General features: G+C 54.2%; 3 protein-coding genes and 1 pseudogene across 3 annotated transcripts in view; all 4 read right to left on the reverse strand.

The window, feature by feature from the left end:
• LOC142025939 (myosin-7-like) overlaps positions 1-2,763 on the reverse strand; it is a 16,070-nt gene extending 13,307 nt beyond the window's left edge. The window contains exons 1-2 of the mRNA XM_075018684.1: positions 2,562-2,763; positions 1,006-1,149 (exon numbers count right to left, since the gene is read on the reverse strand). Of these exons, the coding sequence (XP_074874785.1) occupies positions 1,006-1,149; positions 2,562-2,762 (345 nt within the window). The 5' untranslated portion in view covers position 2,763. The remainder of the gene's footprint in view (positions 1-1,005; positions 1,150-2,561) is intronic.
• A 6,866-nt stretch (positions 2,764-9,629) lies between these two features.
• LOC142025748 (olfactory receptor 14J1-like) lies at positions 9,630-12,269 on the reverse strand (annotated as a pseudogene).
• Positions 12,270-32,475: 20,206 nt separating this feature from the next.
• Positions 32,476-56,543, reverse strand: LOC142025810 (myosin-6-like). Its single transcript, XM_075018490.1, has 23 exons — positions 56,519-56,543; positions 55,855-55,891; positions 55,090-55,291; positions 53,529-53,672; positions 52,708-52,864; positions 52,512-52,539; positions 52,297-52,405; positions 52,112-52,204; positions 51,939-52,002; positions 51,746-51,844; positions 51,487-51,590; positions 50,421-50,559; positions 50,051-50,319; positions 49,275-49,445; positions 48,820-49,129; positions 48,640-48,713; positions 48,414-48,501; positions 48,213-48,330; positions 48,012-48,135; positions 47,714-47,850; positions 47,504-47,630; positions 47,258-47,390; positions 32,476-33,413 (listed from the first exon to the last, which is right to left on the reverse strand). The coding sequence occupies exons 3-23, from the start codon at positions 55,288-55,290 to the stop codon at positions 32,476-32,478; spliced, it is 3,627 nt and encodes a 1,208-aa protein (XP_074874591.1). The 5' UTR covers position 55,291; positions 55,855-55,891; positions 56,519-56,543.
• A 5,976-nt stretch (positions 56,544-62,519) lies between these two features.
• Positions 62,520-63,524, reverse strand: LOC142025760 (olfactory receptor 14J1-like). The gene has a single exon (XM_075018438.1). It carries the CDS (start codon positions 63,456-63,458, stop codon positions 62,520-62,522), a length of 939 nt encoding a protein of 312 aa, XP_074874539.1. The 5' UTR covers positions 63,459-63,524.
• Positions 63,525-69,930: the final 6,406 nt, after the last annotated feature.

Here is a 69,930-nt window from a genome sequence, read left to right on the forward strand (position 1 = left end):
GGGGACGTCCCGGGTCGGGGTGGCCCGAGGGGGGTGGGGATGGGACATCCTGGGTTTGGGTGGCTTTTGGGGTCTTGGGATGGGACATCTTGGGTGCAGGGATGGGACATCTTGGGTCCAGAGTTGGGACACCTTAGGTCTGGGTGGCCCTTGGGGTCTTGGAATGGGACATCTTGGCTCTGGGTGGCTTGAGGGGTCCAGGGATGGGACATGTTGGTTTTGGGTGGCCCTTGGGGTCTTGGGTTGGGACATCTTGGCTCCAGGGTTGGGACATCTTGGCTCCGGGTGGCCCTTGGTGTCCAGGGATGGGACATCTTGGGTCCAGGAATGGGACATTTTGGGTTTGGGTGGCCCTTGGGGTCTTGGGTTGGGACATCTTGTGTGCAGGGATGGGACATCTTGGGTCCAGAGTTGGGACATCTTGGGTCTGGGTGGCTTGAGGGGTCTGGGGTTGGGACATCTTGGGTCTTGGGATGGGACATCTTGGGACTGGGTGGCCCTTGGGGTCTTGGGATGGGACATTTTGGGTTTGGGTGGCCCTTGGGGTCTGGGGTTGGCACATTTTGGTTTTGGGGGGCCCGTGGGGTCTTGGGTTGGGACATGTTGGGTCCAGGGATTGGGACATCTTGAGTCTGGGTGGCCTTTGGTGTCTTGGGTTGGGACATCTTGGCTCTGGGTGGCCTGAGGGGTTGAGGGTTGGGACATCTTGGGTCCAGGAATGGGACATTTTGGGTTTGGGTGGCCCATGGGGTCTTGGATTGGGACATCTTGGCTCTGGGTGGCCCACGGGGATCTGGAGAAGGGCCACCAGGTTCTAGGTGGCCCAAAGTCCATGGGGCAGCCACACCAGGTTCTAGGTGACCCATAGACTTTCGGGAAGGACCATCCAGTTCTAGGTCCCCCAAGAGCTTTAGGGAAGGGTCACCAGCTTCCATCCAGCCCCTAGGCTATGGAGAAAGCCCCGCCCCATTCCCAGGTGCCCCAGGGGCTTGTGGGAAGGCTCACGTAGATCATCCAGGCGGCGTAGCGCTCCTTGAGGTTGTAGAGGACGGCGGGCTCGTGGAGGAAGGTCAGCATGGCCATGTCCTCGATCTTGTCGAACTTGGGGGGGTTCTGCTGGTGGACGTCGGCCTCCTTCACCGTCACGGTCTGCAGGGGCGGGGACACACACGGACACACCCCCACGCCGGGGGGGTTGGGGGGTGCCCCATAGGTTGGGGGACGCTCTGGGGGTGGGGGTGGTCTCCCATGGGTTGGGGGGGGTCTAGTGGGTGCGGGGTTGTCCTCATGGGTTGGGGGGGGTCTCCCGTGGCTTGGGGGGGTCTTCCATGAGTTTGGGGGTTCTCCATGGGCTGGGGGGTGTCTTCATGGGTTGGGGGGGGGGGTCTTCCATGGGTTGGGGGTTCTCAATGGGTTGAGGGGGTCTTCCATGGGTTGGGGGGTTCTCCATCGGATGGGGGAGTCTGCCATGAGTTTGGGGGTTCTCCATGGGATGGGGGTTGTCCTCATGGCCTGGGGGGGGTCTTCCATGGGTTGGGGGGTCTTCCATGGGTTGGGGGGTGTCCAGTGGGTGTGGGATTCTCCTCAGGGGTTGGGGGGTCTTTCATGAGTTTGGGGGTTCTCCGTGGGATGGGGGTGTCTTCCATGGGTTGGGGGGGGTTCTCAATGGGTTGTGGGGTGTTCTGATTGGTTGGGGGATCTCCCATGAGTTTGGGGGTTCTCAATGGGATGGGGGTTGTCTTCATGGGTTGGGGGGGGTGTCTTCCATGGGTTGGGGGGCTTTCCATGGGTTGTGGGGTGTCCTGATGGGTTGGGGGGGTCTTCCATGGATTGGGGGGTGTCCAGTGGGTGTGGGGTTGTCCTCATGGGTTGGGGGGTCTTTCATGATTTTGGGGGTTCTCAATGGGTTGGGGGTATCTTCCATGGGTTCGGGGGTTCTCCATGGGTTGGTGGCTCTTCCATGGGGTGGGGGGGGGGTGTCCTCATGGGTTGGGGGGTCTTCCATGAGTTTGGGGGTTCTCCATGGGATGGGGGTTGTCCTCATGGGTCGGGGGGGTCATCCATGAGTTTGGGGGGGTCTCCAATGGGATGGGGATTGTCCTCATGGGTTGGGGGTGTCTCCCATGAGTTTGGGGGGGGGGGCATGGGTTGGGGTTCTCCATGGGTTGGGGGGTGTCCTCATGGCTTGGGGGGGGGTCTTCCATGAGTTTGTGGGTTCTCAGTGTGTTGAGGGGTCTCCCATGGGTTGGGAGGTGTCGTCATGGCTTGGGGGGTCTCCCATGGGTTGGGGGGTTCTCCATGGGATGGGGGCGTCTTCCATGGGTTGGGGGGTGTCATCATGGCTTGGGGGGGGCATGGGCTGTCTCCCCTGGGTTGGAGGGCGCCCCCTATGGGTTGGGAGGTCCCCCCATGGGTTCTTCCCCCCCATAGGTTGCCCCCCCCCCCAGTTGTCCGCTATGGGCCTGGTTGCCGTGTCCACCCCCTCGCCCCCCCATTAACCCTTTGCCCCCCAACTCCCCCCCCTCCCCATTAACCCCTCGCGCCCCGCCTCCCCTTCCCACCTCTCCCAGCTCGGTCTGGACGGTGACGTCCCCCCCCTGCCGCCCCACCACCCGTCCCCGGACGAACTCCTGCTGGGGGTGGGGGACGAAGCACTCGCTGCGGGGGTCGAAGGGCCGCGTCTGCGCCGCCAGCCGCTCCCGCTCCCCCTGACGCAGGTAGGGGGCTGCCGCCCCCAGCGCCGCCAGCGCCGCCTCCTCCATCCTGACCCACGGCGAGGCCACGCGTCACGGGGGGGGGGGGGCCCTAGAGCCACCCCACGGCCCCCGCGACTGGAGCCCCCCTGCCCCGACTCCCTTTGCCGGGAGGAGACCCCCCCCCCAGAGCCGTGCTGGGACCCCCAGAGCCACGTCTGGCCCCATAGCGACGTCTGGCCCCACGCCCGGACCCCTATAGCCACCCCCAGCCCCATAGTGATGCCTGGACCCCCATAGCGACGTCTGGCCCCACGCCCGGACCCCTATAGCCACCCCCAGCTCTCACACAGACCCCCGCCCCCGCCCCATAGCGATGTTCTGACCCCCATAATGACGTCTGGTCCCAAGCCCGGACCCCCATAGCCATGCTCAGACCCCTAGAGCCACCCCCAGCCCCACACGCAGACCCCCCCTCTGCCCCATAGCAACACCCTGACCCCCATAGAGACTTCTGGCCCCATGCCCAGACCCCCATAGCGATGCCCGGACCCCCATAGCCCTCTGCAGCCCCCTATAGCCACCACCAGCCCGCCCCCCACCCCCCAGCGATGCGCCGAGCCTATAGCGACGCCTGCACCCCTATCCCAGACCCCCCCCCCCGAAGCTCCCAGCCCCATGGCTGCCCCACGGCGCCGTCCTCACCTGCAGCCTGTGGGTCTGGCAAGTAAGCTGGAGGGAGCTGGGGGGGGGCATGGGGAGGGTGAGGGGCTGTGCCCTATGGATCCCTGTGCCCCATAGATCCCTGTGCCCCATAGCCCCCCTGGGTGCCCCATAGACCGCCTTTGTGCCCCATAGCCCCCCCCGTGCCCCATAGATCCTTATGCCTTATAGACCCTCTTTGTGCCCCATAGCCCCCCCTGTGAGCCCCATAGCCCCCCCCACGTGCCCCATAGCTCCCCCTGTGCCCCATAGCTCCCCCTGTGCCCCATAGATCCTTATGCCTTATAGACCCCCTTTGTGCCCCATAGCCCCCTGGGTGCCCCATAGATCCCCGTGCCCCATAGACCCCTGCACCCCATAGATCGTTGTGCCCCATAGATCCCTGTGCCCCATAGCCCTCCTGTGCACCCCATAGCCCCCCCTTGCACCCCATATCCCCCCTGTGCCCCATAGATCCTTATGCCTTAGAGATCCCCTTTGTGCCCCATAGCCCCCCCCGTGAGCCCTATGCCCCCCGTGCCCCATAGCCCCCCTGTACACCCCATAACCCCCCCAGATCCCCCCTCTGCCCCCCAGATCCGCAGCCCACATCCCCCCCCACCCTCTCTGTCTCTCTCTCTGCCCCACGCCGGCACCTACCACGGCCCCTCAGCCCCATGGCCTTTATAGGGCGCCGTGGGGCAGGGAGGGGGGGGAGGAGCATTCCTGGGGGGGGGCTGATAAGGGAGGGGGAGGAGGAGGAGGAGGGAGGGCAGCCCCCCCCCTTCCCCAGCCCCATGGCGTCGCTCTGGGGCTCCAGGCATCCGGGCCCCACGTATCCACCCTGCAGTATGATCTATGGGGCAGAGCTATAGGGCAGAGCGAGGGGCTGGGATGTGGGGGGTGCTTGTGGGGCTGGGACCCCTATGTGTGGGGTGTCTGTGGGGCTGGGACGCCTGGTACCCTCATGTGTGGGGTGTCAATGGGGCTGGGACGCCTGGGACCCCTATGTGTGGGGTATCTATGGGGCTGGGATGGCTGAGACCCCTATGTGTGGGGTGTCTGTGGGGCTGGGACACCTGGGTGCCCTATGTGTGGGGTGTCAATGGGGCTGGGATGGCTGAGACCCCTATGTGTGGGGTGTCTACGGGGCTGGGATGGCTGAGAACCCTATGCGTGGGGTGTCTATGGGGCTGGGACGCCTGGGACCCCTATGTGTGGGGTATCTATGGGGCTGGGATGGCTGAGACCCCTATGTGTGGGCTGTCTGTGGGGCTGGGACGCCTGGGTGCCCTATGTGTGGGCTGTCTACGGGGCTGGGATGGCTGAGACCCCTATGTGTGGGGTGTCTGTGGGGCTGGGACACCTGGGACCCCTATGTGTGGGCTGTCTATGGGGCTGGGATGGCTGAGACCCCTATGTGTGGGGTGTCTGTGGGGCTGGGACGCCTGGGTGCCCTATGTGTGGGGTATCTATGGGGCTGGGATGCCTGGGACCCCTATGTGTGGGGTATCTATGGGGCTGGGACGCCTGGGACCCCTATGCGTGGGGTGTCTATGGGGCTGGGATGCCTGGGACCCCTATGTGTGGGGTGTCTATGGGGCTGGGACCCCTATGTGTGGGGTGTCTATGGGGCTGGGATGCCAGGAACCCCTATATGTGAGGTGTCTATGGGGCTGGGATGCCTGGGACCCCTATGCGTGGGGTGTCTATGGGGCTGGGACGTTGGCATCCCTGGCCATTGTCCCATCACCCGCGGGGTGGTGACACCTCGTCGCTGCCAGGTCTATATCGGGACATGGTGGGGGGATTTGTTATCTCGTTCCCCTCCCTAACAAGGCGCCGTGGGGCCGGCTGTGGGGCTGGGATGGGAGGAGGAGGAGGGGGGGGGGGACTGGCAGCCGGCCCCGAACACAGCGTCCACTTTGTCATCGGGGAGGTGACAAGTGTCCCCGGCGAGGTGACACATTCCCGCGGGGGGGGGGGGGGGGAATCCGAGCCGGGTCCTCCCCCCATTGTGCTCCATAGAACCCCCCCTCTGCCCCATAGATGCCCTATAGAGCTCATAGAGACCCTATAGAGCCCCCTAGAGACCCTATAGAGCCCATAGAGCCCCTATAGGGCCCCACCGGGACCTATGGGACCCGGTGGGGACCCTGTCGAGCCCCTCCCCCCACGGCCCCGGTCCTGCGGGGGAGGGGAGCGCCTGTGTCCCCCAGGGTCGGTCATGGGGCGGCGAGAGCGGGGGAGGGGCGGGGTGACCGATGGAGGGGGAGGGGGACGGACAAGGAGGGGGGGGGGACACGGGGAGCTGGGGGGACGTGGGGAGATGGGGGGGGAAAGAGAATCGTAGACTTGTTTGGGTTGGAAAAGACCTTCAAGATCATCGAGTCCACCCATCGCCCACGGCACCGTGGGACGGAGCGCCCCGTCCACGCGCTTTTTGGACCTCTCCAGGGACGGGGACTCTGCCGCTTCCCCGGGCAGCCTGGTCCAACGTCTGACAACCCTCTCAGTAAAGAATTTTTCCTAATATCCAACCTAAACCTCCCTTGCCGCAACCTGGGGCCGTTTCCTCTCCTCCTACCCCTAGTTACTTGATAGTAGAGACCAGCACCCACCTCGCTACACCCTCCTTTCAGGTAGTTGTAGAGAGTGATCAGGTCTCCCCTCAGCCTCCTCTTCTCCAGACTAAACCAGCCCTGTTCCCTCAGCTGCTCCTCGTAAGTTCTCCAGACCCTTCTCCTTGTTCTCCAGAGCCTTCACCAGCTTCGTTGCCCTTCTCTGGACACGCTCCAGCACCTCAACGTCTTTCCCGTAGCGAGGGACCCAAAACTGAACCCAGGACTCGAGGTGTCACCTCACCAGTGGTCACAGCACGTTGGTCCAAAGAGGCATTGATCTTGGCAAGAATGTCTCATTGCCAGTATTAAATGAATAATATATCGCATGTTTGTGTCTTAACGCTACAGTCATCCACTCTGGGAACCTTATTTTGCATAAAGTTTGTAACCTTGAATTGGTGCTTGTTTCAGTATTTTCAAAAAGAATTTTCCTCCTCCTCCTCCTCCTCCTTCTTCTTCTTCTTATTTTGTGTGTGGTCGGTCCTGATCCTCATTCTTCACATTCTCACACTTCAGGAAACAGGGACTGCTTGACCTGTAGTCCTGCTTCTACTTTCTGTAGCTCTGTGACTTGCCTTTGCCAGGCTGCAAAGGATGTTTTCTCAAGCTCCACTGAAGAATGCATCTGCCCGCTCCTGGCTACACAGGCACATGGTATTAAGGCTTGTGAGCATCGGCTCTGAAACAGACTCAGAAAAATAAAAATAATATCCTGTTTCCACTTGCAACCTTTGTGTTCTGTGTCCTTCAAAGTGTTTTTGGAGCTGAAAACCCTCTGGCATTTCAGGCAAATAACATTCTCATCGCTATTTGACTCATGGTGAGCACAGGGAACAGAGTAGATTAGAACAGAGCAGAACAGAACAGAATAGAATGGAATAGTTCAGCTGGAAGGAACCTACAACCATCATCTAGTCCAACTACCCGACCATTTCAGGGCTGACCAGAAGTTCAAGCGTGGTATTAAGGGCGTTGTCCAAATGCCTCTTCAACACTGACAGGCATGGGGCATCCACCACCTCTCCAGGAAGCCTGTTTCAGGGTGTGACCACCCTCTTGGGAAAGAAATGTCTCCTCACGTCAAGTCCGAACCTCCCCTGACAGTGTGGTAGAAAATGTCCCTTGGTGCCTTGGTAAGGAACGGTGAGGAAACCGTGCATGCTCTCTACATCTCTGCAGAGTTCTTGCACAGGGAACCAAAGCACCATCTTTCACCTCTGGCATCACCACAACCAAAGGAATGTCTGTGGCATAAATGCCCTTATTTACATAGTCTGAAGGTACAGATCAATTTTGCCACCAACGCACAAAATGGCAAGGAGAGTACCTCTCTCAATCTTTCAGTACTCAAAATACTAAATCCTAAAGGAAAAGGAGACTTGCCAGGGTTGGAGGTAAGGTCTGAATATCTTCCCACAGACTGAGGTGGGCAAAGAACTCTTGGAAAGGTTCAAGTCACAAAGGAGCTCTGAAACTTCTACCCTGCGGCTGAAGTGCGTTTTGTATCCCATATAAACACGGCCAAGGGGTGTGTTTAATACAGAGGCTGCACAGCTTGGTTCCAGTGGGACAAGGGGATGTGACGGTGACAGCAGCAACAGGCTATTTTTAACAATTTGGAAGAGCCCTGTGGCTTGTTGCACAGCTGTGAGGGTTTTGGATTAAATGAGATGTGGTGGGACTGTGTCCCCTGGCTGTGTCCCCTCATAACTTCTTGCCCACTCCCAGCCTACTCACTGGCAGAGAAGCGTGAGCAACGGCAAAAGCCTTGGCCCTGATCAAGCACTGTTCAGCAATAGCTAAAACATGGGAGTGTATTCAACACTGGTTTGGTCACAAATCCCACACATGGAACCGTACAGGCGGCTGTGAAGAAAATTACCTCCATCCCAGCCAGCCAGGGGAGGCTGGACTTCTTGGAAGGTGTGAGGATGATAAGAATGCAGAATTTGAGAGGGGGGAAAAAAGGAACCAGTAAATGAGGCCAGGGATGTCACTGGGATGGTTTGGGGTGCCTGTGATGCTGCCCTGTACCTGATGTGAATTATTTCCACAGTCAGAGGGAACCTGAGTGCTTTCCCTAATGATGAGGACACAAAGAGTAAGGAATGAAAGTGCCATCCAGGCTGGAAGGGACCTTGCTAGATATCTGTAGAGAACACTACACTCAAAGCAGGCTCACACTGGGTTTCTCACAGCTTCATCCAGATGGGTCTGAGAAACTGCCAGGAATGGAGGCAGCGCAATCCCTGGGAAACGGCTTCCCATGTCTGACTGTCCCCACGTTGCAAAAGTTTCTCCCTACATTGAGCCTGACCCTGTCGTCTTTCAGCTCATTGCCTCCTGTGCTCCTGCCTTGCACCACAGTGTCTTCTTGGATACCTCACCGTAGGCAAGGCATATCTGTTACACCCTCTCTGCAAAGCCCTCCATTCCCCAGCCTGAACAAGGCCAGCTCCCTCAGCCTCTCCTAGCAGGGCAAGTGCTCCAACACTCACCATCTCTGTGGCCCTCTGCTGAACTTTTGTGGATCTCCAGCTTGCCAGCGTCTCTCTGGCATTGTGAGGAACCAAAACCCGGGCAGGTATGCTGGCTGTGGTGTAACAAGTGCTGAGCAGAGGGAGATAATCACTTCCACTGGCTGTGCTCCTGCTCCTACAGCCCAGGATGTTGTTGGCCATCTTGGCTGATGGCTCCTCTTTTGCCTAATGTAACCCAGAGATCCGCAGACCCTTTCCTGCAGAGCTGCCACCCACCCAGGCAGTCCCTGTCCTATGTCAGGAACTCGAGCAGGGCCTGGCAAGAGGTCAGCGTGGATGAACAGGGACCCTCTTGATGTAGGAGGTCCAACACCAGAAGGAAGTGCAGGGAGGCTGGAGGGGGAACAGCCTGCCCAGGAGCAGACAGACACCTGGCCTGTGGGTGCAGGGATGGAGCCAGCAAAGCCAGAGCTCAGTGGTCGATGGAAATGGCCATTCACGGGGAGGGCACCCAGAAGGGCTTCTCTAAATGTGTTGTCAGCACAAGGCAGGCAGCTGTGGGAACCCTGGTCCCAGTGGCCAGTGGGGCAGTGGACAGAGTGACAAAGCCAGTGTAAATACAGCAATTCCTCAGAACCAAGATTCTCCCTCGAGACTCCTGCCACACAGCAGGACTGTGACCGAGCTGCCAGAGCACTCCAGCCTTACACCGAGCCAGGGGCTCAGAAGGAGAGTGTGGGAGTGGAAAGAGAGCAGCTCTGGGAAGACCAAGTGCTGGTGCTGCCTGGCAGTGCTGCTGTGCTGAGACTCTTTTCCCCTTCCCCTCTGCACAGAGTCAATACACTGCAGCTTCACCAAGATCTCAGAGGAAGGATCTCGTCAAACAAGTCACTGCAGGGTCCTTTATTGTGTTGAAATACAGAGAGAGCACTGTGCCTCATTTACACAGCCTCGGGGTCAAATTCTACAGGTAGACAGTGAATTAGAAGTGGGATAAATAATAAAATTTCATTGTGCACATTATCACTAGAAAAATGAAGAAAACACCACCGCCACCACAATGAAGAACCTGAGAAGACATGCTGGGCCTGTAATGAGTTACATTATGAATGCTCTGCAAAAGAAAACAATCAGTTAATTGCTTCTGAAATGCACCCGCTCATCATTTTCCTCAGGGCATCCTTGATCTCCTGGTTCCTCATGCTGTAGAGGAGGGGGTTCACTGCTGGAGGCACCACCGAGTACACAACTGCCATCACCAGATTGAGGGATGGCGAGGAGATGGAGGGGGTCTTCAAGTAGGCAAACACTGCAGTGCTGGTAAACAGGGAGACCACGGCCAGGTGAGGGAGGCACGTGGAAAAGGCTTTGTGGCGTCCCTGCTCAGAGGGGATCCTCAGCACGGCCCTGAAGATCTGCACGTAGGAGAAAAGAATGAAAACAAAACAACCAAATGCTAAACAGGCACTAAGCACAAGAAGCCCAACTTCCCTGAGGTAGGAGCGTGAGCAGGAGAGCTTGAGGATCTGGGGGATTTCACAGAAGAACTGGCCCACAGCATTGCCCTGACAGAGTGGTAGCGAAAATGTATTGGCCGTGTGCAGGACAGCATAGAGAAACCCACTGCCCCAGGCAGCTGCTGCCATGTGGACACAAGCTCTGCTGCCCAGGAGGGTCCCGTAGTGCAGGGGTTGGCAGATGGCAACGTAGCGGTCGTAGGCCATGATGGTGAGGAGAGAATATTCCGCTGTGATCAAGAAGAGAAAGAAAAAGACCTGTGCAGCACATCCCCAGTAGGAGATGGCCCTACTGTCCCACAGGGAATTGGCCATGGATTTGGGGACAGTGGTGGAGATGGAGCCCAGGTCGAGGAGGGAGAGGTTGAGGAGGAAGAAGTACATGGGGGTGTGGAGGCGGTGGTCGCAGGCTATGGCAGTGATGATGAGGCCGTTGCCCAGGAGGGCAGCCAGGTAGATGCCCAGGAAGAGCCAGAAGTGCACGAGCTGCAGCTGCCGTGTGTCTGCAAATGCCAGGAGGAGGAACTCGGTGATGGAGCTGCTGTTGGACATTCACTACTTCTGAGCATGAGGCACTGTTCAAGAGGGTAAAGACAGTAACAAGTTAGAAGAGACTTCTCTGAGCTAAACTTAATGCATTTCTCATAGAAATCCCACTGAAGCTTCCCCTCCTATTTCAGAAAGACCTTTGGCAGCTCCCTTTCTTGAGACATATGGTTGGTGCTGGCTGAGGGTGCCACTGGGAGCAGCGGGCTCTGCTGTGGGCTCTGGGGGAGTCAGTCCTGACCTACAGCAAGAGGTAAATAGGAACATGGGGTCATCTTAGATTAAATCCATTTGTCATATCAAAGAGCTTTTCAGCATTGTCACTCCCACTTCAACCCAAACTGGGGTTTTTGTTTTGAGTATTTGTTCTGGTTTCCACATGTCACTTCAGGAGTGCTTTTGGCAGGGAAAGAAGCAAGTGTCCTAAAGATGGGGTATCCTGAAAGGAGAGTTTTGTCATTTGTATCACTGGGAGCCTGACGATTAGGAGGGGATTGAGATATTTTCCTCACATGGACAAATCTCTGAAATGCACCCAAATCCCCCCTCCCCATTCCTCTCCAGTGACAAAAACAAGAGGAGCAGGGACAGGAGGACATAAATGGATAAACACTACAGACCTGCTGCCAATGGAGGCAGGAGAGGGACAGATGGTAGGGCATTTGATAATTTCTTCTCTTCAGGGCTGACCCAACTGAGAAGGTGACTGAGTCCCCATGGCCATAAGGGCAGAGGCTCTGCTGGGTGGGACAAAAGACCACGGGTTTTCTCCACTGATGGCAGGGAGGTGCCTCAATCCCCCTCCCATGGCATTTCTGGGAGCAGCTCCCTCTCTCTCCCTGCCCCTGTCTCTGCTGCCTGGAGCTCTCCCTGTCAGCAGCTGCTTCTCCGTCCCCTTGTCACCTCCCTGTCCCTGCTCACAGACCCCAAACCACCCGCTGTGTGCTCAGCTCTGCCCTGCAGACCCCTCCTGGCAGCCGGGCAGTGCCCAGTGGCATCTCTGTGTGTGCAGGGGTTAAGGAGCACTTGAGACAAGTCCTAAGGACAACTAGAATCTCGGTGCCTTCTCCAGAGGGGAGAAATATATTTTAATGTCACACTGCACAACCACTGACGAGGATGAGAAAAATTCATAGCAAAGACTCCTTACCTTAAAGGTAAATGCTGCCTTGATGTTCTTCTCCAAAATCCATGCCTAAGCTTAAGCTGTGAGCAAATGTGACCTGCGCAGCATGCTGTCAACAGCAGAAGCACCCTGCTCTGCCCTTCCAGGGCTCATTTCTTTCACCCACACCTTCTCCCCACGCTGTCATGGGGGGTTCCCCATGCAGGCTGAGTGCTGACCCTGGCAGGCAGCAAAGTCCCTGCTCCACCACTCAGCCCCTGAAACACCAGGACCCTGCTCTGAAGGACAGCCCTGGGCACCCCTGCATGCACACCCGGCTTCACAGCCCTGCAGCTGGTGCCAGGAGAAGGCAGCCCTCATGCCCTGTCCCTCTGACAGGGCAGCAGGGAAGCCCTGCTCTGGAGCACACCCTTCTCCTCTGCGCCAGAGAAATGAAGAGATTCCTCCTGCCAGATCCCACACACTGTCAGCTGTGCCAGTGTTCGGAGATCCTTGCAGGAACTGAAGCTCTATTGCCCTGCACCCACAGACTCACCATGCAGAGGGCTGTGAAGATTTCTCCCGCAGTGAGCTCTCAGCATCCTCCCACTCCACGCTGCCTTTAAGCTCTCTCTGCCTTGCAGGTCTCCTCTCGATGCCTGCAGGCAGTGCCCCCAGCCCTGCTCCTGGGCAGAGCTGTCTCTCTGCAGCGCTGCCTGCTTGCCAGGAGCTCCCTCTGTCCCAGGAGCCCAGCCCAGCTCAGCAGCAGAGGACCAGCCCAAGGCAGCACTTTCTCTGCCCCCTCTGGGCTCCCTCCAGGTGTCCCTGGGCCTCCAGGGGAACCTGCTGGGAAACAGGCTGAAGCAATCACTGATGTTCCCTCCCGCACCTGGGGAGAGACACTGCTTTCCAGCAGGGTCATTGCTCTGCTGAGAGACAGACTTGGGTCCAAGAATCAACTTCACCGAGAATCATAGAATCACTGAGGTTGGAAAAGACCCTTAAGACCACCAAGTCCAACCGTGAACCTAACACCAGCTAGTCCACCACTAAATCATGTCCCTTAACACCGTGTCTTTGAAATACCTCCTATGAGGTTCATTGAACCACTTCCCTGGGCAGCCTCTTTCTTGTTCCATCATTGGGCAGGACACGCAGACACTGACAGGCAGGGATCTCCTTTAGCCCTGCTGAGGGAAGGGAGCCAGCTGAGTCCATGGAGACATCTCATGCTGGGTCTGTATTCCTGGGGCTGGAAGGGACTCAGCTCCCTCCCATGCCCACCACAAACCCACAGGAGTTGGGATCCCTCCTGCCTCAGTGCAGGTCTGCAGTAAAGAGGCACCTGCACGTGAGCTCCTTGTCTCAGCTCCCATGCTAACTATGGTGATGGAGGCCAGCAGTGAGGTGTTCAGATGCAAATGTCTGGTGACATTGGAGGTGCCAGAGGTGGTCAGAGAGATGTGCAGGTTATAGAGACAGATTGAAGTTATGTGCAGGCTGATATAGAGACAGGACAACATCTGAGCACCTCTTCTTTGCAGCCCCTGGGAATTTCCTTTGGCCAACTGAGATGACATCCGATGCCCAAATTAAGGGCAAAGGAACCTGTGCCTCCTCATGATGTTCAGGGTGGCCTATAGACCTATTCCTCTGCTGGTATGGAGTCATGTGCCTAGCAGAGCTCTTCTCCATCTTTTTGCATTTACTAGATCTTAGTGACAATATTGGCTGTTGTCTTATGTTCAGCCCCACCTTGGGCTACAAAATTCAGAGCAGCTATTCAATTCCAGGTTGAGATCCAGGCCCACAGAGCTACAGGAGATGCCGGGGCTGGCATGGAAATCACAGGTCCTACATGAAAAGCAATTCTCCTTCAGGGAGGGTGTGCGACAGACACCCCAGATGGCATCTCAGAGGGTATGATTTGGTGCCTTTGTGCCATTGACGGTTGCCATCAGTCAGAGGCACCAGTCATCAGATGCCATCAGAGAGGCAAATTCTGTCCCTTCTTCTACCCATTAGCTGCAGGCATTGCCTCATCACAAAGAACATCACACTGGGGTCCTTTCTCACTCCCTTGATGATCCAACCAAGGAACAGCCCAAGCATTTGAACAGTGTTCCTGGGTACATCTTGCCTTCAAAGACAGCATCCTCAAAGCACAACCATACTTCACACCAAAACTCAGCTGAAACTCAAAAGGGAATTCAAGGGCACCAAGATGAGCTGCTGCTATGTCAGGAACAGTTCAAGAAGAAAGAGAATTACTACGGGACCACTATTAAATTAATTGATAATTGGTGTACAGAGATCTGAGATTGCCCATGTCTTCCTTGCCTCAGTTACCACCAGCAAGGTCTCCTAGGCATTTGTGCTTTCAAGCAGGACTCTGGAAGGGAAAGGGGAACAACCAGCGGTGGATGAGGATCACGCCAGGGCTTACCCAGCAAACCACAACCCTTACCAGTCCATGGGAGGAGAGGGGCTGCAATCAAGGGTACTGAGGGAGTGTTTTTCACCAGGAAGTCCTGGTCTGTTGTGATCCCAGTAAGGAAGGCACTCAGACTCTGTGAGGCATCATTTAAAATGCTCTTCCTTAGGTCTAGGGCTCTAAGGAGAGAATTGTACAGATAATCTTATGTCCCTTTACATTGCTGGAACCCCAGGAAGTGTAGCATGGAGGCAAGAAAGAGGAGAAGAGTGGATGCCCTGTGTATGAAGGGGAAGCTTGGATTTATGGAGGTCCACTATGTGACGGGCAACAGGTTGCGTTAGCTTTTGCCACTGAGGATCGGAGGAGGCAGTAAGAGTGACATTGTGCTGGCAGCTACAAACTACTTGATCATGGGAGAGGAAAGAGAAAAGGTCTTTTGTCAGCAGCCGAGGAAGTCTCCAGGTTAATGATCAGGTGCCTATGGGGGACTGGAAGTGCGCTGGCATTCACTGGCCAGGCAAAGCAACAGGGTGCCAACAGCCTGAAGGACCTTGGGACAACTTCTTCACAGAGCTGCTAGGTGGGCCAATGATGGTGATGCTCACGGGCGAGTGGAGGGAGAGAGCGGGCTGTGCGTAGCAGAGAGTGTGTTACAGGCCAGAAGAGGACCCAAAGGAGCAAGTGGCAGTCATGCTACTGTGGAATAGTTCAAGCTGTGATTTTAGGGCGGCAGCAGCAGCCGGAGTAATGGCAATGCAGTGCTGGGATGTGGATCCAATCTGGGGATGCAAACAAGTCTGGGACTGGGACATCTCAGGTGATTCAGGACTGTCAGCAGGGCTATGAAAGAAGCTGGACAGGTTGTGGGGAATTCACAGGCATTGCCAAATCCCCAGAACACCACAGTTTTGTGTTTAAAGCAGCAAAATCTACCAGCAAGTCAAATATCCACCCACACAGTCACACTGACCCTCAGTAGAGCCCTGAGCAATGCGTGAGGAAAAGGACGTCCTTTACCAGGCCCTGGGGGGGGAAGGCTTGGTCACTCTGATGATTAACAAACACCAAGGGCTTACATGCGGTCAGAGCCACCAGCACACAAGGTACTCCAGAACATGGTTTAGTGGGCATGGATGATGGTTGGACTCGATGATCTTGAAGGTCTTTTCCATCCTAAATGATTCTATGATTCTATTTGCCATCTGCAACCAGTGTCTCCAATTTTTTGCATCATTAGCCCCCAGGGAGCAACACGTTGACTGGTCATTCCCTTCATGGCTTTGTCAGCTTTGGCCCTCGGTGGGGCCTCTGATGCCCTCAGAAACAGGGTTTTCTTGTACCTTCCTCTTCTTTAGACCCTTGCTCCTGTTTTCAGTATCTGCAGTTCAGGAACCGGGCACCAGAGGGCTCCTTAACACGCAAAACACCCTAACAGGCCACTTCTCTCTGCATAGTTGTCCCTAAATCTTCAAATCTTCTGTGGCTTGTTGCAGAAATTTCATGAGTATAGCCAAGCAGAGAAGATCAAAATGATAAGGAATAAGAAATCAGGATTTCTTGGGTTTTTTCCAGTTTTCTTTGTCTTGCTGCTTACAGAATAAGTGATATCAGCCTTCTCCAATCCACATGGATCCAGAGCATCACCGGATGAACTCTGCATATGTAGACAACAGTAAGATCACTTCTGTCAGACACTGTACAGGCCATCTTTGTCCTGTGCCCCATCGTCATCATCGATCTCTGCCCCCCACTCCATCTGTCATTTCTCTCATTGGCCATCTAGGACTTGCATCAGGGTTTCACAAATCTAAGCTTTTCCCAGTAAAGTCTGTAGCTGAATGATTCAGCTCATTTGCACAGATTCCCACTGGCATATTTGGAGAACCAGCTGCACACAATCACAGAAGAATGTTGCTTACCTGCTAAGAACAGAAAAAAAAAAAAAAAAGAAAAAGAAAAAGAAAAAGAAAGGAATATCTTAGTAAAAAATAATGTATGAAGTCCAAGCTTCCTCCACTGAAGTCCACTTTCTGCTCTGGGTCACCTTAGTGGAACACTTTCAGTGAGATACTCAGGAGAACAGGTACAAACACAATGGAGGAGTTGGCTCAAGAGACCATCAAGCAGACCACTGAAAGACAAGGCAAGCTTTAAAGCACCTGAACCTCTGAGCAGCACCTGGGTAGCTGAGAGGTGTTTGAATGGGTAGAGACCAATGAGAGGAGGAAAGCTGGATGGACACTGGGAAATGCAGGTGTCCAGGCAGTCTGCTGGAATGGCTTCTTTAGAAATGGTCAGTTCGAGCAGGACATGTGGAAACCCGTGAGAGAGTGGTGAGAGTCAATACACAGGATACTAGGCAGAGCAGTGTCACGGGTGTAACGGGGAAGACCAGGGTATCTTCTCCTGAGCATAGTACATGGGCTGGAAATTTCTACCTTGACATCATGGGAAAACATTGTCTGTGAAGGAAGAGTGTTTGATGCATTTCAGCTGATGAAAAATGTGCTCATTTTTTCTTTAAGAGTGGAGAATAGTTCCTGAGCTTTGCAGGCGGGGCACAGCTGTGCTTGTCCATTCAGGCCCAGAAGGTGCTCCCCATGCCAAGGCCAAAGCTGGGCAAGTGAGGGGCAGTTCCTTCAGTTTACGCATGCTCTTTGCCAGGGATGGGATTCATCCTGCCTACTTTTGATGGTGAGACAAAGTCACCCAAATGGCATTATTTCCAGGAACACGGCCATATATCAAACACACCTTATGTGGGGCAATGACCCGGAGACACTGCAGCTGTAAGCTCCATCCCCATCAGGCAGATCTTGTCCTGGGACCAACTCTCTCACTTCCTGCTTGGTAATGGTGCTCCCCAACCATCTGCAATACAAATGTGGGTACCAAATGAGCTCCACCCTGAGGCTTGCACAAGCTCTTGGGGCTCACAAAGTGCAGGCGTGCCTCAGGGAGGTCTTCCCCTCACCAAAGTGTGTTTCCCCAACTGGTAGTTTGGGGTCCATGAATGTGGAATGGAGAGACATGGTCAATACCTAGGGAGGAAAGGGCAAGTGCTGCTGAGAAACATGGCTGCTGCCTGGTGCAGGCCCAGGGAATCACCCTCCGGGGATGCAGGTGTTGCTAAGGAAGCTGTCCCAAACAAGGCACCTTGCCCCCAGAACATGGGGTACCTTGCACTCATCCTTTTCCTTTGGCTTTTCCCAGGAAGTTCTCAATCCAGACCATTGGCATTCCCCATCGCTCTCCCATGCTGCTTGGCTTTCTATATGGATGGCATCACCCATTCATCTAGAAGCCTCATTTAGATGGTCTTGCTCATTCTGTGGGACTTGTCCTGTAGGTCTAAGACGTCCTTCACAGCATTTCACAGAATGACAGAATGGTTGAGGTTAGGCGGGACCTCTGGGGTCATCTGGTCCAAACCCCTCCTCAGGCAGGGCCACCTAGAGCTGCTCACCCAGGACAGTGTTCAGATGGCTTTTGAATAGCTCCACGGATGGAGACTCCACAACCTCTCTGGGCAACCTGTGCCAGTGCTTGGTCACCCTCACAGTCTAAAAGTGTTTCCTGATGTTCAGAGGGGACCTTCTGAGTTTCACTTTGTGCCCACGGCCTCTTGTCCTGTCACTGGGCACTACTGAAAAGAGCCTGGCTCGATCTTCTTTGCACCCTCCCTGCAGGTATTTTTACAGACTGAGCAGATTCCCCTGAGCCTTCCCTTCTCCAGGCTGAACAGTCCCAGCTCTCGCAGACTTTCCTGCCGGGAGAGATGCTCCAGTCCCTTCATCATTATCTTAGTGTCCTTCCGTTGGACTCTCTCCGGTATGTCCATGTCTCTCTAGTCCTGGGGAGCCCAGGACTGACCAGAGCGTTCCAGATACGGCCTCACCAGTGCTGAGTAAAGGGGAAGGATCCCCACCATCAGCCTGATGGTGACATTCCTCCTAATGCAACCCAGGATACCCTCAGCCTTCTTTGCCACAAGGGCACAACTTAGTGCCCACCAGGACATTTTCTCCAAAACTCTGTTCCAGCTTTGCAGGCAGCTGGGTTGCCCCCAGCACAGAGTGGTGCCTGCAGTTATTGCCCCCCTCCCAGGGGCAGGACTTTACACTTTCCCTGGTTGAATTCCATGAGGTTCCTGTCTCCCCATTTCTGTTTGGCCCTTCCTCTGTTTCTAAGCAGTAACATTAGCTCACAACCCTACCCTTAATGGCACCCCCTAAATGGCACCACTCACCCTGTTGGGTATCCACTACCCTAATCCTCCAACCCTTACCTCTGAGCTAAATCTTACTCTTACCCTGTGAACGTTACCCTATCGCTCCTGCCAAACCCCCGCCCTTATAGCTAGCATTAGAAAGTTGGCCTTAAGCCTAGCCCTCACCCCTGCCCTGAAGAACCCCTAATCCACAAAGTGAGCCCTCACCCTAAACACTAGCCAGACGGCCAAAGCAGAACACCAGACCATCACCCTAAACCTTTGCCTAATCCCTAACCCCGAAAGGTGAGCTCTAATCCCTAAACCTGAACACTTAACACCTGAAGCCCTCATTCCCATGCTCTAAGCCCCTCCCCTTGAGCCCCTCTCCTCCCCTAACTGAGGCTGTTTGGTCCCTGGGGGCAGGGCAGGGATGGTGGGGTCCCAAAGCAGAGCCATGGTGTTGGAAGAGGAATGTGAGGTGACCTTTATCTGATCAGATCCTAGGCCACAAGGAAGAGATGGGTGGGAATGCTGTGGTGAGGTCAGCTGTGCCTCAGGATCTCATGGGCCAGCAGGAGACACATGGCTGGGAAGGTGGCTGCGGGGGCACCTCTGCTGGCATCCCCGATAGGCCCGCAGCAGACTTGAGTGTTGTTTTGCATCAGGAGGTGCCTTTGATCACTGTGCAGCAAGCTGTGCAGATCCCACCCACGTAAGGGTTATCCCGCTTTGGTCCTGGGAGCTCGTTCAGTGTTTTCTTACAAGAAAACAATTCTCATCATCTTTCCCACTGTCCCAGAAGGGGAGGTTTGTTTCTGCAGTTTTAGATGCAGGTAGGGACATGCAGGTGGCCTAATTGCTGGTACCAGCTGGGAGCTTCCTGCAGGTTTCTCTGCTACAATCAAGTTTATCCTGCATTGAGATATGCTTAGCACAACACAGCCTGCAGGCCAAGCTGTACCTGGAGCCCAGCCCAGCCCAGGCCTGGCTCTGCTCAGGTTTACTGTTACATGGATCGCTAACTCCTCCAGGTACCATGGTCTTCTGGTCAGGATCCCTGAACTGCCTGATGAAGGCTGGGAAGAGGATGAGGTCTCCCTCAGGCAGCTGGAGGAAGGGACACAAATTTAGGCCTTCTTAGTCACTGGGGAGTTGGAAGACCATGGACCTCTGCTAGAAGGCCTCCGTTGAAGGGAAGGTCAGAGGTGTTCCATGACCCAACATGGTGGGATACACTCCTGGATTTGTTCTTCACAGGAAAAGAAGGCAGGGCTGGTGGAGGAGTTGGAAGGCAGCTTTGGCTGCAGTGAATGAGGCCAAAAGGTAGAAAACCCTGAGGCAAGCGAGCAAGACAAATTGTAGCGGTGCAGAGGACAGAGGAAGGATGACCGCATCCAACCTGCTGGCAGTGCTCTTCCTAATGCAGCCCAGGATGCCGTTGGACTTGCTTGCAGCAAAGGTGCAAAACAAGGAGGAGAGAAGGCTTTGGGGAGACCTAGTAACAGCCTTCCCATACCTTCTTGAGTGTCATCATGAAAATGCATCTGGGCTCTTCACTGTTGTGCATGATGGGAGGATGAAGGCCAATGGGCATCAGCTGAAACAGACAAGGAAACACTTTAAGAAAAACTATTGAGACTCTCAAGCACTGGAGCAGATGTCCTAGAGAGCTCCTGTCATCTCCATCCTTGGAGCTTTTCAAGCCCAGAATGCGTGAAGCCCTGAGCACTCTGCCCTGACCCCAGAGCTGACCCTGCTGCAAGTAGGACGTTGGCCTAAAGACCTCCTGAGGTCCCTTCCAATATGAATGATTCTATATTTCCATCCTCAGCTGATCTTCCCTTCACCATGGGAGGCAAAGCACCTGAGTTCCCTGTGACCACAGTCTGCAAGAAGTTTGGTCAGATGATCTGTGACTTTCCTCTCCCACTCCAGGCACGGTTGCCCAGTTGCAGGGCTGCTTGGCAGGTACCCCCAAAACAGCCATGATCATTTCCTTTGCTTCACCTTTTCTTTTCTTTTCCCCTCTTTTCCCACTCTCCGTTTCTTCCCCTTCACCATCCTTGTACCCCTCCATGTAAACAGCCCATCTCTCTTTACCCTTTTCTCCCTGGCCCCTGTGTTGTATCCTTTCACCCTCATTTGGTGTTTCTGAGCTTGTCCCCATGGGAATTCCTCTCCTGCTCAGCAGTTCCATTGAAAAGCTACTTGCCTTTACTATCTGTGATGTCCTGCAATTCCTCAAGCTCTTGCCTTGTCAGAGGCACCACAAGTCAGGGTGAGCCACCTGCACGCACACATTAACAATTGCCCAATGGTGCTTCACTCCTGGGAGACCCTGCAGACCTCTGGCATTCGGTCAGTAGAAACCTCATGAAGCTTTACAAGGCTCCGTGGTCAGTCCTGCACTTGGGGACAGAATAACCCCATCTGTGAGGGCACGCTGGGATCTGAATAGCTCAGGGGGGACCCTGAGGAGATGGGCCTGGCTGTGATGAGGGATGCCATATGAGCCAGAGGTGCATGCTCACCTTGAATGAGGCCAACTGCCACCTACAGGGCTGCATCAGGGGGGAGCATGGCCACCCAGAGAAGGCAGTTCTCATCCCCCTTGACTCAGCACTGCTGTGGCAACCTCCAGGCTAGTGTGTGTGTGCGTGCAGGCTCCCTGTTCTGGAGGAATGAGGAGGAACTGGAGAGGGTCAGAGGAGATGTGCCAGGCTGGGGCTTGGTGTCTCTGTGGAGAGGCTGAGGGACCTGGGCTTCTTTAGCCTGGTGAAGTGGAGGCTCAGGGCACTATAGTAGTAGCTGCAACTGCTTGAAGGGTGGTTTCAGAGATGATGGAGCCTTTCTTGGTAGTGGGAAGAGACAGAAACCTCCACAAAGCGTGGCTTGGAAGGTTCCGAGTGGGGCTGAGGAAAAAGAAGTCTCACTCAAAGGGTAGCCTTGTGGTGTAAGAGGTCAGCCAGAGGGAGTCTGGATCAGCCCATGGCTTTGTGTTTCAAGGAACAGTGAATGATGGGTGGAGAGACATGTAGAGAAATGCCAGGGTGAGACCTAGGTGGGAAAGCAAGATGGGTATTAACAGCCTGAAGGGAAAGAGGTGCAGGCATGGGACAGCATAAGACAGCCTGCAGTAGAGATGGCAAAGGGCTCTGGCAAAGCCGAAAGGCTCAACAGGACTGAGGGCTTTGTCCCGTTGGCTATGGCAGTTGCCTCTACCACCGAGGCCGAGCAGGAGAAACACTCTTCTGAGGCTCTGGACTTTGTTTCATTCTGGCCCCTTCTTTGGGAGGCCCAGAGGTGTCATAGAATTTTCCTGCACTTGGCATTGCTCACCCTCACATCCCACTGCCCCCAGGAAGAGCCCTGAGCCATGCGTGAGGGACAGGATCGGTGGTCCCAGGGCCTGGGGGTGAGGCCTTGGCTTTCTGCTTCATCAAACAAAGCCAGGCTTTTCTCAGCATCAGAGCCACCTGCACAGTGCCTTGGCCTACCTGGAGTCACAGCCTCCAATTAACTGCTCTAACGAGTCCATGGGAGCCTTTGCCAGACCTTTGTCATTCATGGCCCTCAGTGGGGCCCATTAATGCTGCAAGGTACTTTGAGTTTTCCTTCTAACTTCTTGAGCAGTTTCTTCAATCTCCTCTCAGTACCTGAGGCTCCTTTAATGAGTCCAAAATGCACTGTGGGGCTCATTAAAATACAGAAAGCCCTAACGAGCCATGTCTCTTCCTGTAACATTCTTCAAGTCTTCAAGATTTGTACAGCTAATTAGAGAAGTTACCTAGTGTAGTTAAGGAGGAAGGTTTCAAAGTGCATCTGATAAAAATGATTTTTTATTTTAAAGGACATTTTTCATTGCTTTCCATTTTAAAGAAGAGAGCATAGAAGCTTTCTCTGATATTGATGCAGACTGTCTCCTCAGGATGAGTGGACAGGTACAGAAAGCAGTCCCTTGAGGTCTGACACTGTATAGACAACCTTGCTCCTCAACTCTCCAACCTCACCATTTCTGCCTTTGGCCACCTGGGACTTAGATCACTTTGCCTTACATCAGACTTCTCCACCCAAGGCTGAAGCTGGATGTTACAGCTCCCTTGCATCAGCTCCCACCTGCCCTCCTGAGAGAACTGGCTGCACATGGGCACAGCAGGACTTTTGGTCTTTGGAAGCAAAGCAAAGCAAAGCATGCTGAAGTTTCATAAACAATAAAAGACACTCTGCAACCATACGCTAAGCGCAAGCGGTGTCTAATGAGGTAGCCTCTCTACAAGGAATAATCTTATGAGAGATATTTTAGGTAGGGAGGTGAAAAAGGTAGATAGAAACATAATTAAGGAGCTGGCTAAGGAGACAATTAGACTGCTGAAAGACAGGCAAGCTTTTAACTCCCTGAAGCTCAAGCAGCAACCAGATAAGTGAGAGGTATCTGAATGAACAAAGAGTGGGAGAAAAAGAACTTTGGCGAAAGTATATGAAAGATTAGAGGAATTAAATACAGCGTGTAACAGGCAGAATAGTGGTACTAAAGTTACAGGGGAAGATGTGATGGTCAGGTCACTGGTGCCTGAGTAGCTAATACTTGTGATGTCACTCTTGGCTGAGTAGCTGATAGGCCAGGACCAGGTGCATGGCCTATAGAGGCCCATGTGAGGTGACTGGAGGCTGATACCTCGAAAGCGAGTACCTGGCCAATGGGTGTATGTGTACTTGTGAGGTCACTGCTGCCTGAGTAGCAGATAGGGCAGCAGCAGGCCCGTAGCTTGTGTTGGTGGTTTTCAGGTCACTGGTGTCTGAATAGCCAATAGGTGAAGGAGCAGGCCAATATCAGACATAGGTGCTTTGACACCACCTGTGGCTGAGTAGCTGATAGGCTAGGAGCATGGCCATGGCTGTGTGTGAGCTGTTGATGTCACTGGTGCCTGAGCAGCTGATAGGCCAGGAGCCAGACCATAGCTTGGGTAGGTGCTTCTGATGTCAGCAAAGTAACATTTAGACCACGCCCCAAACCGGCTTTTTGGAAGAACCATCATCAGCAGGAGTCCATACACCGCACACACGTGTAACAGGGTAAATCACGAGCACACAGTGGCGGCAGCAGGAGGGTGCGAGGTCATCGTCAGCATAACCCATGAGCACACAGCTGTGGCGGTAAGACGGTATGAGATCACGTCCCTGATGGCACCCCATGGACGTGGCTCTCAGTGCAGAGAGGCCGTGTGCATTAGAGGAGCATCATGGCAGATGGGAGCTGCCTGGCCCCGTGCCCGTGAAGCCGAAGGAGCAGCCCCTGCAGCCCTGCCCTGGGGTGGGGGTGGCTCAGGGGCACTGCCGGGATGTGCCTGGGCACGGCACCAGAAGGAAGCCACAGACCTCTTCCCAAGGCGCTGCGGGGGGAACTCCAGGTTTCCTGCACTAACCTTGGGTCACCTCTGACACCTCAAATGTCAGCAGGTATTTGCATCTAAAGGACTCCTTCCCTCCATCTCCTTGAGTGACCAAAGGAGATGAGGCAAAGAGCTCGCATGGAAATACCCATTTTTGTACACCTGACCAGAAGCAAGAGGAATCCAACCTCCTGTGGTTTGTGGTGGGCATGGAAGGGAGCTGAGTCCCCTTCCAGCCCCAGGACTACAGACCCAGGATGAGATGCTTCCTTTAACTCAGCTGAACCCCTTCCCTTGAGAAGTGGGAAAGGAGCTCCCTGCCTGTCACTGTCTGGGTATTCTGCTGGATGATGGGACAAGGACAGGTCACATTTAGGCCTAAATCTGTCTCTGAGCAGGAAAATGACAGTGTCTGAAAGGAAGTGTCTTTTCTTAATTCTTCCTCTTAATTCTGATTCAATACTTTCAAGGACATGTCCATGGGATTTCTATCCTGCCCAAATACGAGTATTCAGAACGTGTATTAATTGTGGGAGAAGAAATATTGACCTTACTGTGTGCTTGCCTTGCCAGTACTCTCTCTATTACGCTGTGGATTTAACCTCCCTAAACTTCCCAGTGTTTCTACCTGTCCTTATTCAACTCACCATGGCTGAAGTCATGTCTTCAGAAGCCTACCTGGACATGTGCACTTCCCACTGTTCTCCAGAGGGCTTCCTCCTCTTACCCTTTGGTCATTCAGATCCCTCTCACCTATCACCCTGCTTTGAGCTTCAGGGAGGTAAAGCTTCACTGTCTTTCAGTAGTCTCTCTCATACTCCCTGGTAAAATAGCCAGGTTGGAGAGGTGAGGAGGAAGGTTGTCCATGCCGTGTCTAGCCGCAAGGGACTGCTTTTCCTGTATGTCCACACCTCCTTAGGAGACACTCTGCATCAATATCAAGTGGAGAATTCTTCTAACACTTCTTTAAAGCAGTCATTGAAAACATCCTCTTTACCTCCCCTCCTGAAACCTCTCTGATTAGCTACACAAGTCTTCAGTACTTGAAGAAAATGATGGAAGAGTCATGGCTTGTTAGGGCTTCTGGGATTTCAATAAGCCCATGGTGTCTTTGGGGCTGTGTCCATGACGCTCAGGTACTGGGAAGAGGCTGAGCAAAGCTTTCAAAAGCAAAAACCTGAAGTACCTTGGTGAGGTAAGGAAGAGGGTCAGCAAATCCACTACTATGGACTTCCAGAGGGCAAGCTTTGGCCTGTTCAACACACGGGTTGAGAGGTCCTTGGGAGACAGTTCTGAAGGGCAAAGTGGTCCAGGAAGACTGGACATTCATCAGGACAGAAGTCTTAAAAGCTCAGGAACAGGCTATTGTCATGCGCCACACAGAGAATTGTCAGGGAAGATGACCAGCCTGGCTAACAGGGAGCTTTTGCTGGGACTCAGGAAAAAAAAGGAGAGTTTACCATCTTTGGAAGAAAGGACAGGCGACTCAGGAAGAGTACAGGGACCTTGTTAGGTCACGCAGAGAGAAAATGAGAAAGGCAAAAGCTCAGCTAGATCTCAATCTGGCCACTATTGTCAAAGAGACAACAAAAAATGCTTTTACATATATGTTAACAACAAAGAGAGAGCCAAGGAGAATATGCACCCTTTATTGGATGCAGAGGGGAACATTGCCACCAAAGATGAGGAAAAGGCTGAGGTACTTAATGCCACCTTTGCCTCAGTCTTTAATAGGGAGACCAGTTATCCTCAGGGTACTCAGCCCCCTGAGCTGGAAGACAGGGATGGAGAGCAGAATACACCCCCCATAATCCAGCAGGAACTAGATAATGACCTGCTACACCACCTGGACACTCACAAGCCTATGGGACCAGATGGGATCCATCCGAGAGTACTGAGGGAGCTGGCAGAGGAGCGTGCCAAACCACTCTCCACCATTTATCAGCAATCCTGGTCAACAGGGGAGGTCCCAGAGGACTGGAGGCTTGCCAATGTGATGCCCATCTACAAGAAGGGTTGGAGGGAGGACCTGGGGAACTACAGGCCTGTCAGCTTGACCTCGGTTCTAGGGAAGATTATGCAGCAGTTCTTCTTGAGTGTGCTCACATGGCACATGCAGGACAACCAGGGGGTCAGGCCCCATCAGCATGGGTTCATGAAAGGCAGGTCCTGCTTGACTAACCTGATCTCCTTCTAGACCAGGTAACCCGCCTAGTTGTTGCCTATTTCTGGCGTGGCGACCTGGTTCAGGAACGGCGAGCTCCGTCCATCAGCTTGCAGACACCAATGTGGTGGACAGCAAATGGCGTTTATTGGTGATCGACACAGCATTATATAGCTTGGGTTTACAACGTCACTTCCATCTGCTTACGTCATAGACTAAACGCTATTGGCTATCCGGAGAGGGACCCTATATTTCCGTACAGCGCGACGTCTTCCAACCGCCAAGCCCTATCTATCCACATTTCCCCCCTCCTTATGCTTAACTATATAGGCTAATATAACCTATAAATATCCTAATACTTAACGTTAAGACTTAACTTCGATACTTAGCCCTGAGACTTATCTATAAGATATAACTATAGGACTTAACTTTAATTAAACTTAACTCTAAATAAAAAAAAGGTATATATCAAAATCTTACGGTAACAAACATAAGGCACATTAGACAGATATATTTCTAAATTAGTGAAAACGTAACAATCTTAAAAAATATGTGTCATAAAAATAAAAAGATAAGGCACAACAAACGGGTGGAAGTTAAGGGGTAACTGGTAATAATGGGGTGTAACTTGGGGTAACTGAGGGACAATTGGGGGTAACACTGAGTGGGTATATTCTTATAACAGTTGCTGGCGTTCTACCAACATAATGTTAGCCCTCTCTAGCCGGCTCTTGACGAACGACACAATCTTATTCAGTATGCAGGGTCCAGAGATCAGTGCTATCATGATCATTGCGATCGGCCCTATCAAGGTAGATATCAGGGTGGTTAACCATGGTGAATGGTTAAACCATGATTTAAACCAACTTTGTTGTGCCTCTCGTTCCATTTTCCGTTTTTCTAATCCTTCTCGCAGTTTGGCCATAGTGTCTCTCACTATCCCGGTGTGGTCCGCATATATACAACACTCTTCTCTTAGTGCAGCGCACACCCCCCCCGTTGTAAGAACATCAGGTCTAATCCTCTTCGATTCTGTAACACTACTTCAGATAGTGATCTAATTGATTGTTCCAATGCACTTATTGATTGTTCAATTCTAGCCAGGTCCTCATCTACTGCCACCCTCAAGGTGCTAAATTCTTTACTCTGTTGCGCCAAGGATGCTACTCCTGTACCTAATCCCGCACCTCCTATGATCATTAGAGTAGCTACTGTTAGCGCTGTGAAGGGTTCTCGTTTTGACAGATGATGTTCTGGGGTAATTTGTGAGTCATAGGCAAATTCTTCGGAATGGTAAAATATTTTAGGGAGTATAGACACTTGGACGCAATATTCTGAGGACTCATTACATTTTTTTAAGGACAAACAAGGTGTAACTCCAATAGTAGAACAAACCCACTTGGCATTTTTGGTCGGTATTAACCACTCGGAAGGGGTTTTATATTGTGTCTTATTAACACACAGTTGTTCTCTGTGCTTTGGGACTTTGCCTACACACACGCCCCTTCCCACCACCTGTGACAATGTAATGCCTTGTTTTTCTGTGTCCCATATACACTGGGCCGGATTTGTACCATTTGCCTGCATAGGTAGGTCACTCACTCCTATGGCCTCGTAAAAGGGTGGTCTTATTCCGTAACATAACCAGCAATGCTCTGTAAGATTCGGATTTGTTTTGTTCAATACTTGGTAGCTAGCTTGCATCATTTTCCAGAGAGGATTTCCATAAGGGATTCGGGTGCTATTGGGAGCCGCATTTTCGGTATTATCTGTGGTGCTATGTATTAAAGGTTTCGATGTTGGTGGGTTAAGAACCGGGTTAGGCCCGAGTGCTTGGGGTGCTTGTGGTATGGTCCTAAGGATTTGTACCACTACTCCTGGATCTTTGAAAGCGTTGTGAATAAATACTGACCACCTTTTTCCCACAATCCAACCCGTATTAGCTGGATTTTGGATTTCCAGAATCAAATGGGAACAAGTACCTCTTTCAGCCAGTAATCCATCGCGCGCAAATTTTGGATGGTTACACCTATTTGGTCCCCATCTTACCCGCAAAAATTTGTCCTCTCTTTCTGGTTTCCATCTATCACTTGTTACAATGGTCTCGCATCCCCAATATCCACAAAACCAATATCCTGGATAGTTACAATAACTCTTTCCTGGATATGAGCTGGGACACCAATATGTTCCCCATATTGACTTAGGTCCTCCAATTCTGGAGAATAAATCAAAATTTGTTATCGTAAAAGTTGGGGCGCCTACTGTCACGTTTTCTCTTATCACTCGATCACTAGTAAGGTCTTGTAGGATCCACCTGAATGGCCGATGGGGATTGTAATCTGATTCTGCCTTTCCTGTAGTGACAAGCTCCGAAATCAGGATCACACAAAGGCATTGCAGCCTCCCCCGGTGGCGCTATTTCGCTGTCGTCCGGGCTCTGCCGGTGCGGAACTCCCAGGTTTGGACAGGACGCTTGCCGACTTGTCATTTTTTCTTGCCACCGGGACATAAGGGTTACGGGGGTGTCTGATGATCTGGTCCTGTGGACAAAAACTCACAGTTTTCATTAGTTTTATTCTGGAGGTCCGGTTTAATGGACTTAAGCGGACACCACCTAACTTCATCTTTTTTGACGGCGCCATGCCCTTGCCCTGTAAGGACTAGCCTCCACCCTTGTTCCCATTCTCCCCGCTCATTTCTAATTATAACCAACGGGCCTTCTTCTAGCGCTCAAGTGGCCCAATGTTTTTGGGCAGGGCTTTTCACGTCTTCCCCTCTGGGGAATTGATTCAATGATAGCAGAGCAGTCGCTAGTAAGCATGCTTGGTCTCCCGGGGGAATGGCGTTGACAAAACCTTCTGGTTTTGCTAATACCTCCAATTTAGATTTCAGAGTTTGATTCGCTCGTTCTACTATGGCTTGTCCCGTGCTATTATACGGGATGCATTGTGTTAGGGTGATACCCCATTTCAAAGCAAATGCCTGGACTGATTTAGAGACAAAGTTCGGACCGTTGTCTGTTTTGATCTGATTGGGGACGCCAAGCCACGCCATGGCTGTCAGCCAATGTTGAATGGTTGCTTTGGAGTCAGTCCTAAGGTGTTGAGTGGCTACGATCACTCCGCTATATGTATCTACGGTTACCGCTAGCCAAGCTCGAGGTTTCAGCAACTGGCAGAGTGTAAAATCCGTCTGCTGCACCTCAGAGGCCTTAAGACCTCTGGGGTTGACTCCACTGGACCACAGTGGTGTTTTCTGACAGTGGGGACACATGGCTACTATGTGTTTCGCGTCAGTGACTGAGATCCTGCATTTCTTCGCTAATGCTTTAGCTCCGATGTGGAGAGACTCGTGTAACTGACGGGCGTCTCTTAGTGTCCACAATCCTTTTGCAGCGGCATCTGCTTTGTCGTTACCGGTTTGGAAAACCCCTTTAATTGGGCTGTGGCTGTTGACATGGATGACTGATATGGTGCCCTTTCGCGAAAAAAGTGCTTCTTCCAGCATTAAGGTTGTTGTAGATGTTGCCATGCCAGGCCCCAACATGGCCAAGCAAAGTTTGGCTACGAACATCGAATCAGTTACTACGTTGAGATGTTCTGTTGGGAACAGTCCGCACGCTAGTACTACGGCCGTCGCTTCTAGCTGCTGAACTGAAAGAGCACAATCAGTCATTTTCATGCAGTGCCATTCTCCTCCCGATTGCCATACTGCTGCCGCAGTTGAGGTTGCTGATGATGCGTCTGTGAAGACTGTTGGTCCCGGTTGGGGCCGGTCCATGATCTTCCGTGGGAAGTCGATGTTAACAATTGTCAGCATTTGAGTCCAGGGGGGCTTTGTGGCGTACCGGACTTCTCCACCAAATCCGACGAGAGCCATGGCCAGATATTCTGACATTGCTACTGATTGCGTTGGGAGCTGTTTGCGGAAGGGTAGGTATATCCTGGCGGGTTCGATGCCTAGGTGTCTTAGGGCAAGTTTTCTGCCTTTCATGATGAGATTACTGAGGCACTCGACTCCCGGAGAAAATGCACGTGACGGTTTTCCTAGGACTATCCATTGTATTGGTTGGGCTTTTTCAGGGGGGCCCTGGGCTAGTGCTCCTACTCCCCCCTTTTCAGTGAAGTGCACATACAGATCAAGTGGTATGTTCGGGTTCCACCTGGCGAGCATGCTTGATGACACCTGTTGCTCGATAAAGTCGAGAGAGTTCATTGCTTCTGTCGTCAGAGTTTTTTGTTCCCATGGGTTCTTTCCTTTCAAAAGATCATGCAGGGGAGCCATGATTTCGGGAGGGATTAGGACAATATTGCGGAGCCATTGCAAGGACCCCACTAACTGTTGCATATCATGGAGTGTCTTAATGTTCCGGTGGATTTTTATTTGGGGGGGGGTTACGTAAAGACTTGTGATCCCCACTCCCAAAAAACTTACACATGGTCCTCTTCTAATTTTTGCGCTCGCAATTTCAAACCCGTTTGCTTTTAGAGTTTCTGAAATCGTTGACACCAGCTGGTCCACCTGACTTCCTGTCGGTGCAGCGATCAAAATATCATCCATATATTGAATGATAGTCGCAGTCGGGTCACTACACTGGACTGGTGCCAACGCCCGATCCACCGTGATCTGGCAGATGGTAGGTGAGTTGACCATTCCTTGGGGCAGCACTTTCCACTGGAAGTGTAGGTTGGGGCGTTGGCTCTTTGGAAACACGATAGAAACAGCAAAGCGCTCCTTGTATTCCTCATGCAGGGGTATGGAAAAGAAACAGTCCTTAATATCGAGGACAGCACAAGGTTGTCCTTCCGGTATCATAGAGTTCATAGGCAACAGCATTTGGACAGGGCCCATTGGTTGGATTGTTTTGTTTACTTCACGCAGGTCATGGAGGAGACGAAACCCTTCGCCAGTTCGTTTAGGTATTACAAAAACTGGGGTGTTCCACGGGCTAGTGGAGGGCTCTATGTGACCTCGCTGTAGTTCGTGGTCAACTAGCTCAAGGAGAGCATCCATTCGAGGCTTCGGCAGGGGCCACTGCTCAACCCACACTGGGTTAGACGATTTCCACGTCAGTCTAATTGGTGGAAGTGGGTGTGCAGCAGTGGCCCTTACGGTAAATTTGTCACCCTGGCTTTTAAGAGGGCTAAAGTGTCCCTTCCCAATAGGGGTGGGACTCCTGACATGACATATGGAAAAAGGGTGATGGTTTTCTCCAGTCCCTTTTCAGTGTGAAGTGTGATTGCTACCAATTGAGCACTCCTCCGAGCTCGGGTTAATCCCCCGACTCCACCCACCATGGGGGCGTCTTCCAATTTCCAGCGTGGGGGCCAATTCGTTTCAGGAATAACTGTAACATCTGCTCCGGTATCGATCAAAAAGGGGACACTAATGGTGGTGTCATTTGAGGTATTATAGAGGGAACAGATCCCCCACACCACTGGCGGGTTGTCACATTTTACTGCCCAGGGCCACCCTGGGGTCTCGCCCCCAAGGGGTGGTCCTTGCTGTCCCTGAGATAGGGGCAGATTCGGCTGGGCCGTCGGTTGGACCATAAAGTTGGTCGCTTCTCGAGGGGGCAGCGGGTTCGGGAGCACTTCGCCCCATCTGGGGTTGGCATAGTTGGGCCGCCTCACGTCCCAAGTGGGAGAGGGCTGTGCGCGGCCCAGGTGCCCTCTCCCCCGTCCGTTTCCCTGGTTTTTGGATCTGCATTCCTTAGCAAAATGTCCTTTCCTTCTGCAGGTCCAACACGGTCCTCTGGGTCGGTTCTGGTGCGGGGGGAGCGCTGCTGGCGGGTCCCCCAACCAAGGGCAGTTTGTGACAACGTGGCCCGCCTGGCCACATTTAAAACATGCCATCACATCAGCTATTGCGGTGCGAACAGCCACCTGAATCGGGGCTAGATGCTCTTCATTCGCGACATGCTTAATCATGTCTGTGATACTTGACCCCGCCGGCAGTGATCGTAGGACTTCTTTGGTTTTTGAATTACATTGTTGACGTAAACAGTCTGCAACGACTGGGCCCTTGGCCTCTGCAGGCAGGGTCGAGGAGTCAACCGCTGCTTGGAGGCGATCCACAAATTGTGTAAAACTCTCAGTTTCACTTTGCTTTATTGTGGACCATGGTGATGGCTTGGCGATAACTCTAGAGACTGTGCGAATAGCTTCTCTAGCTGCACGAGTAGTTGTCGTGACTTCATGGGCCCGCAAGCCTTGGGCTTGTGCCTGGGGGGTAATCATTGTTGGGTCTGTACCCATTAGTCGCTGCAGGCTAGAGCCATGGAGCGGGTGGTCCGCCCCAGTTACTCGGGCTAGTTGCTTCGCACAATTGTCTTCCCGTTCTTGTTTAAAAACAATCATCCCTGCCCCATCAAAAATCAATCTACAAGTTTGTTTTATATCGAACGGGAGCATGTCATCTCCCCCGAAACCCCCATCTATGAGGGTGGAGACCATGGCAGAATTAAGCCCTTTGTCCGCAATTGCTTTAACAATCGCTTGTACATCCTTAGGGTTTATTGGCAAATGGACCCTTTGTCCTCCATCCGTCACCCGGACTGGGAACGCTAGCACAGCCGATGGGGCCCAGTTGGCGCACGCGATTTTTATTTTTCTCCAATCCGAGAGAGGAATTTTTCCCCCTCACGGTTCCTCTTTAATTTGGATGGGGGTATTTTTGCTCTTGACTCTATCTCTGTTTCCTCCTCCTCTAAGTTTGAATCAATTGTGAGCCACTCATCACAGCTAGTGTCTGATCCGGAGTCGGAACTCGACTGACTGGTTACTTCCGGCTTCCAGTACCTTTTTGTCGGGCTCCGGCCCCGCCCACTTCCCTTGCGGGCGGGCCGTTCCCTCCCCCTTGACCCGCCCCACCTTCTACTCGGGGGGGTGTTTGCCCTATAAGGGCATTTCTTCGGGTGGCCGTTCTGGTCGGCCCTCCGCCCCTCACTCGCGCTCTCCTCCCCTTCCCGGTCGCCCCCACCACCTTTCTCCTTCTCGTTCTCCTCCCCTTCCCGGTTGCACGCGCTTGTTAGTTCTAGCGCTTCCTCCCTGTTCCCGCCGGGGGCATTCTCGCCCCGCCTTCCTCCTTGCTGCCCGGTGCCATTTTGGGGCGCGTAAGGCGGTGGTCTAGCCCAGACTCCCTCAGACTCCGGTTTCTCCGCGGCGCCCCTAGCCTCCTCGGCCAACCCACCCCAGAAGGATTTAGCTCGTTTCTGTCCCTCCGTGAGCGGGTTGGGGTTCGGAAATTGAGGGGACGAATCGCCCTCTTGGAGATCTTTGGGCTCAGCGGAATCGCCATCGTCTGGGGGGTGTAAAGTCTGTGTGGCTGCCCCGATTCCCAATTTCGGGGTGGCCAACAAACAGTTCTTTGCCGCCCTCCAGGTCTCCTGTTCTTGTATGACCTTCTGCAGGGCCTGTACGACTTTTCCCCACGACTTAAGGTTTTTCCCAGAACCCGAGGACATCGTCTCCTCGGCTAACGCTTTAGTGCACTTATCCCACACTTCAGGGTGGAGAATATCCACCGGCTGGTCGATGACCCCTATTTGTAAAAGCCTCGCAACGGCGAGAGTAAAATCTTTGGGTTTACAATCAATCCCCCATTGCTTATGTAATTGGGATACGACCTTCACAAGGGCTTCCATCCTCCTTGTTGGTCCTGGTCCGGGAGCATCCTCCCTTGACCTCCCCCTCTGGGCTGGTCCAGCAGCCCGGCCGGCCGTTCACCCGTCCAGGCGATCCTCCCGGGTTTTGGCACCACTTGTTGCCTATTTCTGGCGTGGTGACCTGGTTCAGGAACGGCGAGCTCCGTCCATCAGCTTGCAGACACCAATGTGGTGGACAGCAAATGGCTTTTATTGGTGATAGACACAGCATTATATAGCTTGGGTTTACAACATCACTTCCATCTGCTTACGTCATAGACTAAACGCTATTGGCTATCTGTAGAGGGGTCCTATATTTCCGTACAGCGCGACATCTTCCGACCGCCAAGCCCTATCTATCCACACCTAGTGGATGAGGGGAAGGCTGTGGATGTTGTCTACCTGGACTTCAGCAAGGCCTTTGACACTGTCTCTCATGGCATACTCCTTGAGAAGCTGGCGTCTCATGGCTTGGGCAAGTGTACTCTTTGCCAGGTGAAGAACTGGCTGGCTGGCCGAGCCAAAAGGGCTGTGGTGAATGGAGTTAAATCCAGTTGGCAGCCGGTCACAAGTGGTGTGCCCTAGGGCTCAGTATTGGGGCCAGTTCTGTGTAATGTCTTTATCAATGATCTGGATGAGGGGATCGAGTGCACCCTCAGTAAGTTCACAGATGACACCAAGTTGGGAGGGAGGGTTGATCTGCTCGAGCGTAGGAAGGCTCTACAGAGGGATCTGGAGAGGCTGGATCGATGGGTCGAGGACAATTGTATGAGGTTTAACAAGGTCAAGTGCCGGGTGCTGTACATGATCATCTAGTTTTCCAACCAGATTCTCTATCCCAGGCATAATATCTTGCCACAGTGCAGCAGCCCTGATGGGTTTACCTCTGTGCTGCCAGTTGCTCTGCTTCCATTGCTGCAACCACCCCCACAGGGCATTTGCAACCATGCATGAGTCAGTATAGAGGAAGGGCACCGGCCACTTCTCTCTTTCAGCAATGTCCTGAGCAACTGGGGTTTCCTATGCGAGCCCGTTGTATGATCAGTGCGACCCACTGACTCCATGTGGCATCAGTTGCCCCTGATGAACATCCAGCCCAGCACTGGCAGTCAGGGTGCTAAGAGGAGGTGTGTCTCAGTACCAACCACTTCTGAGGCAGCTCAAACTCCTTCATATGCTGCCAATATCTCTTTTTCAGTTGGAGTGTAGCAAGCCTCGGATCCTCGAAATCCCCATCTGCAAAACCCCAGGCATCAGCCTTCAGGTTTCCCCAGGTGCTTTCTACCAGAGGCTCCAGGTAGGGCCATTCTCCCCTGTTGCAGTATGGAGCACATTTTTAACATCTTCTCCTGCCCAGATGGGCCCAAGGGCTACTACATGAACAATTTACCGCTTAATTTGTTCAAAGGCTGGTTGTTGTTCAGGGCCCCATTTAAAATCATTCTTCTACTGCGTCACTTGGTAGAGAGGGCTTACAATCAAACTGTAATTTGGAATATGCATTCTTCAAAAGCCCACGACACCTAAGAAGGCCTGTGTGTCCTTTTTATTAGTCGGGGGAGACATAGCTGCTATTTTATCAACAGTGCATGAAGTGGCTCGCCAACTCCGGCAATACGAAGAAAATCTCTTCTCCTCCCTACAAGCTTGCATTGCGGCTGTGGAGAAGCTGTCCCAGGATGTCCAGCAATTCAGAGGATATGTCCTACTCCACACGTGTAAGGACCAATGTCTCAGCCATTAGGAGTGAGCGTTCCTCTGCCCAAGAGAGAGAATATAGAAGGTACACACCGCGAGGTGCCCTCTGGTTTTACCTATGTGATCAGGGAGAGGACATGAGGAAATGGGACGGAAAACCTACCTTGGTCCTAAATTCATGGGTATGCGAGCTGCGAGGAAAAACCACCACAAAAGGGGATTCTACCAGGAAAAATGCCGCTCCAGTTTTCAAACAGAGTAGAAGGGCTGATTTGATTTCCGATCCCCTTGAAGGGACTTCTGAGCCAATTTTACGAGAAGTGAATACTGAATACTCTGACCAGAATTAGAGGGGCCCTGCCTCCAGCCAGGTGGAGGAAAGGGATAACCGGGTCTATTGGACTGTGTGGATTCGATGGCCTGGCACGTCACACCCACAGGAGTATAAGGCTCTAGTAGACACCGGCGCACAGTGCACTCTAATGCCATCAAGTTCTAGAGGGACAGAATCCATTTGTATTTCTGGTGTGACAGGGGGATCCCAAGAGTTAATTGTATTGGAAGCTGAAGTAAGCCTAACTGGAAATGAGTGGCAGAAACACCCCATTGTGACTGGTCCAGAGGCTCCATGCATCCTTGGCCTAGACAACCACAGGAGACGGTATTTTAAGGACCCGAAGGGGTATCGATGGGCTTTCGGTATAGCTGCCTTGGAGACGGAGGGCACTGAACAGCTGTCTACCCTGCCCGGTCTCTCTCAAGACCCTTCGATTGTGGGGTTGCTCAAGGTTGAAGAACAACAAGTGCCAATTGGTACCACGACGGTGCACCGGCGGCAATATCGCACCAACCGAGACTCTCTGATTCCCATCCACAAGTTGATTCGCCAACTGGAAAGCCAAGGAGTGATCAGCAAAACTCGCTCACCCTTTAATAGTCCCATATGGCCAGTGCGGAAGTCTAATGGGGAGTGGAGACTAACAGTAGACTACCATGGCCTGAATGAAGTTACGCCACTGCTGAGTGCTGCCGTTCCAGATATGCTAGAACTTCAATACGAACTAGAGTCAAAGGCAGCCAAGTGGTATGCCACAATTGACATGGCTAATGCATTTTTCTCGATCCCTCTGGCAGCAGAGTGTCGTCCACAATTTGCCTTTACTTGGAGGGGCGTCCAGTACACTTGGAATCGATTGCCCCAGGGGTGGAAACACAGCCCCACCATTTGCCATGGACTGATCCAGACTGCACTGGAAAAAGGTGAAGCTCCGGAACACCTGCAATACATTGATGACATCATCGTATGGGGCAACATGGCAGAAGAAGTCTTTGAGAAAGGGAAGAAAATAATCCAAATCCTTCTGGAAGCCGGTTTTGCCATAAAAGAAAGTAAGGTCAAGGGACCTGCACAGGAGATCCAGTTTGTGGGAATAAAATGGCAAGATGGACGTCGTCAGATCCCTATGGACGTGGTTAACAAAATAGCAGCTATGTCTCCCCCGACTAATAAAAAGGACACACAGGCCTTCTTAGGTGTCGTGGGGTTTTGGAGAATGCATATTCCAAATTACAGTTTGATTGTAAGCCCTCTCTATCAAGTGACCCGGAAGAAGAATGATTTTAAATGGGGCCCTGAACAACAACAAGCCTTTTGACAAATTAAATGGGAGATTGCTCATGCCGTAGCCCTTGGACCAGTCTGGGCAGGACAAGGTGTTAAAAATGTGCTCTACACTGCAGCTGGGGAGAATGGCCCTACCTGGAGCCTCTGGCAGAAAGCACCTGGGGAGACCTGAGGCCGACCCCTGGGGTTCTGGAGTCGAGGATATCGAGGATCCAAGGTTCGCTATACTCCAACTAAAAAAGAGATATTGGCAGCGTATGAAGGAGCTTGAGCCGCCTCAGAAGTGGTTGGTACTGAGACACAGCTCCTCTTGGCACCCCGACTGCCAGTGCTGGGCTGGATGTTCAAAGGGAGGGTCTCCTCTACACATCACGCGACTGACGCCACATGGAGTAAGTGGATCGCACTGATCACACAACGGGCTCGCATAGGAAACCCCAGTCACCCAGGAATTTTAGAAGTGATCACGGGCTGGCCAGAAGGCAAAGATTTTGGAATGTCACCAGAGGAGGAGGTGGCATGTGCTGAAGAAGCCCCGCTGTATAATAAACTGCCAGAAAATGAGAGGCAATATGCCCTGTTCACTGACGGATCCTGTCGCATTGTGGGAAAACATCAAAGGTGGAAAGCTGCTGTATGGAGTCCCACATGACAAGTTGCAGAAACTGCTGAAGGAGAAGGTGAATCGAGTCAGTTTGCAGAGGTGAAAGCCATCCAACTAGCATTAGATATTGCTGAAAGAGAAAAGTGGCCAGTGTTCTATCTCTATACTGACTCATGGATGGTGGCAAATGCCCTGTGGGGGTGGCTACAGCAATGGAAGAAGGGCAACTGGCAACACAGAGGTAAATCCATTTGGGCTGCCACACTGTGGCAAGATATTGCGTCCTGGCTACAGAATCTGGTTGTAAAAGTACGTCATGTAGATGCTCACGTATCCAAGGGTCGGGCCACTGAAGAACATCAAAACAACGAACAGGTGGATCAGGCTGCCAAGATTGAAGTGGCTCAGGTGGACCTGGACTGGCAACATAAGGGTGAGCTATTTATGGCTCGGTGGGTCCATGATACTTCAGGCCATCAGGGAAGAGATGCAACATAGAGATGGGCTCGAGATCGAGGGGTGGACCTGACCATGGACACTATTGCGCAGGTTATCCATGAACGTGAAACATGTGCTGCAATTAAGCAAGCCAAGCGGTTAAAGCCCCTGTGGTATGGAGGGCGATGGCTGAAATATAAATTTGGGGAAGCCTGGCAGATTGACTATATCACACTCCCACAGACTCTCCAAGGCAAGCGCCATGTGCTTACAGTGGTGGAAGCAACCACCGGATGGCTGGAAACATACTCTGTACCCCATGCCAGTGCCCGGAACACTATCCTGGGCCTTGAGAAGCAGGTCTTGTGGCGACATGGCACCCCAGAAAGAACTGACTCAGACAACGGGACTCATTTCCCAAACAACCTCATGGCCAGCTGGGCCAAAGAGCATGGCATTGAGTGGGTGTATCACATCCCCTATCATGCACCAGCCTGTGGGAAAATTGAGCGATACAATGGACTGTTAAAGACTGCATTGAGAGCAATGGGGGGTGGAACCTTCAAACTTTTTGATACACATTTAGCGAGAGCCACCTGGTTAGGCAACACCAGAGGATCTGCCAGTCCAGGTTGCCCTGCCCAATCAGAAGTTTTACATACTGTAGAAGGGGATAAAGTCCCTGTAGTGCACATGAAAAATATGTTAGGGAAGACAGTCTGGGTTAGTCCTGCCTCAGGCAAAGGCAAGCCCATTGGTGGGATTGCTTTTGCTCAAGGACCCGGGTGCACTTGGTGGGTGATACGAAAAGATGGGGAAGTCCGATGTGTGCCTCAAGGGGATTTGATTTTCACCTGCTCACCACACTGCACTGAAGCCCTATCCTGCTCTACCGACGGAGAGGACTTTGCACCATCCCTCCTGCCCAGCAAGACTGCTATGACAGATGGAGCCCAGAGTCGGGAACTAAATGAACTCAATGAACTTTTTAATGAACATGACCCATAAACTAAAGGATTGATATCTCTGTGTGTATATAATATATATTCACATATATATATATATATATACACACACACACAAACATAATCAGACAGCAATGAGACCAGCAGCGGCAGCAGTAAGTCGGCATCTAAGCGCGAGACTGAGGCGAACAAGGAGGTTCCTGAAGCCCAGGAACCCCGAGGAAGAGCAGAGAGACCCATCCAGAGCTGGCAGCTCTCATGAGAGAGGCTGACACGGCGTGGGCATTACCAGGGGCAACCGTGGGAGATTTAAAGAGCCCTGAGGAGCACCAGTGACCAGGAGCGTGCTGAACAGGGTGGGCAAACTGGACATGGCATGTCAGAAAGGGCATGGCATGGCAGTTTGCGTGGCAGTTCACACAAGCAGGGTGTGCAGGCAGGGCCCACACCCTCTTTCCCAGCTCAGGAATGCTACTCAAGTGGTGGGCATCGGCCTCAGAAGGAGACCCAGGTATGGTTGCCACTCGGCTGAAAGCCATTGCCTGGACAAATGTGGCGTCGCAGACAGATCTCCCAAGCAAACATGCAGCTGTCCAGGTGTCTGGCCGCAGGGAGTGCCTGAGTCTATCCCTGGTGCCAGAGGGCAGCAGGGACATCTCCTGTGTGTGGTGTGACCAGGTGAATGTTCCGCTCAGCCTGGTGGCAGAGCTGAAGGAGATAGTGGAAAGGTTGAGGAGTATCAGGGAGTGTGAGAGGGAGGTAGATTGGTGGACCCACACCCTACCATCCCTGAGGCAGAGGCAGCAGCTGGAGGCTCCACAAGAAATGGAGGACCCCCTGCCCTCTTGCCACCATACAGGAAGGGACCTAAGTGATGGAGGGGAATGGATACGGGTCCCTGGTCAGGGAGGCAGGCGAATCCCCTCCCCATCACCCTCACCTTCCCAGTTGCCCCTACACAACAGGTATGGGGCTCTGGAACTTGAGGACCAGGCCAATGAAGATCAGGGTGTAGATGAAGGCCTATCCAGGGGGGTGCCTAGGCTGAGTCAGGCATCCCCATGCTTTCTCATAGCATCTGAAAAAAGAAAAAGGAGGGTAATTGTCATAGGCCATTCCCTTGTGACGGGGACAGAGGGGCCAATATGCAGACCTGACCCTTCCCACAGGGAAGTCTGCTGCCTCCCTGGGGCCTGGGTAAAAGACATTACTGGGAGACTCCCTGGTGTGGTTCGGCCCTCTGATTATTACCCGGCTATTAGTTGGGCAGGTTGGCAGAGATGAGATTGCAGGGAGAAATCCAAAGGCAATCAAAAGGGACTTACTTCAGGGCACTGGGGCGATTACTGGAAGGATCGGCAGCACAGGTAGTGTTTTCCTCAATCTCTTCAGTGGCAGGGAAATAAACTGAAAGGAACAGGAAAACATACCTGATTAATACGTGGCTCAGAGGCTGGTGCCATCGGTGGAATTTGGTTTTTTTTGATCAGGGGGACGTTTACACAGCACCGGGCTTGCTGTCAACAGATGGAGTCCAGCTATCTCAACGGGGGAAAAGGATTCTCGCTCATGAGATGGCGGGGCTCATAGAGAGGGCTTTAAACTCGGTTTGAAGGGGGAAGGGGATAAACGTAGGCACACCAGAGATGAGCCTGGGGGCAGCATGCCAATGCTGGGGGTGGATTTGATAGCCCAGCTCAAGTGCATCTATGCCAATGCACGCAGCATGGGCAATAACCAGGAGGAGCTGGAAGCCATCGTGCAGCAGGATAGATATGACTTACTCGCCATCACAGAAACATGGTGGGATGACTCCCAGACTGGAGTGCTGCAATGGATGGCTATAAGCTCTTCAGAAGGGATAGACAAGGAAGGAGAGGTAGTGGGGTGGCTCTCTATGTTAGGGAGTGTTTTGATTGTGCAGAGCTACACATTTGTGATGTCAAAGTTGAGTGCTTATGGGTGAGGATGAGGGGGAAGGCCAACAAGGGAGATATTGTGCTGGGAGTTTGTTATAGACCACCCAACCAGGTTGAAGAGGCAGGTGAATCATTCTACAGGAGGCTGGCAGTAGTCTCAGAATCGTGCAGCCTTGTTCTCGTGGGGAACTTCACCTTCCCAGACATCTGCTGGAAGTACAACATGGCACAGAGTGAGCAGTCTAGGAGGTTCCTGGAGTGTGTGGAAGATAACTTCCTGAGACAGATGGTACGTGAGCCTACCAGGGGAGGAGCCTTGCTAGATCTACTGTTTACAAAGAGGGAAGGACTGGTAGGAGATGTGATGGTCAGAGGCCATCTCGGGCTTAGCATCCATGAAATGATAGAATTCTCAATTCTCAGTGAGCCAAGGAAGGGGGTCACCAAAACCACCACTATGGGCTTCCAGAGGGCAAACTTTGGCCTCTTCAAGGCACTGGTTGAGAGAGTCCCTTGGGAGACCATCCTGAAGGGCAAAGGGGCACTGCATGACAAACTGCTGAGGAAGAAGGCCAGCCTGGCTGAACAGGGAGCTTTTGCTAGGACTCAAGAAAAAAAGGAGAGTTTATTATCTCTGGAAGAAAGGGCGGGCAACTTGGGAGGAGTACAGAGGTCTTGTTAGGTCATGCAGAGAGGAAATTAGAAAGGCAAAAGCTCAGCTAGAACTCAATCTGGCCACTATTGTAAAAGGGACAACAAAAAATGTTTTTATAAATATGTTAACAATGAAAAGAATTCCAAGGAGAATATCTGTCCTTTAGTGGATACAGAAGGGAATGTTGCCACCAGAGATGAGGAAAAGGCTGAGGTACTTACTGCCGCCTTTGCCTCAGTCTTTAGTAGTAAGACCAGTTATCCTCAGGGTACTCAGCCCCCTGAGCTGGAAGGCAAGGGCAAAGAGCAGAATATACACCCCTTAATCCAAGAGGAAATAGTTAGTGACCTGCTTCACCATCTGGACACTCACAAATCTACGGGTCCAATCAGGATGCATCCAAGAGTACTGAGGGAACTGGCAGAGGTGCTTGCCAAGCCACCCTCCATCATCTATCAGCAATCCTGGTCAACAGGGGAGGTCCCAGAGGACTGGAGGCTTGCCAATGTGATGCCCATCTACAAGAAGGGCCTGAGGGAGGATCCGGGGAACTACAGGCCTGTCAGCTTGACCTTGTTACCAGGGAAGATTATGGAACAGTTTGTCTTGAGAGCACTCACATGGCAAGTCCAGGACAAGCAGGGGATCAGGCCCAGTCAGCATGGGTTCATGAAAGGCAGGTCTTGCTTGGCCAACCTGATCACCTTCTATGACCAGGTGACCCGCCTAGTGGATGAGGGAAAGGCTGTGGATGTTGTCTACCTGGACTCAGCAAGGCCTTTGACACTGTCTCTCATGGCATACTCCTTGAGAAGCTGGCGTCTCATGGCTTGGGCAAGTGTACTCTTTGCCAGGTGAAGAACTGGCTGGATGGCCGTGCCCACAGGATTGTGGTGAATGGAGTTAAATCCAGTTGGCAGCCGGTCACAAGTGGTGTGCCCTAGGGCTCAGTAGTGGGGCCAGTTCTGTGTAATATCTTTATCAATGATCTGGATGAAGGGATCGAGTGCACCCTCAGTAAGTTCACAGACGACACCACGTTGGGAGGGAGGGTTGATCTGCTCGAGCGTAGGAAGGCTCTACAGAGGGATCTGGACAGGCTGGATCGATGGGTCGAGGACAATTGTCTGAGGTTCAACAAGGCTCAGTTCCAAGTCCTGCACGTGGGTCACAACAACCCCATGCAGCGCTACAGGCTTGGGGAAGAGTGGCTGGAAAGCTGCCCAGCAGAGAAAGACCTGGGGGTGCTGGTTGACAGCCGGCTGAATATGAGCCAGCAGTGTGCCCAGGTGGCCAAGAAGGCCAACGGCATCCTGGCCTGCATCAGAAAGAGTGTGGCCAGCAGGAGCAGGGAATTGTTCATTCCCCTGTACTTGGCACTGGTGAGGCCACACCTCGAGTCCTGTGTTTCATTTTGGGCCCCTCACTACAGGAAAGACATTGAGCTGCTGGAGCATGTCCAGAGAAGGGCAACCAAGTTGATGAAGGGCCTGGAGCACCAGTCTTATGAGGGAACTGGGTTTGTTTAGCCTGGAGAAGAGGAGGCTGAGGGGAGACCTTATTGCTCTCTATAACCCCCTGAAAGTGAAGTGGGTGCTGGTCTCCTCTGTCAGGTGGTTGGAGATAGGACAAGAGGAAATGGCCTCAAGTAGGTGGCAGGGGAGGTTTAGCTTGGATATTAGGAACAATTTTTTTACTGAGAGGGTTGTCAAACATTGGAATGTGCTGCCCAGGGAAGTGGTGGAGTCACCATCCTTGGAGGTATGAAAAAAACGTGTAGAAGAGGCACTACGGAACGTGGTTTAGTGGGCATGGCTGATGGTTGGACTCGATGATCTTGAAGGTCTTTCTTCAAAATAAATGATTCTAAGCTTCTATGCTTCTATGATTCTATGAGCTGAATCATTGAGCTACAGACTTTAGAGGGAAAAACTTAGATTTGAGAAATCATGATGCAAGTCCCACATGGCCACTGAGAGAAATGATGGATGGGGGCGGGGGAGCAGGACCAACGATGGTGAAGGGACACAGGAGCAAGATGGCCCATACACTGTCTGACAGAAACAATCTTACCTTTCCTACATATTCGGACTTCATCCTGTGATGCTCTGGATAAATATGAATTGGAAAAGGCTGATATCACTTTTTCTGGTAGCAGAAAGACAAAGAAAATTGGAAAAAAACCAAGAAATCCTTGTTCCTTATCATTTCAATCTTTTCTGCTTGGCTACACTGCTGAAATTTCGCCACAGAAGACTTGAAGAGTTAGGGAAAGTTATGCGCAGAGACATGGCTTGATAGGGTGTTTTGCACGTTAAGGAGCCCTCTGGTGCCCAGTTCCTGAACTGCAGATACTGAAAGCAGGAACAAGCCTCTGACAAAGTGGAAGGCAGAAGAAAACCCCAAGTTTCTGAGGGCGTTGGAGGTGGCAAAGGCAATGAGCTGGTGTCTCTGATCACATGTAAGCCCTTGGTGTTTGTTAATCACCAGAGTGGCCAAGCCCTGACCCCCAGGGCCTGGTAGAAGAGGTCCTTTCCCTCATGCATTGCTCAGGGCTCTACTGAGGGTCAGTGTGAGTGTGGGTGTGTGTACAACTTGGTGGTAGATTTTGTTGCTTTAAACATAAAGTTGTGGTGTTCCCGGGATCTGGCAATGCCTGTGAGTTCCCCACAACCCATCCAGCCTCCCTCATAGTCCTGCTGACAGTCCTGAATCACCTGAGATGTCCCAGGCCCAGACTTGTTTGCATCCCCAGGTTGGATCCATATCCCAGCACTGCACTGCCATTACTCCGGCTGCTGCTGCTGCCCTAAAAATCAGAACTTGAACTATTCCACAGTAGTATGACTGCCACTTGCTCCTTTGGGTCCTCTTCTGGCCTGTAACACACTCTCTGCTACACACACCCCGCTCTCTCCCTGCACTCGCACGAGTCTCCCAAAAGGTTCTCACTTCCCCTGCAGTAACGAGACCTCACTCCAGGAGGTTCATGCATTCTCCAGGCTCACTGCCTAATCACTACTGAGAAGTTAAGAAGCTCTCAAGGCTTTCCTGAGATAATGACCATGTTTCTCCATTCACCATTCATGGATCCGAGAACGACTAGTGGAGGAAACACCTCAAGATGTGTGACGGGAGGACCTCCCTGATGCACCGCTGTACTCTTGGAGGTCTGAGTGTTTTTACAAGGCTCCAGGAGTTCGTGTGGTGCCATGAATTTGGTGTTCTGTTCTTGAAACACAAAGCCTTGAGCTGATCCAGGCTCCCTCAGAGTGGCCTATTGTAGAGTGGCCTATTGTAACACAGCACTTCTTCATGTCAGTAAACTGAAGTTCTGTAATTTCATTAACTTCATTCCTGTCATTCAGTCTTACTTGACAAGGTAGCTCTTAATTTCATGGTGTGTAACCTCTGCAATGAAGTTTTTAGACCAGTGCTTTTTTCACTCATTGCTAACTGTTATCATTTAATGCAAAAGCTCTCTCCTGAGAGGAATACTTCTTTGCATGGGTACTTGGAGAGATCATTCTTGTGCTGGGAGGAGGCTGTCCTGTCAGGCTGTCAGATTTGCTCATGCTCCTTCACCCTTCAGAGCTGCTTCCCATGGCACCACCTGGATCAGTCTCCCAAGTAAGTCAAAGACTTCTCCTCTGGAGTCCAGAGTCTGTTCCCTGCTACTGACCTCCCTCACTGCCCTTTGGTGTCTGAGACCCCACTGTTTCCTGGTCATGACAGACAAGGCTGACGCTGGTGATCACATCCTGACCAGCTTTTCCTTGTGGGCCAAGGTCAGGTCCAGGTGACCATCACCCTCGTTGGCCCACCTAGCAGCTCTGTGAAGAAGTTGTCCCAAGATCCTTCAGGCTGTTGGCACCCTGTTGCTTTGCCTGGCCAGTGAATGCCAGGGCACTTCCAGTCCCCCATAGGCACCTGATCATTAACCTGGAGACTTCCTCGGCTGCTGACAAAAGACCTTTTCTGTTTCCTCTCCCATCATCAAGTAGTTTGTAACTGCCGGTACAATGTCACTCTTACTGACTCCTCTGATCCTCAGTGACAAAAGCTAACCCAACCTGTTGCCCGTCCTATAGAGGATTTCCATAAATCCAAGCTTTCCCTTCATGCACAGGGCATCCACCCTTCTCCTCTTTCATGCCTCCATGCTACACGACCTGGGGTTCCAGCCATCTAAAGGGACACAAGATTATCTGTACAATTCTCTCCTTAGAGCCCTAGACCTAAGGAAGAGCATTTTAAATGATGCCTCACAGAGTCTGAGTGCCTTCCTTACTGGGATCACAACAGACCAGCACTTCCTGGAGAAAAACACTCCCTCAGTACCCTTGATTGCAGCCCCTCTGCTCCCATGGTCTGGTAAGGGTTGTGGTTTGCTGGGTAAGCCCTGGCGTGATCCTCATCCACCGCTGGTTGTTCCCCTTTCCCTTCCAGAGTCCTGCCTCAAAGCACAAAGGCCTGGGAGACCTTGTTGGCGGTAACTGAGGCAAAGACGACATAGGCAGTCTCAGACCTCTCTACACCTACTCTCACTTAAGGTAGCAGTAGTCCCATAGTATCTCTCTTTCTTCTTGAACTGTTCCTGATGTAGCAGCACGTCATCTTGGTGCCCTTGCATTCCCTTTTGATTTTCAGCTGAATTTTGAAATGACCATGGCTGTCCTTGGAGGATGCTGTTTTTGAAGGCAAGATGTACCCAGGAACACTGTTCAAATGCTTGGGCTGTTCCTTGGTTGGATCATCAAGGGAGTGAGAAAGGACCCCACTGTGATTTGTTTTGTGGTCACCCAATGCCTGCAGCTAATGGGTAGAAGGGACAGAATTTGCCTCTCTGATGGCATCTGATGACTGGTGCCTCTGACTGATGGCAACCGTCAATGGCACAAAGGCACCAAATCATACTCACCAAGATGCCATCTGGGGTGTCTGTCGCACACCCTCCCTGAAAGAGAATTGCTTTTGGTGTAGGACCTGTAATTTCTGTGCCAGCCCCGGCATCTCCTGTAGCTTTGTGGGCCTGGATCTGAACCGTGAACTGAGTAGCTGCTCTGAATTCTGTAACCCAATGTGGTGCTGAACATGACACAACTGCCAGTACATTCAGTCAAAGTCTCATAAATCCAACAGATGGAGAAGAGGAAGAGAGAGGCTGAGCTCTCCCTATCGCACTCGACTCCATTCTGTCGGAGGAATACCTCTATCGGCCACCCTGAACATCATGAGGAGGGACAGGATCCATTGCCCTTAATTTGGGCATCAGCTGTCATCTCAGTTGGCCAAAGGAAATTACCAGGGGCTGCCACGAAGAAGAGGAGCTCAGATGTTGTCCTGTCCCTATATCAGCCTGCACATAACTTGAATCTGTCTCTATAACCTGCACGTCTCTCTGACCACCTCTGGCACCTCCAATGTCACCAGACATTTGCATCTGAACACCTCACTCCTGGCCTCCGTCACCATTAGTTAGCGTGGGAGATGAGACAAGGAGCTGACACAAGGAGCTGACATGTAGGTGCCTCTTTACTGCAGACCTGCACTGAAGCAGGAGGAATCCCAGCTCCTGTGGCTTTTTGGTGGGCATGGGAGGGTGCTGAGTCCCCTTCCAGCCCCAGGACTACAATCCCAGCATGAGATGCCTCCATGGACTCAGCTGACTCCCTTCCCTCAGAAGGGGTTAACAAGATCCCTGCCTGTCAGTGTCTGCATGTCCTGCCCAATGATGGCACAAGAAAGAGGATGCCCAGGGAAGTTTCTGACTCACCCTCCTTGTGGTATTCCTCCACATCACCCTCCCCTTGATGTGGTTTTGGGGGGCGACCTCACTCACGGCCTGCACTTGGAGCTGAAGGTCGTTCTTCTCCTGCAGCAGCGAGACCATCTTCTCCTCCAGTTCCTTCCGCCGGGCCTCCGACTTCTCCAGGGCCTCCTTCAGCCGCCCAAACTCCTCCTTCATGGTCTGCGCCCAAGCCCAGGAGACCAATAGCGACGTCCGATCCCCTCCGTCCCTCAATCCCACCCAACGTGTGTCATTGGTTGTCCCAACCCGCCTGGCCTGGGACCTTCTCCCACCTGCATCTCCTTCTCCGTCTCGGCGCTCTTCAGCAAGGGCTTGATCTTGAAGTAGAGCTTCATCCACGGCCAGTTCTTCACCCCCATGAAGGCCCTGACGTTCCACTGGATCACCAGCAGCGCGTCCCTACGGTGGGGACACAGACGCCGTGGACCCAGTGACCCGCTGGAGGCCCCTCCCCGAGCAGAAAGCCCCGCCCCCCCCCTCACCGACGCTCCAGGATCTTCTTGAACTCGATGCGCATGAGCTGACCCCGGGCCTGAGCCTGGATGCGGGTGATGATGCGAGAGAGGCGCTCGTCCCGCATCTCCTCCAGCAGCCCCAGCAGCCCGGCCTTGAAGAAGACCTGGGGGAGGAAGGAGGCGGGTCAGTGGGGAAGGGTCGGCGGACGGCTGGAGGGACAGAGAAGCGGACGGAAGGAGGGAGAGGGCTGTCAATGGGCGGGTGGAGATGGGGGCGGTGGGACCGCCAGGTCCCCGAGCCCTCGGGGAGACCACGCGACCTCACCTTGGTGTGCCCGAACTTGTACTGGTTGTGGTCGATGTCGATGGAGCCCAGGAGCTTCTCGGCGCCCTTGCGGCTGTCGATGAACTGCCCCTCGGGGATGGCCGCCGGGTTCAGGATGCGGTACCTGGGGGCGGGACGGTCCCCGAATCAGCCCCGGCGGGGTTGTCCGCCCCCTCCCCGCATCTTCTCCTCCACGCCTACCGCTGGCGGAAGTCCCCGTAGAGGATGCGGTTGGGGAAGCCCTTGCGGCAGATGCGGATGCCCTCCAGCACCCCGTTGCAGCGGAGCTGGTGCATCACCAGGGGGTTGTCCATCACGCCTGGTGGGGGGGTAGGTGGGTGGGGTCAGCCGGGAGCCACAGCCACCACCCCTGTCCCCATCCCCGCCCTTCTTTTTTCTCACCCGGCGCCTTCCGCTCGTTAGGGATGAGGCAGCGGACGAAGTGGGGGTGGGTGGTCTTGAGGTTGGCCATCAGCTTGTTGAGGTTCTCCTGGTGAGGAGGGAGGAGAGAAGAGGCTGACCGATGGGCCAGCAGGGAAGGAGCTGGGGGGGGCAGTGCGACCGTCCTCCCCGCAGGGGGGTTGTCCTCCCTCTACCCCACGGCAGGCCCACCACGTAGGGCCCTCACCCGGTGCAGGGCAGAGACGGTCTGGAAGGAGGAACCTTTCTTCTTGGCTCCTTTCCCCTTCCCTCCTTCACCGCCTGGGGAAAAGAGGAGTGGGGTGAGGCAGGAGAGGAGGCGACTCTCCTGGGCGACCGTCTTCTCCAGCCACCCGTCTCTCCATTGGCCCACCGCCCATCCACCCACCGGCGTCCGCCCCGGCGTAGTTGGAGAAGAGGTTGGCCAAGAGCTTGAGGGCCGACTTCTGGTAGAGCCCCACCACTGTCTCGTTGAGGGGGTCCTTGTTTTTCTCCAGCCACCCCAGGATGTTGTAGTCCACCGTGCCGGCGTAGTGGATGAGCGAGAAGTGGGCCTCCGGCTTCCCCTTGACGTTGCGCGGCTTCCCAAAGTTGGCCGACTTGCCCAGGTGGTTGTCGTAGAGCTTGGCCTTGAAGGTCATGTCCGAGGCCTTGGGGAACATGCACTCCTCCTCCAGGATGGACATGATCCCCATGGGCTGGGGAGGAGACGACCTCGTCGGCCACGGAGGATGCCGAGCACCACCCAGCCGGCCGCCGTCGGGGTCCCTGGCGAGCTCCGACGGGAAGGATCCTTCTTCAGGAGCCCCCTCCACCCCCAGGAGGCCCGGGGGGAGGTGGTACCTTCTCGATGAGGTCGATGCAGGCCTGGAGGTCCATGCCGAAGTCGATGAACTCCCACTCGATCCCCTCCTTCTTGTACTCCTCCTGCTCCAGCACGAACATGTGGTGGTTGAAGAACTGCTGCAGCTTCTCGTTGGTGAAGTTGATGCAGAGCTGCTCGAAGCTGTTGAACTGGAGGGAGGGAATGGCCCAGATTGTCAAGGTATCGCCCAATGGGATCAATGGGGTCACTGCAACACCCAATGGGATCAAGGCAACACCTGGGGGGATAAATGGGGCCACAGCAACACCCAGCGGGGTCAACTGAACACCCAACGGAGTCAACTGAACGCCCAACAGGGTCAACAGGATGAACTCAAAACCCAGCGGGGTGAACACAACACCCAATGGGGTCACCCAAACGCCCAACGAGGTCAACGGGATCAACTCAACACCTAACAGGGTAAACACAACACCCAACGTGGTCACCCAAATGCCCAATGGGATCAATGGGGTCACACCAACACCCAACGGGGTCAATCGAACACCCAGTGGGGTTAACGGGATCAACTCAACACCCAACAGGGTGAACATAACACCCAACGGGGTCAACCGAACGCCCAACGGGGTCAACGGGATCAACTCAACACCCGACAGGGTGAATGCAAAGCCCAAAGAGGCCAAATTTCCGCCAGAGGTCAACGGGAAGCTTAAGGAGATGGCCTCAACACCCAAGCGGAAGAAGCCAACCCCCAAGAAAAGCGACCCAACCACCCCGCAGCCCCCTCAAGCCTCACGTCGAAGATCTCGAAGCCGGCGATGTCCAGCACGCCGATGAAGTACTGACGCGGCTGCTTGGTCTCCAGCGAGTTGTTGATCCTCACCACCATCCAGTTGAACATCTTCTCGTAGACGGCCTTGGCCAACGCCCCGATGGAGTAGTACACCTGCTGGACATTCTGCCCCTTGGTGACGTACTCGTTGCCCACCTTCACCCGAGGGTGGCACAACCCCTTGAGGAGATCGGCCGAGTTCAGCCCCATCAGGTAGGCCGACTTGTCGGCATCTGCGGAGCACGGAGAAGACGAGGCGCGGTCAGGTCCCACCTCGCCCCTGGCCTGGAGGAAGCCGGGGGACCCCAAAACCTACGCGTCCTCCCCGCCCCACCTTCGGTGCCGTCCGGCTCCGCCTGCTCCTCCCGTTGCTTCTGCTTGAACTTCATGTTGCCGAAGTGCATGATGGCGCCCGTCAGCTTGTAGACGCCGGCCTTCTCCTCGGCGGTGAAGCCCAGGACGTCGAAAGCGCTCTGTGGAGCGGGTGGAGGGGGGTCAGGAAAGGGCCCGGCCGCCCCCACCGCTGAGCCCAGGGGTCGTCTGGCCGCTGTCCGCTGTCTGTGCGTCCTTCCCATCTTCCTGCTCATCGGCCTGTCCAGCCGTCCACTTGAAGGACTCATCCATGGACACATCCATCCATCTTAGGACTCCTCCATCCATCCATCAATGGACTCATCTACCCACGGACTCTTCCATCCATCCACGGACTTTTCCATCCACCCATCCATCCACGGACTCACTTACCCATGGACTCCTCCCTCCATCCATGGATACATCTGTCCATCCATGGACTCCTCCATCCATCCATCCATCCATCCATCCTTCCATCCTTCTGAGGACTCCTCCATGCATCAAAGGACTTCATCCATCCATCCATCCATGAACTCCTCCATCCATCCATGGATACACCTGTCCATCCATGGACTCCTCCATCCATCTATGCATCCTTCTAAGGACTCCTCCATCCATCCACGGACGACTCCATCCATCCATCCATGAGCTCATTTACCCACGGACTCCTCCATCCATCCAGGAACTCCTCCATCCATCCATCCATGGACTCCTTCATCCATCCATGGATACATCTGTCCATCCATGGACTCCTCCATCCATCCATGGACTCATCTACCCACGGGCTCCTCCATCCATCCATCCATCCATGGACCCCTCCATCCACCCGAGGACTCGCCCACCCAAGGACTCACCCATCCACCTCCACCCCCACCCCCCCGCCCCCACATCCTACCTTCTGTCCCTCACCCACGTCCTCCCCTCCCCCCTCCCCACCCCTCCCTTCCTCCTCTCCTCCACCCACCCGCCTTCCGCCGGCTCAACTCTCCACCCGGCCCTTCGCCTTCTCCTCGGCCGGGGGATGTCCACCTGCCCGCCCCACCGCTTACGTCGGTTGCCAACAGCTCTTCCGAGTCGTCGATGGAGGCCACGGTCACCTCTCCTTGGGAGGCGTAGCTGTAGTCGTAGGGGTTGTTGGTGATGAGAAGCATCTCTGCTCCGCGGTGGCCGGGGATGGAGACCAAAAATGAGCGTTTCCGGCGGCCCGACGGCCCCAAATCGTCCTCGATCGCCCCGAGGACGAGCGGAGGAGAGGAGGAAGGAGAAGACCCGACGCCGAGCGCGGTGCTGACCCTCCACCCGACTCACCCAGCAGCTCTGGCTTCTTGTTGGAGAGGATCTGGTAGAAGATGTGGTAGTTCCTCTCAGCCTTCAGCTGGAAGATGACGCGGGACTTCTCCAGGAGGTCTGGGGCGGGGATGGAGAGGAGGTGGGCGGGGTTGGGAGGAGGAGACGGACGGACGGACGACGGCCAACCGGACGTCCTCCTCCACCCACTCACAGGTCTCGATGTCGGCCGACGCCAACTTCCCGGTGGCCCCGAAGTGGATCCGGATGAACTTGCCCTGGGAGAGTGGCGGCGCGAGATGGAGGCAGCCACCTTCCGCCAGTGAGCCCCGCCCCGTCGACCCCGCCCCATCATAGACCCCGCCCTGTAGACCCTGCCCCACTCACGAATCGGGACGAGTTGTCGTTGCGGACGGTCTTGGCGTTGCCGAAGGCCTCCAGGGCGGGGTTGGCCTGGATGATCTGGTCCTCCAGCGTGCCCTGGTGATGGGGGGGGCGGGACACGCGGCCAATGGGGGTGGGGCCGGGCGTGGACACCGTTGGGGGAAGCTCCCCGCCCCCCGAGGACCCACCTTGCTGCTATTGGCCGCCTCCTTCTTGCGGTCGCCGATGGCAGCGATGCTGGCGAAGTATTGGATGACCCTCTTGGTGTTGACCGTCTTCCCCGCCCCGGATTCTCCGCTGGGGGGAGGGGCAACGGGGAGTTGTTGGAGAACATCACGGCGGCTTCTCCGTCCCACCCCACCGCTATGGGGCGGGGCCTTGGGCGGGAGGGGCGGGGACTTACGTGATGAGGATGGACTGGTTCTCTCGGTCTGCCGGGAGAAAGGAGGAGGAGGAGTGAGGTGGGACGAAGTCGGGGGAGATGTTTGGGGCCTTGGGGCTGAGGTTGTCCAGCCTCTCAGGGGAGGAGCAGGTCTAGGTGGGGACCCCTTTTTTGGGGTGGGGTCTTCTAGTTTGGGGGCGCGGCGGGAGGTCCCTACCCGTCAGCATGTTCTGGTAGGCGTTGTCGGAGATGGAGAAGATGTGGGGCGGAGCTTCACTCCGTTTCTTGCCCCGGTAGGCGGCCACCACCTCGGCGTTGTAGACGGGCAACCACTTGTAGGGGTTGACCGTCACGCAGAAGAGCCCCGAGTAGGTCTGGAGAAGGGGCGGGGGGGTCAGGGCCACCGGGTGCCACCCCACCAGGAGGGGACGTCCCGGGTCGGGGTGGCCCGAGGGGGGTGGGGATGGGACATCCTGGGTTTGGGTGGCTTTTGGGGTCTTGGGATGGGACATCTTGGGTGCAGGGATGGGACATCTTGGGTCCAGAGTTGGGACACCTTAGGTCTGGGTGGCCCCTGGGGTCTTGGAATGGGACATCTTGGCTCTGGGTGGCTTGAGGGGTCCAGGGATGGGACATGTTGGTTTTGGGTGGCCCTTGGGGTCTTGGGTTGGGACATCTTGGCTCCAGGGTTGGGACATCTTGGCTCCGGGTGGCCCTTGGTGTCCAGGGATGGGACATCTTGGGTCCAGGAATGGGACATTTTGGGTTTGGGTGGCCCATGGGGTCTTGGATTGGGACATCTTGGCTCTGGGTGGCCCACGGGGATCTGGAGAAGGGCCACCAGGTTCTAGGTGGCCCAAAGTCCATGGGGCAGCCACACCAGGTTCTAGGTGACCCATAGACTTTCGGGAAGGACCATCCAGTTCTAGGTCCCCCAAGAGCTTTAGGGAAGGGTCACCAGCTTCCATCCAGCCCCTAGGCTATGGAGAAAGCCCCGCCCCATTCCCAGGTGCCCCAGGGGCTTGTGGGAAGGCTCACGTAGATCATCCAGGCGGCGTAGCGCTCCTTGAGGTTGTAGAGGACGGCGGGCTCGTGGAGGAAGGTCAGCATGGCCATGTCCTCGATCTTGTCGAACTTGGGGGGGTTCTGCTGGTGGACGTCGGCCTCCTTCACCGTCACGGTCTGCAGGGGGGGGGACACACACGGACACACCCCCACGCCGGGGGGGTTGGGGGGTGCCCCATAAGTTGGGGGACGCTCTGGGGGTGGGGGTGGTCTCCCATGGGTTGGGGGGGGTCTAGTGGGTGCGGGGTTGTCCTCATGGGTTGGGGGGGGTCTCCCGTGGCTTGGAGGGGTCTTCCATGAGTTTGGGGGTTCTCCATGGGCTGGGGGGTGTCTTCATGGGTTGGGGGGGGGGGTCTTCCATGGGTTGGGGGTTCTCAATGGGTTGAAGGGGTCTTCCATGGGTTGGGGGGTTCTCCATCGGATGGGGGAGTCTGCCATGAGTTTGGGGGTTCTCCATGGGATGGGGGTTGTCCTCATGGCCTGGGGGGGGGGTCTTCCATGGGTTGGGGGTTCTTCCATGGGTTGGGGGGTGTCCAGTGGGTGTGGGATTCTCCTCAGGGGTTGGGGGGTCTTTCATGAGTTTGGGGGTTCTCCGTGGGATGGGGGTGTCTTCCATGGGTTGGGGGGGGTTCTCAATGGGTTGTGGGGTGTTCTGATTGGTTGGGGGATCTCCCATGAGTTTGGAAGTTCTCAATGGGATGGGGGTTGTCTTCATGGGTTGGGGGGGGGGTCTTCCATGGGTTGGGGGGCTTTCCATGGGTTGTGGGGTGTCCTGATGGGTTGGGGGGGTCTTCCATGGATTGGGGGGTGTCCAGTGGGTGTGGGGTTGTCCTCATGGGTTGGGGGGTCTTTCATGATTTTGGGGGTTCTCAATGGGTTGGGGGTATCTTCCATGGGTTCGGGGGTTCTCCATGGGTTGGCGGCTCTTCCATGGGGTGGGGGGGGGGGTGTCCTCATGGGTTGGGGGGTCTTCCATGAGTTTGTGGGTTCTCCATGGGATGGGGGTTGTCCTCATGGGTCGGGGGGGTCATCCATGAGTTTGGGGGGGTCTCCAATGGGATGGGGATTGTCCTCATGGGTTGGGGGTGTCTCCCATGAGTTTGGGGGGGGGGGCATGGGTTGGGGTTCTCCATGGGTTGGGGGGTGTCCTCATGGCTTGGGGGGGGGTCTTCCATGAGTTTGTGGGTTCTTAGTGTGTTGAGGGGTCTCCCATGGGTTGGGAGGTGTCGTCATGGCTTGGGGGGTCTCCCATGGGTTGGGGGGTTCTCCATGGGATGGGGGCGTCTTCCATGGGTTGGGGGGTGTCGTCATGGCTTGGGGGGGGCATGGGCTGTCTCCCCTGGGTTGGAGGGCGCCCCCTATGGGTTGGGAGGTCCCCCCATGGGTTCTTCCCCCCCATAGGTTGCCCCCCCCCCCCCGGTTGTCCGCTATGGGCCTGGTTGCCGTGTCCACCCCCTCGCCCCCCCATTAACCCTTTGCCCCCCAACTCCCCCCCCTCCCCATTAACCCCTCGCGCCCCGCCTCCCCTTCCCACCTCTCCCAGCTCGGTCTGGACGGTGACGTCCCCCCCCTGCCGCCCCACCACCCGTCCCCGGACGAACTCCTGCTGGGGGTGGGGGACGAAGCACTCGCTGCGGGGGTCGAAGGGCCGCGTCTGCGCCGCCAGCCGCTCCCGCTCCCCCTGACGCAGGTAGGGGGCTGCCGCCCCCAGCGCCGCCAGCGCCGCCTCCTCCATCCTGACCCACGGCGAGGCCACGCGTCACGGGGGGGGGGGGCCCTAGAGCCACCCCACGGCCCCCGCGACTGGAGCCCCCCTGCCCCGACTCCCTTTGCTGGGAGGAGACCCCCCCCCAGAGCCGTGCTGGGACCCCCAGAGCCACGTCTGGCCCCATAGCGACGTCTGGCCCCACGCCCGGACCCCTATAGCCACCCCCAGCTCTCACACAGACCCCCGCCCCCGCCCCATAGCGATGTTCTGACCCCCATAACGACGTCTGGTCCCAAGCCCGGACCCCCATAGCCATGCTCAGACCCCTAGAGCCACCCCCAGCCCCACACGCAGACCCCCCCTCTGCCCCATAGCAACACCCTGACCCCCATAGAGACTTCTGGCCCCATGCCCAGACCCCCATAGCGATGCCCGGACCCCCATAGCCCTCTGCAGCCCCCTATAGCCACCACCAGCCCGCCCCCCACCCCCCAGCGATGCGCCGAGCCTATAGCGACGCCTGCACCCCTATCCCAGACCCCCCCCCCCGAAGCTCCCAGCCCCATGGCTGCCCCACGGCGCCGTCCTCACCTGCAGCCTGTGGGTCTGGCAAGTAAGCTGGAGGGAGCTGGGGGGGGGCATGGGGAGGGTGAGGGGCTGTGCCCTATGGATCCCTGTGCCCCATAGATCCCTGTGCCCCATAGCCCCCCTGGGTGCCCCATAGACCCCCTTTGTGCCCCATAGCCCCCCCCGTGCCCCATAGATCCTTATGCCTTATAGACCCTCTTTGTGCCCCATAGCCCCCCCCCATGCACACCATAGCCCCCCTTTGTGCCCCATAGGCCCCCCCTTTGTGCCCCATAGCCCCCCCTGTGAGCCCCATAGCCCCCCCCACGTGCCCCATAGCTCCCCCTGTGCCCCATAGATCCTTATGCCTTATAGACCCCCTTTGTGCCCCATAGCCCCCCGGGTGCCCCATAGATCCCTGTGCCCCATAGACCCCTGCACCCCATAGATCGTTGTGCCCCATAGATCCCTGTGCCCCATAGCCCTCCTGTGCACCCCATAGCCCCCCCTTGCACCCCATATCCCCCCTGTGCCCCATAGATCCTTATGCCTTAGAGATCCCCTTTGTGCCCCATAGCCCCCCCCGTGAGCCCTATGCCCCCCGTGCCCCATAGCCCCCCTGTACACCCCATAACCCCCCCAGATCCCCCCTCTGCCCCCCAGATCCGCAGCCCACATCCCCCCCCACCCTCTCTGTCTCTCTCTCTGCCCCACGCCGGCACCTACCACGGCCCCTCAGCCCCATGGCCTTTATAGGGCGCCGTGGGGCAGGGAGGGGGGGGAGGAGCATTCCTGGGGGGGGGCTGATAAGGGAGGGGGAGGAGGAGGAGGAGGGAGGGCAGCCCCCCCCCTTCCCCAGCCCCATGGCGTCGCTCTGGGGCTCCAGGCATCCGGGCCCCACGTATCCACCCTGCAGTATGATCTATGGGGCAGAGCTATAGGGCAGAGCGAGGGGCTGGGATGTGGGGGGTGCTTGTGGGGCTGGGACCCCTATGTGTGGGGTGTCTGTGGGGCTGGGACGCCTGGTACCCTCATGTGTGGGGTGTCAATGGGGCTGGGACGCCTGGGACCCCTATGTGTGGGGTGTCTGTGGGGCTGGGACGCCTGGGTGCCCTATGTGTGGGGTGTCAATGGGGCTGGGATGGCTGAGACCCCTATGTGTGGGGTGTCTACGGGCCTGGGATGGCTGAGACCCCTATGTGTGGGGTGTCTGTGGGGCTGGGACGCCTGGGTGCCCTATGTGTGGGGTATCTATGGGGCTGGGATGCCTGGGACCCCTATGTGTGGGGTATCTATGGGGCTGGGACGCCTGGGACCCCTATGCGTGGGGTGTCTATGGGGCTGGGACGCCTGGGACCCCTATATGTGGGGTGTCTATGGGGCTGGGACGCCTGGGTGCCCTATGTGTGGGGTATCTATGGGGCTGGGATGCCTGGGACCCCTATGCGTGGGGTGTCTGTGGGGCTGGGACGCCTGGGTGCCCTATGTGTGGGGTGTCAATGGGGCTGGGATGGCTGAGACCCCTATGTGTGGGGTGTCTACGGGGCTGGGATGGCTGAGACCCCTATGTGTGGGGTGTCTGTGGGGCTGGGACGCCTGGGACCCCTATATGTGGGGTGTCTATGGGGCTGGGACGCCTGGGTGCCCTATGTGTGGGGTATCTATGGGGCTGGGATGCCTGGGACCCCTATGCGTGGGGTGTCTGTGGGGCTGGGACGCCTGGGTGCCCTATGTGTGGGGTGTCAATGGGGCTGGGATGGCTGAGACCCCTATATGTGGGGTGTCTACGGGGCTGGGATGGCTGAGACCCCTATGTGTGGGGTGTCTGTGGGGCTGGGACGCCTGGGACCCCTATGTGTGGGCTGTCTATGGGGCTGGGATGGCTGAGACCCCTATGTGTGGGGTGTCTGTGGGGCTGGGACGCCTGGGTGCCCTATGTGTGGGGTATCTATGGGGCTGGGACGCCTGGGACCCCTATGTGTGGGGTATCTATGGGGCTGGGACGCCTGGGACCCCTATGCGTGGGGTGTCTATGGGGCTGGGACGCCTGGGACCCCTATGTGTGGGGTGTCTATGGGGCTGGGACCCCTATGTGTGGGGTGTCTATGGGGCTGGGATGCCAGGAACCCCTATATGTGGGGTGTCTATGGGGCTGGGATGCCTGGGACCCCTATGCGTGGGGTGTCTATGGGGCTGGGACGTTGGCATCCCTGGCCATTGTCCCATCACCCGCGGGGTGGTGACACCTCGTCGCTGCCAGGTCTATATCGGGACATGGTGGGGGGATTTGTTATCTCGTTCCCCTCCCTAACAAGGCGCCGTGGGGCCGGCTGTGGGGCTGGGATGGGAGGAGGAGGAGGGGGGGGGGACTGGCAGCCGGCCCCGAACACAGCGTCCACTTTGTCATCGGGGAGGTGACAAGTGTCCCCGGCGAGGTGACACATTCCCGCGGGGGGGGGGAGGGAATCCAAGCCGGGTCCTCCCCCCATTGTGCTCCATAGAACCCCCCCTCTGCCCCATAGATGCCCTATAGAGCTCATAGAGACCCTATAGAGCCCCATAGAGACCCTATAGAGCCCCTATAGGGCCCCACCGGGACCTATGGGACCCGGTGGGGACCCTGTCGAGCCCCTCCCCCCACGGCCCCGGTCCTGCGGGGGAGGGGAGCGCCTGTGTCCCCCAGGGTCGGTCATGGGGCGGCGAGAGCGGGGGAGGGGCGGGGTGACCGATGGAGGGGGAGGGGGACGGACAAGGAGGGGGGGGGACATGGGGAGCTGGGGGGACGTGGGGAGGGAAAGAGAATCGTAGACTTGTTTGCGTTGGAAAAGACCTTCAAGATCATCGAGTCCACCCATCGCCCACGGCACCGTGGGACGGAGCGCCCCGTCCACGCGCTTTTTGGACCTCTCCAGGGACGGGGACTCCGCCGCTTCCCCGCGCAGCCTGGTCCAACGTCTGACAACCCTCTCAGTAAAGAATTTTTCCTAATCTCCAACCTAAACCTCCCTTGCCGCAACTTGGGGCCGTTTCCTCTCCTCCTACCCCTAGTTACTTGATAGTAGAGACCAGCACCCACCTCGCTACACCCTCCTTTCGGGTAGTTGTAGAGAGCGATCAGGTCTCCCCTCAGCCTCCTCTTCTCCAGACTAAACCAGCCCTGTTCCCTCAGCTGCTCCTCGTAAGTTCTCCAGACCCTTCTCCTTGTTCTCCAGAGCCTTCACCAGCTTCGTTGCCCTTCTCTGGACACGCTCCAGCACCTCAACGTCTTTCCCGTAGCGAGGGACCCAAAACTGAACCCAGGACTCGAGGTGTAACCTCACCAGTGGTCACAGCACGTTGGTCCAAAGAGGCATTGATCTTGGCAAGAATGTCTCATTGCCAGTATTAAATGAATAATATATCGCATGTTTGTGTCTTAACGCTACAGTCATCCACTCTGGGAACCTTATTTTGCATAAAGTTTGTAACCTTGAATTGGTGCTTGTTTCAGTATTTTCAAAAAGAATTTTCCTCCTCCTCCTCCTCCTCCTTCTTCTTCTTCTTATTTTGTGTGTGGTCGGTCCTGATCCTCATTCTTCACATTCTCACACTTCAGGAAACAGGGACTGCTTGACCTGTAGTCCTGCTTCTACTTTCTGTAGCTCTGTGACTTGCCTTTGCCAGGCTGCAAAGGATGTTTTCTCAAGCTCCACTGAAGAATGCATCTGCCTGCTCCTGGCTACACAGGCACATGGTATTAAGGCTTGTGAGCATCGGCTCTGAAACAGACTCAGAAAAATAAAAATAATATCCTGTTTCCACTTGCAACCTTTGTGTTCTGTGTCCTTCAAAGTGTTTTTGGAGCTGAAAACCCTCTGGCATTTCAGGCAAATAACATTCTCATCGCTATTTGACTCATGGTGAGCACAGGGAACAGAGTAGAACAGAACAGAGCAGAACAGAACAGAATAGAATGGAATAGTTCAGCTGGAAGGAACCTACAACCATCATCTAGTCCAACTACCCGACCATTTCAGGGCTGACCAGAAGTTCAAGCGTGGTATTAAGGGCGTTGTCCAAATGCCTCTTCAACACTGACAGGCATGGGGCATCCACCACCTCTCCAGGAAGCCTGTTTCAGGGTGTGACCACCCTCTTGGGAAAGAAATGTCTCCTCACGTCAAGTCCGAACCTCCCCTGACAGTGTGGTAGAAAATGTCCCTTGGTGCCTTGGTAAGGAACGGTGAGGAAACCGTGCATGCTCTCTACATCTCTGCAGAGTTCTTGCACAGGGAACCAAAGCACCATCTTTCACCTCTGGCATCACCACAACCAAAGGAATGTCTGTGGCATAAATGCCCTTATTTACATAGTCTGAAGGTACAGATCAATTTTGCCACCAACGCACAAAATGGCAAGGAGAGTACCTCTCTCAATCTTTCAGTACTCAAAATACTAAATCCTAAAGGAAAAGGAGACTTGCCAGGGTTGGAGGTAAGGTCTGAATATCTTCCCACAGACTGAGGTGGGCAAAGAACTCTCGGAAAGGTTCAAGTCACAAAGGAGCTCTGAAACTTCTACCCTGCAGCTGAAGTGCGTTTTGTATCCCATATAAACACGGCCAAGGGGTGTGTTTAATACAGAGGCTGCACAGCTTGGTTCCAGTGGGACAATGGGATGTGACGGTGACAGCAGCAACAGGCTATTTTTAACAATTTGGAAGAGCCCTGTGGCTTGTTGCACAGCTGTGAGGGTTTTGGATTAAATGAGATGTGGTGGGACTGTGTCCCCTGGCTGTGTCCCCTCATAACTTCTTGCCCACTCCCAGCCTACTCACTGGCAGAGAAGCGTGAGCAACGGCAAAAGCCTTGGCCCTGATCAAGCCCTGTTCAGCAATAGCTAAAACATGGGAGTGTATTCAACACTGGTTTGGTCACAAATCCCACACATGGAACCGTACAGGCGGCTGTGAAGAAAATTACCTCCATCCCAGCCAGCCAGGGGAGGCTGGACTTCTTGGAAGGTGTGAGGATGATAAGAATGCAGAATTTGAGAGGGGGGAAAAAAGGAACCAGTAAATGAGGCCAGGGATGTCACTGGGACGGTTTGGGGTGCCTGTGATGCTGCCCTGTACCTGATGTGAATTATTTCCACAGTCAGAGGGAACCTGAGTGCTTTCCCTAATGATGAGGACACAAAGAGTAAGGAATGAAAGTGCCATCCAGGCTGGAAGGGACCTTGCTAGATATCTGTAGAAAAAATTGTACATAAAGCAGGCTCACACCGGGTTTCTCATGGCTTTATCCAGATGGGTCTGAGAAACTGCCAGGAATGGAGGCAGCGCAATCCCTGGGAAACGGCTTCCCATGTCTGACTGTCCCCACGTTGCAAAAGTTTCTCCCTACATTGAGCCTGACCCTGTCGTCTTTCAGCTCATTGCCTCCTGTGCTCCTGCCTTGCACCACAGTGTCTTCTTGGATACCTCACTGTAGGCAAGGCATGTCTGTTACACCCTCTGTGCAAAGCCCTCCATTCCCCAGCCTGAACAAGGCCAGCTCCCTCAGCCTCTCCTAGCAGGGCAAGTGCTCCAACACTGACCATCTCTATGGCCCTCTGATGAACTTTTGTGGCTCTCCAGCTTGCCAGTGTCTCTCTGGCATTGTGAGGAACCAAAACCTGGGCAGGTATGCTGTTTGTGGTGTAACAAGTGCTGAGCAGAGGGAGATAATCACTTCCACTGGCTGTGCTCCTGCTCCTACAGCCCAGGATGTTGTTGGCCATCTTGGCTGATGGCTCCTCTTTTGCCTAATGTAACCCAGAGATCCGCAGACCCTTTCCTGCAGAGCTGCCACCCACCCAGGCAGTCCCTGTCCTATGTCAGGAACTCGAGCAGGGCCTGGCAAGAGGTCAGCGTGGATGAAGAGGGACCCCCCTGACTTAGGAGGTCCAACACCAGAAGGAAGTGCAGGGAGGCTGGAGGGGGAACAGCCTGCCCAGGAGCAGACAGACACCTGGCCTGTGGGTGCGGGGATGGACCCAACAAAACCAGAGCTCAGTGGTCGATGGAAATGGCCATTCACTGGGAGGGCACCCAAAAGGGCTTCTCTAAATGTGTTGTCAGCACAAGGCAGGCAGCTGTGGGAACCCTGGTCCCAGTGGCCAGTGGGGCAGGGGACAGAGTGACAAAGCCAGTGTAAATACAGCAATTCCTCAGAACCAAGATTCTCCCTCGAGACTCCTGCCACACAGCAGGACTGTGACCGAGCTGCCAGAGCACTCAGCCCTTACACCGAGCCAGGGTCTCAGAAGGAGAGTGTGGGAGTGGAAAGAGAGCAGCTCTGGGAAGACCAAGCGCTGCTGCTGCCTGGCAGTGCTGCTGTGCTGAGACTCTTTTCCCCTTGCCCTCTGCACAGAGTCAATACACTGCAGCTTCACCAAGATCTCAGAGGAAGGATCTCGTCAAACAAGTCACTGCAGGGTCCTTTATTGTGTTGAAATACAGAGAGAGCACTGTGCCTCATTTACACAGCCTCGGGGTCAAATTCTACAGGTAGACAGTGAATTAGAAGTGGGATAAATAATAAAATTTCATTGTGCACATTATCACTAGAAAAATGAAGAAAACACCACCGCCACCACAATGAAGAACCTGAGAAGACATGCTGGGCCTGTAATGAGTTACATTATGAATGCTCTGCAAAAGAAAACAATCAGTTAATTGCTTCTGAAATGCACCCGCTCATCATTTTCCTCAGGGCATCCTTGATCTCCTGGTTCCTCATGCTGTAGAGGAGGGGGTTCACTGCTGGAGGCACCACCGAGTACACAACTGCCATCACCAGATTGAGGGATGGCGAGGAGATGGAGGGGGTCTTCAAGTAGGCAAACACTGCAGTGCTGGTAAACAGGGAGACCACGGCCAGGTGAGGGAGGCACGTGGAAAAGGCTTTGTGGCGTCCCTGCTCAGAGGGGATCCTCAGCACGGCCCTGAAGATCTGCACGTAGGAGAAAAGAATGAAAACAAAACAACCAAATGCTAAACAGGCACTAAGCACAAGAAGCCCAACTTCCCTGAGGTAGGAGCGTGAGCAGGAGAGCTTGAGGATCTGGGGGATTTCACAGAAGAACTGGCCCACAGCATTGCCCTGACAGAGTGGTAGCGAAAATGTATTGGCCGTGTGCAGGACAGCATAGAGAAACCCACTGCCCCAGGCAGCTGCTGCCATGTGGACACAATCTCTGCTGCCCAGGAGGGTCCCGTAGTGCAGGGGTTGGCAGATGGCAACGTAGCGGTCGTAGGCCATGATGGTGAGGAGAGAATATTCCGCTGTGATCAAGAAGAGAAAGAAAAAGACCTGTGCAGCACATCCCCAGTAGGAGATGGCCCTACTGTCCCACAGGGAATTGGCCATGGATTTGGGGACAGTGGTGGAGATGGAGCCCAGGTCGAGGAGGGAGAGGTTGAGGAGGAAGAAGTACATGGGGGTGTGGAGGCGGTGGTCGCAGGCTATGGCAGTGATGATGAGGCCGTTGCCCAGGAGGGCAGCCAGGTAGATGCCCAGGAAGAGCCAGAAGTGCACGAGCTGCAGCTGCCGTGTGTCTGCAAATGCCAGGAGGAGGAACTCGGTGATGGAGCTGCTGTTGGACATTCACTACTTCTGAGCATGAGGCACTGTTCAAGAGGGTAAAGACAGTAACAAGTTAGAAGAGACTTCTCTGAGCTAAACTTAATGCATTTCTCATAGAAATCCCACTGAAGCTTCCCCTCCTATTTCAGAAAGACCTTTGGCAGCTCCCTTTCTTGAGACATATGGTTGGTGCTGGCTGAGGGTGCCACTGGGAGCAGCGGGCTCTGCTGTGGGCTCTGGGGGAGTCAGTCCTGACCTACAGCAAGAGGTAAATAGGAACATGGGGTCATGTTAGATTAAATCCATTTGTCATATCAAAGAGCTTTTCAGCATTGTCACTCCCACTTCAACCCAAACTGGGGATTTTGTTTTGAGTATTTGTTCTGGTTTCCACATGTCACTTCAGGAGTGCTTTTGGCAGGGAAAGAAGCAAGTGTCCTAAAGATGGGGTATCCTGAAAGGAGAGTTTTGTCATTTGTATCACTGGGAGCCTGACAATTAGGAGGGGATTGAGATATTTTCCTCACATGGACAAATCTCTGAAATGCACCCAAATCCCCCCTCCCCATTCCTCTCCAGTGACAAAAACAAGAGGAGCAGGGACAGGAGGACATAAATGGATAAACACTACAGACCTGCTGCCAATGGAGGCAGGAGAGGGACAGATGGTAGGGCATTTGATAATTTCTTCTCTTCAGGGCTGACCCAACTGAGAAGGTGACTGAGTCCCCATGGCCATAAGGGCAGAGGCTCTGCTGGGTGGGAGAAAAGACCACGGGTTTTCTCCACTGATGGCAGGGAGGTGCCTCAATCCCCCTCCCATGGCATTTCTGGGAGCAGCTCCCTCTCTCTCCCTGCCCCTGTCTCTGCTGCCTGGAGCTCTCCCTGTCAGCAGCTGCTTCTCCATCCCCTTGTCACCTCCCTGTCCCTGCTCACAGACCCCAAACCACCCGCTGCGTGCTCAGCTCTGCCCTGCAGACCCCTCCTGGCAGGTGGGAACTGCCCAGTGGCATCTCTGTGTGTGCAGGGGTTAAGGAGCACTTGAGACAAGTCCTAAGGACAACTAGAATCTCGGTGCCTTCTCCAGAGGGGAGAAATATATTTTAGTCTCATACTGCAAAACCACTGACGAGGATGATAAAAATTCATAGCAAAGACTCCTCACCTTAAAGGTAAATGCTGCCTTGACATTCTTCTCCAAAATCCATGCCCAAGCTTAAGCTGTGAGCAAACCTGACACACACAGCACCCTCTTGACAGCAGAAGCACCCTGCTCTGCCCTTCCAGGGGTCATTTCTTTCACCCACACCTTCTCCCCACACTGTCATGGGGAGCTCCCTGCGCAGGCTGAGTGCTGACCCTGGCAGGCAGCAAAGTCCCTGCTCCACCACTCAGCCCCTGAAACACCAGGACCCTGCTCTGAAGGACAGCCCTGGGCACCCCTGCATGCACACCCGGCTTCACAGCCCTGCAGCTGGTGCCAGGAGAAGGCAGCCCTCATGCCCTGTCCCTCTGACAGGGCAGCAGGGAAGCCCTGCTCTGGAGCACACCCTTCTCCTCTGCGCCAGAGAAATGAAGAGATTCCCCCTGCCAGATCCCACACACTGTCAGCTGTGCCAGTGTTCGGAGATCCCTGCAGGAACTGAAGCTCTATTGCCCTGCACCCACAGACTCACCGTGCAGAGGGCTGTGAAGATTTCTCCCGCAGTGAGCTCTCAGCATCCTCCCACTCCACGCTGCCTTTAAGCTCTCTCTGCCTTGCAGGTCTCCTCTCGATGCCTGCAGGCAGTGCCCCCAGCCCTGCTCCTGGGCAGAGCTGTCTCTCTGCAGCGCTGCCTGCTTGCCAGGAGCTCCCTCTGTCCCAGGAGCCCAGCCCAGCTCAGCAGCAGAGGACCAGCCCAAGGCAGCACTTTCTCTGCCCCCTCTGGGCTCCCTCCAGGTGTCCCTGGGCCTCCAGGGGAACCTGCTGGGAAACAGGCTGAAGCAATCACTGATGTTCCCTCCCGCACCTGGGGAGAGACACTGCTTTCCAGCAGGGTCATTGCTCTGCTGAGAGACAGACTTGGGTCCAAGAATCAACTTTTCTGAGAATCATAGAATCACTGAGGTTGGAAAAGACCCTTAAGACCACCAAGTTCAACCGTGAACCTAACACCAGCTAGTCCACCACTAAATCATGTCCCTTAACACCGTGTCTTTGAAATACCTCCTATGAGGTTCATTGAACCACTTCCCTGGGCAGCCTCTTTCTTGTGCCATCATTGGGCAGGACACGCAGACAGTGACAGGCAGGGATCTCCTTTAGCCCTGCTGAGGGAAGGGAGCCAGCTGAGTCCATGGAGACATCTCATGCTGGGTCTGTATTCCTGGGGCTGGAAGGGACTCAGCTCCCTCCCATGCCCACCACAAACCCACAGGAGTTGGGATCCCTCCTGCCTCAGTGCAGGTCTGCAGTAAAGAGGCACCTGCACGTGAGCTCCTTGTCTCAGCTCCCATGCTAACTATGGTGATGGAGGCCAGCAGTGAGGTGTTCAGATGCAAATGTCTGGTGACATTGGAGGTGCCAGAGGTGGTCAGAGAGATGTGCAGGTTATAGAGACAGATTGAAGTTATGTGCAGGCTGATATAGAGACAGGACAACATCTGAGCACCTCTTCTTTGCAGCCCCTGGGAATTTCCTTTGGCCAACTGAGATGACATCCGATGCCCAAATTAAGGGCAAAGGAACCTGTCCCTCCTCATGATGTTCAGGGTGGCCTATAGACCTATTCCTCTGCTGGTATGGAGTCATGTGCCTAGCAGAGCTCTTCTCCATCTTTTTGCATTTACTAGATCTTAGTGACAATATTGGCTGTTGTCTTATGTTCAGCCCCACCTTGGGCTACAAAATTCAGAGCAGCTATTCAATTCCAGGTTGAGATCCAGGCCCACAGAGCTACAGGAGATGCCGGGGCTGGCATGGAAATCACAGGTCCTACATGAAAAGCAATTCTCCTTCAGGGAGGGTGTGCGACAGACACCCCAGATGGCATCTCAGAGGGTATGATTTGGTGCCTTTGTGCCATTGACGGTTGCCATCAGTCAGAGGCACCAGTCATCAGATGCCATCAGAGAGGCAAATTCTGTCCCTTCTTCTACCCATTAGCTGCAGGCATTGCCTCATCACAAAGAACATCACACTGGGGTCCTTTCTCACTCCCTTGATGATCTACCCAAGGAACAGGCCAAGCATTTGAACAGTGTTCCTGGGTACATCTTGCCTTCAAAGACAGCATCCTCAAAGCACAACCATACTTCACACCAAAACTCAGCTGAAACTCAAAAGGGAATTCAAGGGCACCAAGATGAGCTGATGCTATGTCAGGAACAGTTCAAGAAGAAAGAGAATTACTACGGGACCACTATTAAATTAATTGATAATTGGTGTACAGAGATCTGAGATTGCCCATGTCTTCCTTGCCTCAGTTACCACCAGCAAGGTCTCCTAGGCATTTGTGCTTTCAAGCAGGACTCTGGAAGGGAAAGGGGAACAACCAGCGGTGGATGAGGATCACGCCAGGGCTTACCCAGCAAACCACAACCCTTAGCAGTCCATGGGAGGAGAGGGGCTGCAATCAAGGGTACTGAGGGAGTGTTTTTCACCAGGAAGTCCTGGTCTATTGTGATCCCAGTAAGGAAGGCACTCAGACTCTGTGAGGCATCATTTAAAATGCTCTTCCTTAGGTCTAGGGCTCTAAGGATAGAATTGTACAGATAATCTTATGTCCCTTTACATTGCTGGAACCCCAGGAAGTGTAGCATGGAGGCAAGAAAGAGGAGAAGAGTGGATGCCCTGTGTATGAAGGGGAAGCTTGGATTTATGGAGGTCCACTATGTGACGGGCAACAGGTTGCGTTAGCTTTTGTCACTGAGGATCGGAGGAGGCAGTAAGAGTGACATTGTGCTGGCAGCTACAAACTACTTGATCATGGGAGAGGAAAGAGAAAAGGTCTTTTGTCAGCACCCGAGGAAGTCTCCAGGTTAATGATCAGGTGCCTATGGGGGACTGGAAGTGCGCTGGCATTCACTGGCCAGGCAAAGCAACAGGGTGCCAACAGCCTGAAGGACCTTGGGACAACTTCTTCACAGAGCTGCTAGGTGGGCCAATGATGGTGATGCTCACGGGCAAGTGGAGGGAGAGAGCGGGCTGTGCGTAGCAGAGAGTGTGTTACAGGCCAGAAGAGGACCCAAAGGAGCAAGTGGCAGTCATGCTACTGTGGAATAGTTCAAGCTGTGATTTTAGGGCGGCAGCAGCAGCCGAAGTAATGGCAGTGCAGTGCTGGGATATGGATCCAATCTGGGGATGCAAACAAGTCTGGGACTGGGACATCTCAGGTGATTCAGGACTGTCAGCAGGGCTATGAAAGAAGCTGGACAGGTTGTGGGGAATTCACAGGCATTGCCAAATCCCCAGAACACCACAGTTTTGTGTTTAAAGCAACAAAATCTACCAGCAAGTCAAATATCCACCCACACAGTCACACTGACCCTCAGTAGAGCCCTGAGCAATGCGTGAGGAAAAGGACCTCCTTTACCAGGCCCTGGGGGGGGAAGGCTTGGTCACTCTGATGATTAACAAACACCAAGGGCTTACATGCGGTCAGAGCCACCAGCACACAAGGTACTCCAGAACATGGTTTAGTGGGCATGGATGATGGTTGGACTCGATGATCTTGAAGGTCTTTTCCATCCTAAATGATTCTATGATTCTATTTGCCATCTGCAACCAGTGTCTCCAATTTTTTGCATCATTAGCCCCCAGGGAGCAACACGTTGACTGGTCATTCCCTTCATGGCTTTGTCAGCTTTGGCCCTCGCTGGGGCCTCTGATGCCCTCAGAAACAGGGTTTTCTTGTACCTTCCTCTTCTTTAGACCCTTGCTCCTGTTTTCAGTATCTGCAGTTCAGCAACCGGGCACCAGAGGGCTCCTTAACACGCAAAACACCCTACCAGGCCACTTCTCTCTGCATAGTTGTCCCTAAATCTTCAAATCTTCTGTGGCTTGTTGCAGAAATTTCATGAGTATAGCCAAGCAGAGAAGATCAAAATGATAAGGAATAAGAAATCAGGATTTCTTGGTTTTTTTCCAGTTTTCTTTGTCTTGCTGCTTACAGAATAAGTGATATCAGCCTTCTCCAATCCACATGGATCCAGAGCATCACCGGATGAACTCTGCATATGTAGACAACAGTAAGATCACTTCTGTCAGACACTGTACAGGCCATCTTTGTCCTGTGCCCCATCGTCATCATCGATCTCTGTCCCCCCACTCCATCTGTCATTTCTCTCATTGGCCATCTAGGACTTGCATCAGGGTTTCACAAATCTAAGCTTTTCCCAGTAAAGTCTGTAGCTGAATGATTCAGCTCATTTGCACAGATTCCCACTGGCATATTTGGAGAACCAGCTGCACACAATCACAGAAGAATGTTGCTTACCTGCTAATAAGAGAAAAAAAAAAAAAGAAAAAGAAAAAGAAAAAGAAAGGAATATCTTAGTAAAAAATAATGTATGAAGTCCAAGCTTCCTCCACTGAAGTCCACTTTCTGCTCTGGGTCACCTTAGTGGAACACTTTCAGTGAGATACTCAGGAGAACAGGTACAAACACAATGGAGGAGTTGGCTCAAGAGACCATCAAGCAGACCACTGAAAGACAAGGCAAGCTTTAAAGCACCTGAACCTCTGAGCAGCACCTGGGTAGCTGAGAGGTGTTTGAATGGGTAGAGACCAATGAGAGGAGGAAAGCTGGATGGACACTGGGAAATGCAGGTGTCCAGGCAGTCTGCTGGAATGGCTTCTTTAGAAATGGTCAGTTCGAGCAGGACATGTGGAAACCCGTGAGAGAGTGGTGAGAGTCAATACACAGGATACTAGGCAGAGCAGTGTCACGGGTGTAACGCGAAGATCAGGGTATCTTCTCCTGAGCATAGTACATGGGCTGGAAATTTCTACCTTGACATCATGGGAAAACATTGTCTGTGAAGGAAGAGTGTTTGATGCATTTCAGCTGATGAAAAATGTGCTCATTTTTTCTTTAAGAGTGGAGAATAGTTCCTGAGCTTTGCAGGCGGGGCACAGCTGTGCTTGTCCATTCAGGCCCAGAAGGTGCTCCCCATGCCAAGGCCAAAGCTGGGCAAGTGAGGGGCAGTTCCTTCAGTTTACGCATGCTCTTTGCCAGGGATGGGATTCATCCTGCCTACTTTTGATGGTGAGACAAAGTCACCCAAATGGCATTATTTCCAGGAACACGGCCATATATCAAACACACCTTATGTGGGGCAATGACCCGGAGACACTGCAGCTGTAAGCTCCATCCCCATCAGGCAGATCTTGTCCTGGGACCAACTCTCTCACTTCCTGCTTGGTAATGGTGCTCCCCAACCATCTGCAATACAAATGTGGGTACCAAATGAGCTCCACCCCGAGGCTTGCACAAGCTCTTGGGGCTCACAA

The sequence above is a fragment of the Buteo buteo genome, chromosome 30 (genome assembly GCF_964188355.1).
Source record: "Buteo buteo chromosome 30, bButBut1.hap1.1, whole genome shotgun sequence".
NCBI classification, from domain to species: domain Eukaryota; kingdom Metazoa; phylum Chordata; class Aves; order Accipitriformes; family Accipitridae; genus Buteo; species Buteo buteo.

What these genes read in the sequence shown, in the direction of transcription:
- LOC142025810 (XM_075018490.1), bottom strand. Translation starts at nt 55,290, where the DNA reads ATGGAGGAGGCGGCGCTGGCGGCGCTGGGGGCGGCAGCCCCCTACCTG. An exon ending in CTACGCCGGGGCGGACGCCG is followed by an intron (nt 48,714 to 48,819) that starts GTGGGTGGATGG and finishes TCTTTTCCCCAG; the next exon opens with GCGGTGAAGGAGGGAAGGGG. An exon ending in AGACGGAGAAGGAGATGCAG is followed by an intron (nt 47,391 to 47,503) that starts GTGGGAGAAGGT and finishes GCTTGGGCGCAG; the next exon opens with ACCATGAAGGAGGAGTTTGG.
- LOC142025760 (XM_075018438.1), bottom strand. Translation starts at nt 63,458, where the DNA reads ATGTCCAACAGCAGCTCCATCACCGAGTTCCTCCTCCTGGCATTTGCA.